Source organism: Panicum virgatum, chromosome 3N (assembly GCF_016808335.1).
Source record: "Panicum virgatum strain AP13 chromosome 3N, P.virgatum_v5, whole genome shotgun sequence".
NCBI lineage: Eukaryota > Viridiplantae > Streptophyta > Magnoliopsida > Poales > Poaceae > Panicum > Panicum virgatum.
This window is the reverse complement of record NC_053147.1, coordinates 56227262-56299350: the sequence shown is the minus strand read 5'-3', so window position 1 is coordinate 56299350 and position 72089 is coordinate 56227262. Positions and strand designations below refer to the sequence as shown.

The following is a 72089-nucleotide window of genomic DNA, read 5'->3' as shown; positions in this document are numbered from 1 at the left end:
TACTTATATAATATTTGTCCTAGATAGTTTTCATATATAAATTAATTCACTTATATATATATATGTATACACATATCTATACATGTGAATTCCTTTACATATGAAAATGTCTAGGACCAATATTATATAAATATATATATATATACACATATATATTATTGGAGTGCTTATATATATAATACATACATACTCCATCATATTTGCATAGGTATATTCGTTCTTAATTACATAGTAGAATTCGCCTTTTGGAAATTTAATACATACATACATACTCATAAATAGAAATTTAATACATAGACACACATATATATTTACATAGTTATATTCGTTCTTAATTACATATATACGCGTATATTGTCATATTTACTGTGATTGTCAATATTAGATATTCCATCATAGTAGAATTCGCCTTTTGGATCGAGGACTTGCTCAACAATAAATCCGGAGAATTGTTCTTGAATCGCCATAACTTTTTCCTCCGGTATGAGTTTATCGCGCATCTCCCCGACCTATGGAAAAAGGGGATAATTAATTTCGACTAATTAAAATACGAGTTCAAATATTAACAAGTTTTTTTACTTACTTCCTCCTCCCAATCTGTCCAGCCCTTTGGAGGACCTACCAGACCATGGATGTTCTCGCATACATAGTATGCGCACAATACAGTGCCTGGTTTCTGCCTCATACACTTTAAGAGAGAAGAAATTATCAGGTATTTACATGAATATATAATAAAACTAATGAATCGTGCAACGAATCATCCAAGCGCGTACCGGAAAATCTGTCTTGATCTTCAATTCCTTGTCAAATTTGCCTGGATGATTTTTAGCGAATTCTTTCCAAACCCTGTGCATGATTAGAACAATTATAGTCAAGTAACAAAGTGATTCAAATTATCGGTCATGGACGGAGTAGTGGTAGAATTACTTTTTCATCATGTTAAGAAGATTTTCGTATTGTTCTGGAGGTCTCCTCAATGAGTCCATAACCACGAGTAGGCTCTTCTCGGGAATTATGACAATTAGGACAAAGTGTTCACTGCAAGATTATACGGAGGCAGTTCTTGGTAGTTAAGGTTTAAACAATTCGATTATAGAATAGAAAGAGTTAGACGGAAGGAATCACTCACGCAAAGTTGTAAGGAAACAATATCATTTGCTTGTTGTGATGAACGCTTATGTACTTGAACAAGTTTTGGAATATGTCATCGGGATTGTCCCGTAGAAGCCTCCAATTACAAGTAATTGGGTCAATGAAGCCGAGGTGAGAGTATCCCTTTCTTCTGCAAGTATGTATCTCCATTCTACATGATACCGAATAAATCAAGAGATCAGTATGTTGAGATCATGCAAAACAATACGTAAGGAGAGTAAAATACTTACAGAACCCACAAGCCGACCATAGAGATGTCGAGGGCCTCCTGATGGAATAGTTGGTAAATTTCTTCCCAGTTTATCCATATAATGGCCTCCCCCCGTAAGAAATCGTCATCTTTAATCTTTGCGCCCTGCATGAAGATGCAATCGGCCATCGCACGCATGTAGTGCTGGTGCAGCTTATACATTTGCGTTGGAAGCACAGACACTACTTCAGGGGGTACAAGAGTTTTGCCGATCTCAAACGTCCATTTGACGACCACATCGGCCTTTGGAATATCTTCTCCCCCTGCAATCTGAGCGGCCGTCAGGTTTGATTCTTTCAGAAATGTAACAAAGTCTTGTTCTTGCGTCGTCTGTCCCACTACGAGAGGCTCTATTGATTGTTTCTTTTGGGCTCCGAGCTGTGGAACGTCGGATGACGACGACTTTGATTGTCTCTTCTTTTTCTCAGTAGTTTTGATAATTGTGCGTTCGTAGTCTGAAGGGGGGTCTCTCGGAATGAATTTTCTCTTATTTGCTTCGCACATTCCCTTAAAAAATTTCAAATCTATCGGATTTATCACTTTCTCGGGCTCCGGCTTCGGCTTCGGCTTGAAGTGCTCTTTAACTCTTTCTTGAGTTATCCGATCGCATTCTTCAAGGCTCATGTCCCAGGGTTTAATAGGAGCCTCCTTGGTTTTCTTCTTCTTTTCCTTCTTCTTTGGAGGCTCCCTAGCCGGTGCAGCTACCTTCTTTGCCGGCGGCCGTTTCTGCTTCTTTGCCGGCAGCGGAGGGGGTGACCATGGAGGCGACGGTGACGCTTGAGTGTTCATCGGCGCATGAGATGATGGTGATGGAGAATGTGCCGGTGAACCTTGCCGAGACAGTGCTGCCCTTGGGGAGTTTTGCGGAGATGCCGGTCTTGGAGAGGCATGCTGAGATGCCGGTCTTGGTGTTTGATCATCCGACTTTAGGACAATGTAGCGCTTATCCCATAGGATGTAGCCATGAATGGCTTCTGCTAGTGTCCTCTCCCCATCGCCTCCAGGAATATCAAGCTCGAGCGTCTCCCAACCCTGGCACACTTGCTCCACGCCAACTCTTGTGTATCTAGGCGGAATTTGCTGCCCGTGGTACACGTCGCCTGGTTCGGTTGGCATGGCGGTACCGTACGCAACAGTGAACATTAAGTTCTTAACGGCAGTCTGCAGGTCACAAGGTGTCCGGTGGGTGATCTCATCCACTGGAAATCGCTGCGGGGCCGACGCTTCAACTGCGGCCTGGATCCCCGTGGGCTCGGCAGCGGCGACGTCTGTGGAAGCGCAGCTGCTTTTCCGCTGAGACAGGTGATCGGCTGCGACACTAGGCTCTGGAGGCAACGTTTGCGCTTGCTGTTGCTGGCTCATTGCTACGGCCACTTGGCGTTGAACCTCTTCCTCCAGTCTTTGATCGTGTGACATGAGCCGTTCCTCTAGCCTTCGCAGGTGCTCCCGCTCATCATTCTTTCTTCTTTGCCGGCTTCTATATGAATCAATGTAATCCCTGAACCCATACTTCCACGGAACCACGCCTTTGCCTCTTGTGCGGCCCGGATGCTCTGGATTCCCAAGGGCGTAAGTCAGCTCGTCCCTCTCTCTATCCGGCTGGAATGTTCCCTCGGCCGCTGCTTGTATGGCCTCCTGTAGTCTCTGGGCTGCTCGCTGGATGTTTGGCCCATAGATGCAGTCACCAGTCAATGGGTCCAAGCTTCCCCCGTGACCATAAAACCAGGTCCTTGACCTTTCAGGCCAGTTCATGGTCGCAGGTCGGATGCCTCTGTCAAGCAGATCCTGCTCCATCTTCTCCCATTTGGGTACTGCAAGCTTGTAGCCTCCTTGGCCTAGAGTGTGATGGTACACTTTCTTTGAGGCGTTGTCTTTGGCCTTCTGCACCTTCTGAAGCCCAAGCTCTGAAGACTTGTATTCCACAAATGCATCCCAGTGACCCCTGAGCTTTTCGAGCTCGCCGGTAAATACGGGTGTGGTCCCGGTCTTGATATATTTCTTCGTCAAAATTTTCTTGAATGATCGCAGTTGTTCGGCCATCTTACTCAGGGTCCAGCGCTTGCATATCTCTTCGGATTCAACTGGAACCGTGAAGTTTTTCTTAAGCTCCCGCCAGCACCATTCTTTTTCTCTTTCGGGTACCGCATCCCGTTCCTCGCTTGGATTGGAAGCTTTCCAGAGCCTAAAACTGATCGGGATGTGGTCCCTGACAATACATCCAGATTGTCTTATGAATTTTTTGGCGGCAGCTTCTGGAGCGATCGGTTCGCCATCTGGACCAACTTCCGTTATAATGAACCGCCCTTCCAGTTTTTTTGTTGGGCCTCGCTTCGTCTTTTTCTGCTGCGACGATGATCCAGACAGCTATAAAAAAACATTCATAGTATTCATATAGATTCAGATGAAAATATGATTGTCACTACAAATAAGTATAGTTTTGATATGTACATTAGCACTTTGTTCAGCAGCAGCGTCATCCTGAATAGATGGTGCCTCAATTCCATCACCGGACATATTCAAATATATGTCGGTATTGCTGCCATCATCAGCTTGTTCAGCGACATCTCCTTGACCTTCGCCAATCATATTCAACAGGAACTGTTCGTCTTCCGCGTCTGTGTGTCGCGGGTCCATCGTAACTAAAATATGAATACAAATAAAACCCTTAAAAATTATCTAAATAATCCACTCCAGAAATTTGCGGCTAGGGATAGGCGGAGGGCCGAGGGCCGAAGGCGAAGGGCTCAAAGCCGAGGGCCGGAGGCGCACTGGGGCGAACGCGGAGCCGGGGGGACGTGGGCTCAGGGCGAGCTATGAGCAGAGACGGAGAGAATGATTCTTTTGCATTTGGGGCTTCCTTGCTAGGCTTTATTGAATTGGGTCCATATATGATACTCTCTCCATGTCAAAATAAGTATAGTTTTTTGCATCCAAATTTTGTCCCAAAAAGAATGTAGTTTTAGCTTGTAATGAGATTCATCTAATTAAAGCAATACTAATTATACTCTCTCCATGTCAAAATAAGTATAGTTTTTTTCCTATATGATTTTTTTGTTTGATTTTCTTTCTGGAAGATCACATCTAGATATAAGTGTCACTATCTAATGACTACTTGGCTGCAGGTAATTGTGATGGATGGGGTGCTTCCATCAAGTTTGGCCCTGTCCACATGATATTTTAGGTGGTCCATTTAGTTTGCCACAAAATTCTAAGATCTTTCAATCTACGTGCAGCGCAAGAGAGTCATCGGGGTCTTATGTTCTTATTGACATGTGGTTTTTTATCACTTTTTTGTTAAGTCTAAGCCAAAAGATTCTCAATTTTAATTTGAATCATTTGTTGAGTAGAAATTATAATATCTGTGGTCAAAAAGGAAATTATCATCAATTAAAGGTTAGGGCTCGGTTGTAAGACGTATTTCGATTTTAAAAAGCCAAACTTTACCAATTTTTTGACCAATAATTAGTCAAATTATATACATATATATTTAGTGCACAAAAGTTACATCACTATATTCATACTCAAATCAAAGGAATTTAATGATGAAGATTCTGTAACTAGCAACTAAGAATATATAATGATGAATTAAGGGTCAAAATCTACCGAGACTTTCTCCTATAACAAAATACAGCCGACATTGATAGAGCAGGTAACACTGTCAAGTGACACCATAAGAGTATGAGACAAATTCTAGATGAGGACATCACATAAAAAATAGTGCTTAATGACTCTTCTATCTTTGCAGAAACTATGTGCCACGAACTCCCGATCTGTAAAAGAACAAAAGAATACCCACACAACAGGGCGGCGGCGCGGCGGCGTGCAGTGGAGGCCGCCGACGAGGGCATGCGCGCGGAGTGGAGGCCGGGGGCGGCGCTCGCAGGGACGACGGCGCTCGGTGACGTGGGCTCGCGCTGCGGGGCTCTGGGCGGCGACGTCGACGGCGGCGGTGCTCGGGGAGCTCGAGCGGTGGGGGGAGCAGGGGAACGGACGGCGGGAGGGAGGAAGGGCGAAGGAGGGAGGAAGCTAGGAAATATATGGGGGGGCCTTTTGTCCCGGGTGAAGCCACCACCCGGGACAAAATGACCTTTTGTCCCGGGTGGTGGCTTCACCCGGGACAAAAGGCCCCCCCCCCTTTTGTCCCGGGTGAAACCACCACCCGGGACAAAAGGACCTTTTGTCCCGGGTGGTGGATTCACCCGGGACAAAAGGGGTTTTTGGGCGGGCCGGGAAAATTCCCAGCCCGCGGCCCACCTTTAGTCCCGGGTGGATCTACCACCCGGGACAAAAGGGGCCCGTTTTCCCTCGTTCCCGCCTAATGTTATGTTTGTTTTTGTTTCTTTTAACTTCTCTTTTAAAATTGGCTTTCATTTGTTAATTCAGTTAATAAAATTATGATTCCAAAAATTATGGAACAAAATTTCTTATCTCTATATAAACTTGATACACGCAACAAAAATAATTAATTTTCATTCAAGTGATTGGGTCAATGAAATATCTAACTTTTTTGAAATCATATTTGTTATTTTGACCATGCAAAAATATATTAGGTGAAATTTTTTTTCAAACTGTTGCTTTTCGATAGAAAGTGGATTCTATCACGATATTAACGTTTAAAAAGTGAATTTTAGATAAAATTAAGCAATTTCATGATATTAATGAGTAGTGTGTGAGTTTGAGAGATAGTGTGTGTTAGTGAGATTGTGTGTGTTAGTGAAAGAGTATAGTGTGTTAATGTGAATGTAATTTCATGAAATAAATAAAATTAGTTGAGTAATCCATTATTGAATGAAAATTATAATTGAGTCTAGTAATTAAGTGAAAAATATATAAAATAATATAAATAACACATAAAATATAATTGTACAGTACATATATAATAAAAGTATTCGAATTGTGATTATGTTTTTATACAATAATATAAAATGATTCAAGTACATGAAGGATTAGCGGTAACAGACTTTCTCTTCACAAATGTCCCTTGATTATGATCACGGAGCAAGTATGGAGCATCATCATTGGCTAGCAGGATGCATGGATCAGCATTTACTTCGAAAGGTGGAATGGCAACAAAATTATTATATTCTTCTGAAAAGTCTGTCTTGTCCTCCACTCCAACGATGTTTCTCTTTCCTGATAGAACTATGTGTCGCTTAGGCTCATCCTTTTGCTTGTTGATCCCCTTCTTTGGCTTGCTGGACATGTCCTTAATGTAGAAAACCTGAGCGACATCCTGGGCTAGGACAAATGGCTCGTCTCTATACCCAAGATTGTTGAGATCAACTATTGTCATCCCATACTCATCTTTTGTTACCCCTCCTCCAGATAGCTTAACCCATTGGCAACGAAATAGAGGCACCTTGAAATTGGGACCGTAATCCAGCTCCCATATCTCTTCAATGTAGCCGTAATATGTGTCTTTTTTTCCATTATTGTCCGTGGCATCCATACGAACACCGCTGTTTTGGTTGGTACTCTTTTTATCTTGGGCTATCGTATAAAATGTGTTTCCATTTATCTCGTACCCTTGGTATGTTAAGATATTCCAAGATGGTCCCCTAGCCAATAAGAACAGTTGTTCACTTATATCCATGTTATGCATTAGATGCTTCCGCAATCAGCTACAGAAAGTGTTCATGTGCTCACGTGTAATCCATGCCTCAGACTTTTCCGGGAAATTGGAGAGCAGAATTTTCTTGTGTTCCTCGATATATGGGTCAACCAAGGATGATTGTTGAAGAACCGTATAATGCGCTTTCTTGAATGAGAAATCATCTGTGCAGATATAAGATTTCTTTCCTAATGTACCCTTTCCAGTTAGTCTCCCCTCATATCGCGATTCAGGGACTCCAATCAGTTTAAGGTCATCAATAAAGTCAACACAAAAGTCAATGACCTCCTCAGTTCCGTAGGCACTGGCGATGCTTCCTTCTGGACGAGCTCTATTACGAACACATTTCTTGAGTACCCCCATGAACCTTTCGAATGGGAACATGTTGTGTAGAAATACTGGTCCGAGAATATCAATCTCTTTGACAAGGTGCACTAGAAGATGTGTCATGATGTTGAAGAAAGATGGTGGAAATATCAGCTCAAAGCCAACAAGACATTGCACCACATCGTTTTGCAGCTTTATCAAATTCTCCGGGTCAATTATCTTCTGAGAAACTGCGTTGAGGAAGGCACATATCTTCACGATGGTTAACCGGACGTTATCAGGCAGAATCCCCCGCAGCACAACCGGAAGAAGTTCGGTCATAAGCACATGGCAGTCATGGGACTTGAGATTTGTAAATTTCTTCTCTGCCAAATTTAAGATTCCTTTTATATTGGATGAGTATCCAGATGGAACCTTTATACTGCTCAAGCAGTCAAACATGGTTTCTTTCTCTTCCTTGCTAAGAGTATAGCTGGCAGGACTTAAGTATTGTCGTCCATTATCTCGCTGTTCTGGATGTAAGGCATCTCGTTCTTCCATACGTTGCAATTCTTGACGTGCTTCTACTGTATCTTTTGTCTTTCCGTACACTCCCAAGAATGCTATCAGGTTGACGCAAAAATTCTTCGTGAGGTGCATCACATCAATTGCATGACGAACATCTAAGACTTCCCAATATGGTAGCTCCCAAAATATAGATTTCTTCTTCCACATGGGCGCCATTCCATTTTCGTTCGGAACAGGTTGGCTACCAGATCCCTTTCCAAAAACAACTTCTAGATCTTTTACCATGTTGAAGACGTCTTTACCACTACGGTGCATCGGTTTTGTTCGGTGGTCCGCTTGGCCTTTGAAATGCTTGCCCTTCTTTCGTACCGCATGCCTGATGGGAAGAAACCGACGATGACCCATGTATACAACCTTCTTACAGTGAGTCAACCATATATTATCGGTATCATCTAAACAGTGTGTGCATGCTTTGTATCCCTTGTTCGAATGTCCTGACAAGTTACTAAGAGCAGGCCAGTATTTGATCGTTACGAACAGCAATGCTCGTAGGTTGAAGTTTTCCTGTTTGTATTCATCCCACATCCGTACACCTTCATCGCCCCAGAGCAATAAGAGTTCTTCGACCAATGGTCTTAGGTACACATCAATGTCATTTCCGGGCTGCTTTGGACCCGGGATAAGCACTGGCATCATGATGAACTTTCGTTTCATGCAGAGCCATGGTGGAAGATTGTACAGACAAAAAGTCACAGGCCAAGTGCTATGACCACTGCTCATCTCACCAAAAGGATTCATGCCATCCGTACTCAAACCGAACCTTATGTTTCTCGCATCCAAATCAAATTTAGGGTACGTTCTATTTATTTTTCTCCACTGCGACCCATCAGCGGGGTGTCTCAACATCGAGTCTTTCTTGCGTTCCTCTTTGTGCCATCGCATCAACTTAGCATTATCTTTATTTCTAAACAGACGCTTCAAACGTGGTATTATAGGCAAATACCACATGACCTTCGCAGGAACTCTCTTCCGGGGAGGCTCTCCCTCGACATCTCCAGGATCATCTTTTCTAATCTTGTAACGCAATGCACTGCATACGGGACATGCATCCAAATTCTCGTACTCGCCTCGGTAGAGGATGCAGTCGTTGGGGCATGCATGTATCTTTTGCACTTCCAGTCCCAAAGGGCAAACAAGTTGTTTGGCTTCATACGTTGTGGCAGGCAATTCATTGTCCTTAGGAAGCATTTTTTTAACAAGTTTGAGTAATTCACCAAATCCCTTGTCGGATACACCATTTGTCGCCTTCCATTGCAGCAACTCCAAGGTGGTGCCAAGTTTCTTAAATCCATTTTGACAATCTGGGTATAACAACTTATGGTGGTCCTCTAACAACTTCTGGAACTTCAACCTCTCCGTTTCACTCTCACAGTCTGCCTGCACATTGTGCAATGCTTGCCCCAGATCGTCGCTGGGATCATTTTCTGCTACATCTACTTCGGGCTCTTCCATGGGAATATCGTCATCGAATGCACCGATTCCAGCATTCCCGGGAAAGTGGTCGTCAAAATCTTCTTCTTCATTGTCTTCCATGGTAACCCCCTGTTCTCCGTGCTTCGTCCAACAAACATACTTTTTCATGAAACCATTTGCGAAAATGTGGCTGTGTAGGATTCTTGAAGATGAGTAATCCTTGTTATTGTTGCAATGAACACACGGGCAGCACATAAAACCATTCTGCTTGTTTGCCTCAGCCACAGACAAAAAATAATGCAGGCCATCAATGAATTCTTTCGAACGTCGGTCAGCATTGTACATCCATTGCCGGTCCATCTGCATTTTAAATAAATCGATTTGAATTCTTTACACGTATCGAATAAATAAAATATATCAAACCTAAATTAAACTAAATGTAACATAACATGAATAATTAAAAGATATGCAATATCTATCATACATCTTGATTAATTAAAAGGGGTACTTAATCCATTACAGAACTTAACAAAGGAGTACTATACATGAAATTTAAAAATTCGGTCAACAACACATAGGTTTTCAACCGTCCTTGCGTTGGAACGCAGAATGTTCTAACGGATTTCTTGCTGGCGCAGAATAAGATGGCGGAGCTGAAACCTCCGAGTTTGGTGGTGACGAACCGTAACGCCGCAATAAATCCTCAAGATCAAACGGAGGTTCCTCGCCCCTTGCCATGCATTCTCTATATTCTTTTTCCAAATAACGGAGCGCTGCCCTATGAAAAGCACTAGGTTTTTTGGACCGACGACCTACTCGAGTTGTGCCCTTCTCTCCAGAAGGACAACGATCACCCCCACCGGCGCCACTCCCTCGAGCTGTTGAAGCCATATTTTACTGAAAAATACCTTTATTTTCCACAAAATTATAAATTCTTACCATTACAAAGCAAAAATTATTTACTATTACAATTACAATGATCAGATTAATAACTCTTGCAAATAACAATGAAATTATATAAAAAAAGACGAAATGTATCATTAATCCTCAAGAAATCTCTAATTAATTGAAAGAAATCTCTATAACTTCTAATTACTTTGACACCCTTCAGTTCCAGGAGTACACTCTTTTCAATATCCAGAAACCCTCTAGAAGAAAAATAAACCTTTATTTATGAAAATGTATATGTCAGTAACCTCAACCCTGCGGTGATGACACTGCCTTTCGGGGGGACACGGTGCGGTACAAGGATGTCACCAATCGGCTAGTCGTAGCACCAACATTTACGATTAATAGGCACAGCACTTGGCACAGGCAGCATGCTCGTTCATATGCTCTCAGTACAACAACGGCATGCTGACTGCGTCAAATGTTGTCTTCTTATCAATCGGAAGTGCTGGTGATGCGACCAACCGATTTGCGACGTCCTTATAGCGCATCGTGTATCCCTGAAAGGTAGTGCCATCACCGTTGGATGGAGATTAACGACGTATACTTGTTTCGAAATAAAGATTTTTTTAGCTTCTAGATGGTTTCAATGTGAGCCTGATTAAATACATCACTAGAGTGTCAAAATAATCCATTCATAATACAAAAAATTCTATAATATACTCATTTCATTAATTCATTCACGAATAAAAAAATCAACTATCCACAATATGGTCATATATACAAGTACATCACATGAAGTATCTACACTCATTCTAAAAATTTCTACTATCCATATACTCATCTAAATCTAAAAGAAAATTACGCCTACATATGCAATCTAGCTAGCTAAATGTCCAAGAAATGAGCTAGCTACACATTTTCTCTATTTCTAAAGTATGAAATGAGCTATACAAGCCAAGGAAGAAGAGAAAAACAAGCCCCAAACCTTTAGAGCAGATGGATGGACAGGGAATCAAAGATCTTCACAAATGTGGTGAAGAAATGAGCAAGAACTCCTCTATCCCGAGCCAAGAACAGAGAAAACAAGTGAGCTGAATGGCTCGGGCGGGGGGAGAGGGAAGGGGATAAGGGGCGCAAGGCCTTTTGTCCCGTTTTGAGGCACGAACCGGGACAAAAGGGGGGACTTTTGTCCCGGTTGGTGGTTCCAACCGGGACAAAAGGCTGCGCGGGCCTTTTGTCCCGGTTGGAACCACCAACCGGGACAAAAGGCTCCCATTTTGTCCCGGTTGGTGTCTCCAACCGGGACAAAAGGCCCCCGTCCCCCCCCCCCCCCCCCCCCGCTGGCCCGGCTAGCCGTTGGACCCGGGACAAAAGCCACCTATTGTCCCGGGCCCAAAGGCTGCCGGGACAAATGGCCAGGAACAAAGGCCTGTTTTGTAGTAGTGCCAGGTGCCGGCCATCCTCATGAGACGCTCGCCCCGGGGGGTTATCAGCCAATGGGCAAGCGCCATCGCGCCACCAGCCAAGTGGTCGCCCATACCGAGACCCGTCGACGGTCGTCGTCGAACCCGCGACTGCCACGCGCTGGCCGTTCAGGGGCTGGCCTGCCCTCTTTCCCGGCCATCCTCGGCGTCCTGGACGTCCTCGTTCAAGCCCCCAAACCGGCGCCTGCTCTCTTCCTTGTCTCTCTCTCAGTTCTCTCTTTCTTCTACCTCCGAACGCAAGAAACAGAGGGCAGGCCACCTTCTTCTTCGATCCAAGGTCTGGCCATCAAACCTCCATGGATCCCAAATCCACTACGCCCGAAGCTCCTCCACCCCCCTAGCGACATCCCCAACCCCTCCAATCACAGCCCGACCCCCCACCTCGCCGGGAATCGGAGGTTCCCTGTCCGCCGGCGAGCAGGAACGCCCGAAATCCACCTCCACGTCGACGACCTACCCTCGGCCCCTCTCTGCTCAAACTAGGTATGGGAATCGGTCTTCCTCACACCCACGATGCTCATGCTCTCCTTATTCGCCCGTGTTCGCCGGTCAATCGACCGGAACGCCGCCGCGACGCCGCTCCAGGCCGCCTGGACCGCCGCGAGCTGCCCCTGTATAGTTTCTTGCCGCGCCGCCGGCCGTGTTGGCTCCGCCCAGCCCTGCTGGCCGCCGTGCTGCCCTACCCCACCGCTGCCTTGGCCCATCACCGGCGAGGCAGGCGCGCCACGCCGCCGGCCATGGCCCTGGTGGCCATGGGTGCTGCCGTACCACTATTCTTTTGTCAAATGATTTTAGTCTATTTAGTCTGAGACTTGTAAAGTGCCTAGTAAATTGAAGAAAAATTCTATAAATGTGAAACCAATTTTGATAGACCTGTTAGATCAAGATCTATGGAGGAAAAATATCCATGCTGGCAAAATAACCTTTTTACCCCTGCAAAAATTTAAATTGTGTTTAGTCTTGTTTAATTAGTTTCTATAAATCTATACATCCAGAAATTATGAAAAAATTTCGGTAGTTTACTTTAGACATGAGTGTTTCCCTGAAAAAATTTCATGTCATAATGCATAGATTAGTACATGATTATAAAGTGTACCTAGCTAGTATTTTTGCATAGGGATAAATAATATCTTTATATATAAGATTCTTTAGAAATCATGAGAAGTAATTTAATAAATGTCTTTGCAAGTCATGTTCTGTTGATAATAAATGGTGCTCTAATTTGATACTTAGGTAGATTAGTTGTTCTTAGCACTTAGGGTTTAAGTTAATTATCACCATACCTGCGTCATTTTATGTAAATTGTTAATTTGTTTAATGTTTATCTTCTAATTACAAAGTCAAGTTGGCATTTACTCATTGTCTCATATGCATACATATAGAATCCGCGACCGAGGAAGTCGTGTACGAGGTGATCGCGGAGCCGCAGGAGCAGACGGAGCAAGCCCCGCAGGAGTTCCGTGACGACCCGGCCCAAGGCCCAGAGGACACTAGCACTGAGCAGCAGCCCGAAGGCAAGCCCCGGTGCACATCCTATTATTTCAAATTTATGACACCTATATATGTTCTATTACTTGTGCATTAGGTTTAGGAATTGTTTGGAACTCTAGTTGCATGATCCCTAGGTTCCCTAGAGTTATACTAGTATATATAGTACGATTGGAATGCTATGCTTAATAAGATCTTGGTAGAAGTCGAGTGATTTCTAGTCACTCGTGAGATATAGGATATCTCGTTATTTTGAGTATATGGAATATTGGAATAGATTGGAGAAGGACCGTTCGTTGTCTGGCCCTGTGATCGAGTTTGAATTGTACTAGCCGCATACCGGGAGTAGGAGGTAGTTGAAACCGGTAAGCCGAGTACCGCCTCACCTCGAAAGTACAGGACTCCATCTCACCTCCTGGGGTAGTCGAGTAGTCGCGGAGAAATGGGGTTGCGTATGTTTACTTTTGGTGGTCTCACGTTTAGCTCGGCTGACCATATGATGGTGGGGCGGTCCTGTAGTTCGAGACGGGGAGGGGAATGGTTGGTCCGTATGGTCCGACGGGGCTAATACGTACCATGTTGGTTAGGTTCACCTTGCAAGGTTAAATCGGATCGATTCGCCGTCAGTCGCTCTCGGATATGAGCACCTTGATTGCAGCACCGCATCGTAGTAATGAGATGGAATATTAATGTATATGTTGAAGGAAATGTTGAGATTACTAATTGATCTTCTATTATGTTTGTTTTAGAAACAGGTTCTGCAAATGCCTAGATGATATTAATTTATATAGAATGTGAGCTAAAATATTGAAAGTAAGGACTCACTCTTAAAGGCTTTTCCGCAAAACAACCCACAGCCAAAAAGCTGTGCATGTCTAGATAGTGGGCTATGTATACCCATAGTCGGGTAAGTCTTGCGGAGTATTAGTATACTCAGGGTTGTGGCTCGAACTATTTCAGGTCAGAATAAGGTAGACTTCTGCTCTTGTTGTGCCAAGTTCATCCGGCTTGACGCGGATGGTTGGGAGGTGGCCGGACCAGATGTTTAGTCCCTGCTAGTTACCGAATCACACACCCGTGGGCTGAGTGTGTGATTCGACTCTGCGCTTCATGTGTTATAGATGTCAGGTTTCCTGTATCGAACTTTGTTTTAAACTGAAGTGTACTTGTATATTAGTTATGTAACTAAACCAGGTTTGTAAAAATTATTGCACTCTACACTGTATTGTAGTTGTATTGCATGTACTCGATATGTTTGTACTGCCTGCGCTCACCTTCGTGTGAGACTACTGGTGTTTGTTTCGATCGGAAGATCAATTCCGAAAGAGCTGTCAAATTAAACCGTTAAGCCAAATGTGTCTGATGTGTTCAAATGATAGCTATTTCGCTTAATTTTGAGTTTTAATTTGGCGGTTTTGTCACTCAATCTCCCTCAATCCTCTTGTGGAGGGGATTAACAGAACAAGGCCTTAAGAGTCGACCTCCAATCTGTATCATTTCTGGCGAAATGACCATTGAATCCACACACAAGGAAGGAAGGAAGGATCGGTCGCCTTCTTCTGAAGGTGAACAGGAAGAAGATGTGAATGTCATGATCAAGGAAGGGAAAGCAAAGTCATCTAAGTCTACCTTAATTACCTCTTTATAAAGTATATATATTCCTGAAGTGTACATATAGTTAGCAAAGAAGGGCAGAAGGGGAAGGGGAAGTCTACTCACCGCTCTATACCAACAACTAATTTGCATAACAGGATAAATTCAATACGTTTTTAAAACACGGCAGCTGGTGTCAAATCAAATCCACGCTACATGATTGAACAAACTAGAATTGAAACAACACCACCATGTCCGTTCCGGAACAAACAAAGAACGAAACTATTTCGTCGGATCATTGTCCGGCACGCACGGCACGTTTTCATCCGTGTCCGGCGTGGAGGCGTTGCCGATGGTGAGCGGCCAGCAGTAGTAAACCTTGGTACTGGTCTCGTTGCGCACCGAGTAGAGCCCCACGGTGAGTGTCCCGTTCAACTTCACCATCGCGTTGGAGAAGATGCTGTTGTTGTACAGCTCGTCGAAGTAGGGAGCGATCTGGGTAATGTTTGTGATACCCACATCCACACCCGTCAGCAGCATCGAGTCAGGGGCCACATCCATGCCCTTCAGACCCTTTTTAAAGTAGGCGATATTGTCCTTACTCGTGCTGTTGTTCACCAGGAACATGAGTCCGCTGATGCCGGTGTAGTAGAAGCGGGCGCGGCCGCCGGGGTTGTTGGCCTGGATGCTGAAGGTGAGTCTCATCGTCGCGTTCGTCGCCGGGGTCGCCGCCACCTTTTGCCCCACATTTATGATGCCGCCGGTGACTGAGAGAGAGAGTTCGTCGGACCGGAAGACCACGGTGATGGCGTAGGCGACGGTCACGACGATGAGCACCGTCACGGCGGTGGCCACGGCCAAGCGCGTCGCGTCAAGCCCCCGCCGGAAAGCCGATTTCCGCCCCACGGCGTCGGCTGCCGCCGCCATGGCCGGGTAAGCTAGCGCGAGCTTTCTTGCTTGATTTGCTTTGCTAGATGTGGCGCTTGTTCCGCGCTTCTATAGGCATCATACATATATAGCGAGCACAAATGAACACTGTCTAGCACAAGGCTGGGATAGAGCCTAGGGATCAAAAGTTTGGTGGGTGGAGGGAAAAGGAAGGTGAGCGAGAATATCAGCTTTAACTTTGAAGAAGGAAATAAATTAAATTACAAGGACTTGAGGAAGAAAAGATTCCAAAGGTTAAAGTGGTTATAATGCTCACCTAGTGGTTGTGCTAAAGTGATGTCTCCTAGGAATGTGGTTCCAAAACCCCATAAGCAGCAAGATGGATACCTTGTGTGCAATACTGCTGTTGAGAACAAAATTCTAACGAATGCAGCTGAGGTCACCTTTTGTCGTTAGTCGTTGGAGGAAGAGGCAGCTGATTTGTCTATATATATCAGTCTTTTTGTCGTGATCAGGATTACTATATTTTGCCAATAAAACAGAACTGCTAGCTCATCTAATGATGCACAATTTCGATCTATCCAAATTTATTTTGCCCAAATTTCAAGAAGTAACTGTTTGTATGCTTGTCATGTAGGGGTGAGTGTGCATGCAATTATATATATGACCGTCGTCGTTCCAGAAAAAGCTCGGCACCTCTACTAGTTGTAACACATGGCAAAGGCCTCATGATTTTCAAACATCTGCAAAAATAGTTTAATGAAATAAAATAATTAAATATAACAAACAGAGCAAAAAATATACTAAAACTTAACATGGAGTACAATGTAAAGTATGTTGATGTTACAAAAAGTTTGGAGGGCTGAATCAAATTTTTTTTAAGATCTTTGCCGTGTGCTACACAAGTGGCACTCGGCAAAATACATGTTTACAGGCGGCACACGGCAAAAGGGATGTTTGTCGAGTGCTCAGCCTCGACACACGGCAAAAGTGATGACTGGACCAGTGCCATCACTGGTTCATCTGATTTGCCGTGTGCCTGGCTCGAGGCACTCGGCAAAAAATTAGATTTTGCCGTGTGTCTTTGTTTACCGTGTGTTCCTCACGGCATAAAGTAACTTTTGCCGTGTGTTTCATTTTTACCGTGTGTCCTATTGCCTGGCACATGGCAAACATGATCTTTGCTGTGTGTTTAATTTTTACCGTGCGCCCTGTGGCCCAGCACACGGCAAACATTATCTTTGCCGTGTGCCCGATTTTATGCACATGGCAAAACATCTGGCACACGGCAAACGTGTTGTTCCCGTAGTGTTATATGCTTCACACTATCAGCCATTGAGAGAACGATGAATTTCATTTTGCTGCTGTCAGGTAACACAAACCACCATCTATCAGGCTTCGACGGCTCCTTGTTGGCTCCTCTCGCCACCTACGCTCACCGACATGGCGACATCTCTCCCGTCCTAACCAGACGGCGAGCCGCCACCCGGAGCTCCTCTAGGCTTGTCCAATTGGGCGGGCATCATAATTTGTTCTTTAGCACGAAAGTAACTTGTCAAGAAAGAAGAACCCGAGTCACATGTTCTTCACTTTCGAGCTGCATGGTCACATCTTCACTTTCAAGATGGTCACATCGATCGCATCTACACATCACTCTACTGCGTGCCTTGATCCTGCTTTAAATCACTCTTATCTTTGTCGCATTTGATGAACAAAAAAAAAGGAAACCTACGCATACACGCGATGCTCTTCTCGTCTTGTGTTGTTTTTGCTGGAAGAATTGATTTCTGCTCTTCCTCTTCCATCTCCTTTGGATTGAGACATATAAATACGAGGCATGTGTCGCTACGCTAGCTATTACAGTAGCTATCGATCGATATCGAAGCCAAGAGGTAGCCAGCCATGGTGCTGTTCGAGAATATCAATGTCGACTGCGACCCATCCACTCGGCTGTTCGTCTCCAACCTCACATCCTCGTACGTGGACCAGAGCAATGAGGCGTCCATGGTGGCGGCCTCCGTCATCATGTTCGTCCTGGCCGGGGTCTTCTTCAACCTCAACCTCTTCAGCGGCATCTCCGACGTGAGCGCCATCCTGGACCCCAAGGTCCGCATCGTCCTCTCCTCGGCGCTCTCCCTGCTGCTCCCCGTCATGTCGTACCTCTTCTCCGAGGCCAAGAACGCCGGCCGCTCCACCACCAAGCCCGCCGGCGCCGGCACCGGCGCCGCCAAGGACCTCCCGCTGCAGGCCCTGGTCATCCTCGTGTGGATGCTGCTGGTGGAGCTCCTCCGCAAGAAGGTGGACGAGATCCGCATGAAGGGCATCTCCAGCAGCCTCCAGCGCGCCGGCCGCGTCGTCTGGCTGGGCAGCCTCGTCTTCTTCAACGTCCGCAGCGCCGGCCGGAAGATCATCTTCGGCGTCCTCTGGATCCTCTGCGCCACCACGGTGCTCCAGCGGATCGCCTTCACCGAGTTCGGCAAGCGCTCCTACGCCCACGGCAAGAACGCCAGGCTCGTCGCCTCCTACATGGCCTGGATCCTTGGCCACGTCGGCGGCGTCAAGAACGAGACATCACAAGCCGGCGCGGCGCAGGCGGAGCACGCTGTTCCTGTCGTGCACCATGGCGCCGGCCACGACGTGGAGCATGCTGCCCAGCGACGGACGCCTGATGATGGGCAACAGCTGCTCAAGACGTGCCGGTACATCGTGGTCGGAGAAGATCAGCTGGTGAAGGAGGCGACGGCGGACGGCTACGATCTCAACGTCGACAAGAACGGCGTCGTGGTCGCCCCCGGCTTTGTCACCGTCGGCGATGTCTGGAGCCTCCCCGGGACTGACTCGACCTTCGCTGAATGGGATGGAGATCAACGCCTCAGGAGACTCTGCCTCTCCTTCGCCCTCTTCAAGCTGCTCCGCGGCCGGTTCGAGCAGCACGAGCCGCTGACCGAGGAGGAAGCCAACAACGGCCGGGAGCTCATCCTCAGGGGCCTCTACTACAACAAGGTCAAGGTGGACGGCGGACATGGAGGCACGACGACGACGACGGACTCGGAGGCGGTGTTCCAGGTGATCACCGACGACGTCAACTTCCTCTCCGAGTACTACCACTCCGTCGTCCCCGTCATCTTCGCGAGCCCCTTCTTCCTGCTCGCTAACTACGTCCTCCTCCCCGTGGTCGTGCTCGGCCTCTGCCTCATGACCGTCTTCCTCTGCGGCAATGGCGACTTCCGCTACGCGATGACCAGCATCCTCAAGGACAACTACACCCTCAACACCGGCATCCGCAACCTGACCCTGTGCCTCCTCAAGGAGGTCGCCAAGAAGCCCCCCAATTACTTCTTCTCCCTGCTCGACCTCTCCATCACCTTGCTCCTCTTCGTCATCTTCGTCTACGAGTCCGTGTGGGAGCTCGCCGTCTTCCTCCTCTCCAACTGGTTCATGGTCGCGCTCGTCTGCGACTACACGGGCAGGCCGGCGTGGCGAGGCAAGCCCAGCTTCCGGTGGGCCTTCCGCCGGATCCGGTGGCTGCGGAGCAAGATGAGCCACGGCGACCTCACCATCAAGCAGTTCTCCGTGCTCAACCTGCGCTGGCCGCCGGCCTTGCCGCTGCCGTCCGCGCTCTCCCTGCTGGTGCGGGCCAGGACTGTCCCGACCTGCGTCAAGGACTCCATCATGGAGTACCTCGTGGAACATGGCCGCGCTGCTCCCATCTCCATCGGCAACCCCGTGCTGCTCGACAAGGTCGAAGAAGCAGGCAGCAACCCGTTCTCTGATCTTGGATGGGCGTTCAAGAGCAGGAGCATCGCCGAGGTCATCCTCACCTGGCACATCGCCACCACCATCTTCGAGCACAAATTCCTGTCGGCGTCTCAGAGTCAGACCTCGAGCAGCATCGTCATGGTGGCGACGAGGCTGTCCAAGTACTGCGCGTACCTGGTGATGTTCCACCCGGAGCTGCTGCCGGACAACCCGGACAAGACGGAGGACGTCGTCCAGCTCATGAAGGAGGAGCTCAAAGAGGGCCTTGGCTGCCTGGAGTTCTTCTTCTTCCGGCACGCCGCCCGGGTCGAGCGGATCATGAAGCTCAAGGGAGAAGGGAGCTGGAATGACAAGAAGGTGGTGAAAAATGGCGTGACACTAGGTGCTTCGTTGCAGGAGAAAGCGGCGTCGGATCATCCGGAAAGGGTGTGGAGGATGCTAGCCGACGTGTGGACGGAGCTCATCGTCTCCCTGGCGCCGTCGACCGACGAGGAGCACATGAAGGGGCATGAGGATGCTCTGTTGCAGGGAGGCGAGTTCATCACCGCGCTCTGGGCACTGACCACGCACACCGGCATAACCCGGCAGCCCATGCCGGGCGGTCGTCAGGGCGAAGATGGCGGTCGTGCTGGGTGGGCTACAGGTTCACCTGGATCCGGCCGTTAAGTCGCTTGCGTATTACTACTGCTTGCTCGCTCTTTGAGTTTTTATTGCGTGTTCTGTGTATTTCGTCAGCGAAGTTCTTTCTGCATCCAAAGACCAGGAATTTTATGCGTGTTCATTCTTTTATGAGTGCCAGAGTGTACGTGTCTGGGTACGCTATGATGTATTAATTACGTAACAGATCGATGTATATGGATTTGTAATTCAGCAGAAACTCTCTGTTTGAGTTTTATACTACATGCATGTATGTCCTTTGCTTTAACAATATAGTATATATAATGTAACCACCTACTGGAAATAACGGCCTCAATAAGCAGTGATTAACCGATCAAATTGTGCGATGACGAGCACTACTACACAAACAGTTTGTAGGAGCGAATAAAAAAACATTTTTAGGTGCGGGTGTTTCACCCGACACCCTTTTCACATCTAAAAATACCTATTTACAAGAGCGGGTACATTATCCGCCCCTAAAAATACATCTGTAGGGCAGTTCGCCCCTTACCCGTCTCCTAGAAATGAATTTGTAGGGGTGAAATCGCCCGCCCTTAGAAATCAATTAAAATAACAAAATAAAAGTTTTTTTTGCCCCCACACGCCCCGGCCGCGGGCGCTTGGCCGCTGCCGCACGCCCAGGCCGCAGGCGCGCCGCCGCGGGCTCCTGGCCGCCGCCTAGGCCGCAGGCGTGCCGTCGCGACCTGCTTCTTCTTCTGCAGCCGCTACGCCAGCATCCCGTCCTGGGGATTCGTCACCGCCGACGGACACAGTGGCCTGCCTCAGGTCGACTCGGCGCTCTCCTTCTTGCCGGCCTCGAGCTGCTTGACTCCTGCAACGGGCTTCTCCTCCTGCGCTGCTCACCCCCACCAGTGGCGCTGGCGCCGCCGTACAACCGCCACCCCGGCCACGCGCTGCCTCATGCCGCCGCCCCGGCCAAGCGCCGCCACGGGCCGCCGTACATCCGGCATCGCGCCGCCGAGGCCGGGCACTGCCGAGGCCCGCGCTGAGATCCTACCCTCGCGCCGCCGAGGCCCCGCGCGCCGTAGATCCGGCCACACGATGCCTCGCGCCGCCGTAGCTGTGGCCTCGCGCCGCCGGAGCTGTGGCCCCGCTGCATCCCCTTGCGTGCTCTTCCGGTGGCTAAGTGGAGAGATGAGACAGAGGAAAGAGATGTGGGAGGAAAAGTGGAGAGACACTGGAGAGACACAAGGAGACAGGCATACTGTGCCTAGGGGTGGTAAAGGGCCCAACATTTTGAACTAGAAAATCTAAGGATCGGGCCCTAAAAGGGCCGGGCTCTAAACATATGTATTTTTGAACTAAAAATTTTAAGGGCCTTATTGGGCTGTGAAGAGGCCATTAGGGTCATGGCCCATTACCACCCCTAACTGTGCCTCGATACTAATAGGTGCCCGTGACCCGTGCTGCCACTCACATGGATTTTTCAATCACTACCCGCTGACTGAGTTCAAACTTTGTAGGGGCGGGTGAAGGGGAGACCCGCCCCTGAAAATGCTATGGTTAGGGGCGGGTCTTTCCATCATCCGCTCTACAAATAACTCATTTTTAGGGGCAGATGAGGGGGTGATCTGCCCCTAAAAATATATTTTTAGGGACGGATCGGCTGCTACAGTAACTTCATGTCATTTGTAGTAACGGGTCAAATTTTGATCCGCTCCTAAAAAAATTTGGGACGTTCCTACAAATCGTTTTTTAGTAGTGGAGAGGTACGGTTCAGTGGATATTATTTTTAAGACAAAGGAAAAAAGGGCGACTCAATCATTATTTCAAAGTAAGATTGCCGTATCTCATATAGTGGGAGACGAAACTTTGTGCGAACTTAATTTAATTTCCTGTAAATAGTTACCTAATTTACTATGCGTTGGAAGCACTCTATTGTGTAGCACGTGGGCATTATTTTTCAAGCACATTGTTATATTACATAGCTATGTGATTGATATGAGTCATCATATTGTCTAGAGCCTTTTACCACTCTTTTCCAAACATGCATTCATTGACATAATGGTGTGATAATTAATAGTAGCCGAATGAAGTCAGTACTACATAAAAGATTTGTAGGGATGGTCAAAATACCATTTTTAGAGGCGGACTGACCTGTTGCTAGTTTTCGCAGCTAAAAATAATATACCCGCCCCTGAAAATTCAATTCTAGGGGTGGGTCACTCCTAGGAATGGATTTTCAGGAGCGGGTCACATCACGACCGGCCCTTACTGTTCAAATAAAAGAATGAAAAGAATTCGTTAGTATGGGAGCCAGAAGCTAAGGTCGGTTGGCGAATGGGCCTCGTCAACCGACCAGGCCAGTCGGCCGACCGCCACCGCCTCAAGCTTTGACGTGTCGCTTTCTGATCGGCTCACAATGGCGGTTCCAAGAGCCAGAGCTGCTGCTCTCGCCTGTGCATCCTCTGGTTCCCTTCTATAAATATGAGAGGGGGTAAGAAATGAAACACACGTCAAGTTGCAAGTTCAACCTTCCTCTCTTGTTTAGCTCTTATGCTAGTGGAGTTTAGGCTGCAATTAGTAGTCTTCGGGTCCCCGAGGTTGCTCAGGAGTTTCGGTATGAATTCATCTCTAGTTCTCTTTGTAATTCTCGGTCGTTTGTAGTAGACTTATCTTATAGTTATTTATATCCGCATGACTTATATCCCGTGGTGTCAGACATATACTTCATGATAGTTTACAATGCTATTATATGCTTTGCATGATTAGACAATTAGCTTTAGTACACTGGTACTTGTTCCCGTATTCAAAAATTTGCTCTAGTATGATGTCTGTCCATCTGAAGGGTGGGGGCTCCGCACGGGATACTAGAATATTGCTTAAAAATGTAGACATAATTAGGCCTGGGCGTTTGGGCTACCCGAAAATTTCGGATGGGGTTTTTCTAAATTTCGGGTTTTAAAAACTCCAACCCGATTTTTGCTCAAAATAAACAAAACCCGACATTTCGGGTTCGGGTTTGGATTTACCCGAACAACCCGAACTGCCGCTGCTCGAGCTCGATGGTCGATGTCGTCCCTTCCTGGATGCGATGCGGCTTGGTGTTCGCGATCGCCCCTCCTGCTCTCCTAGCGTGTGGCGCTCTCGGACTCGGCCGCCGCCGCCGCCACAGAAGCTTGAAGCCCCACCCGCCAGCGGGACTACGGGAGCTGGGAGCAGAAGCTGAGGTCGTGGAGGGCGGATTTGGCGGCGCATACTCGAGCTCCTGGCCTCCGAAGCTGCGGGAGCCAGCCGAAGCGGAAGCTGGGGCCGTGGAGGAGATGGATCCGGCGCGCAGACTCGAGCTCCTGCCTCCTGCTCCGGCGGAGAGATGGCGAGGATTGGAGAGAGGGAGACAGAGAGATGGTGGTGGGCTGGCGGCGATTGGGAGACGCGGTGGCTAGTGGAGTCGCGCGCTGTAGGGGGCGGTGTGCGGTGGCTAGCCGATGGTGGCGTCCGTGAGCGCTGAGCGAGCACCGAGCGGCGTGATGCGATGAGCATCATGGGGCGGGGGGTTTGGCTCCTGGCGGCTGAGGGCTGGGGGTGCGGGGCAGTGTGGGGGCTGGGACTGGAAGGTGGGCAGCTAGGGTTAGGAAACTGGAACAGCTTGGTGGGCTGGGCTGGGCTGAGTAAAATTGTTTGGGTTGGGCTGCTATTCAGGTTGTTCGGGTACAGTGGGTTGAAATCCGAATTACCCATAATAATTTTGGGTACCGTGGGTTGAAACCCGAATTAGTGATCGGATTTTTCAGGCTCGGGTTTTTCGGGTTCGGGTTCGGGTTCGGGTTTCGGGTATTCTGCCTAGCCATAGACATAATGTCTGGTTCAGTTAAGTGTTGCTGGATGTCATTCTTTCTCACGGTTTGTAGAGATAGTCTGCTTATGGTGATAATCCTATTTTGTACCATCGTAATCCTTCACGTTCAATTAGGGGGTAAGAGGTTCATAAAATACCATGATGTCGCACACCAAGTTCTGTTCCGGAGACCTTGAGCCACAGTTCGATGCTGCTGTACTCTCGGACGGATTGCTGCGAGAAGAGCCGGCGCGACCTCTCGAATGACCCTGCCTTGAATCCAACTGTCGGTCCAGAAATAAGAGCGCTGACCATTGCCAATGTCAATTGAAATGGAGGAGCCGAACATTTAAGATCTATGCTTTCAGTGCGGCTAGGTAAGGTGGACCAAGGTCTATTTGGATCAGTGCGTTTGGCCGTTTGTCCCAGAGCCAATGCATGCGCAATGCAAAGCCTTGTATCTGTAGATCAGGTATACCAAGTCCTCCCAAATCTGGACGACGACAAACTTTGGGCCAAGTGAGGGCACAGTATCCTCTTGACACTGATTCAGTCCCCTTCCAGAGGAAGGGACGGCGCCGCTTATCAATGCATTTTAACACCCATGGTGAGATTGAAATTGCAATGGCAGCGTACACTAGGACTGCCGACATCTTGATCTTTACTAGAACTGTTCGCCCTGCCTTGCTGAGGAGCCCCGCACGCTTTCCAAGTCGGCAAACTAGCCACAACCTTGTCAACCAAGTGTTGACACTTCCTTGGTTTGTGAATGGACAGATGTATACCCAAGTAATGGATTGCAAACAGCTTCAGGAGACCAGGTAGGAAACACATTAGTGAAGCTGTCACATTGAGATTAAACTGAATGAGAGTTATTCAAAGACCGAACAGGCGATCAGAGAGGGATGAATGAGAGCTTTTAAAAATTCATCAAGAGAACAAGACCTATGTCCCGAATGCAAACCCGACCCACCACTCTTCTAACTGCCAAGGCGACACAAACCAACAAGTGACGAGTTCACCCTAGGAACAATTAGGAAAAGCTCGACGCAAAACGGAAACAACTGAAAGTCAATTTACTCGAGCAAGGTAAAGTACAACGGAAGAAATGATTAGTCAAAACTCCAAAAGCTTGACACAAAGTAGATGGAAATCCAAAGCTATTAACTTGAGCAAAGCTACCAACAAAAAGCATCACTTAACTAAGCAGGCAGTGATTCAATAAAGATTAGCACATCTTAAAACAAGAGGAATCAAGCTTAACAAAAATCCAATCAGAAATCTCACTAATCAATCTCAAACAAATAAGCAAGCTAAAGATCTAGCAAAGATTAGCGAGAACAAAAGCTAACTAAGCAGGCAAGGAACTAATCATTAGAGCTAAATAACACAACCTAAAAGGTCACGCTAAAAAGCTCAAAGCACTGAATAGCACGTGAATGATCAAGTACAAGAATGGATTAAGTATGAGTCAATTCAAATACTTAATTAAATAAGTAACATAATTAAGCATGCATAGAAGAATAACAGACAAGTCAAAAAGCTCACCGGGCCTTCTCTTTCCAAACGTGCTGGGCTGACCACGTGATGCCCGTAGGCTTCTGGCCACCTGCCGGCCTGGCTAATGGCCAAGAGCCTGTCAACGTGGGCTGCTTGGCCTGGCGCCTGAGCGTTGGCTCCTGGGCCGCCTGCCCAGCTGTGCTCCCTTGCGCACAAGAGCAAGGCACCTGGGCCGCCGCTGTGGGCTGCGAGCCGTTGCTGGGCCGCTGGATCCCACCTGGCCCGTGAGCGAGCGCTCGCCCCTCGACTCCTGCCCATATGCTCTGCAGCTGCAGAGGAGGCGCTTCCGCGGCGCCGCCGCCGCCGGCTTGCTCCGCTTGCCGCTGCCACGCACGCACGCCTCTCTCTCTACGCCACGCCAGTGGCGGATTGAAACTAGGGTAGTCCTAGCGAAAAAATTTCAAAATACAATCCGGTATGATAGTATAGCAGTTTGGCAACAATAAGATATATAACGATCAAACTTACAATAACATAAGTAAAAAGATCCCTTAATACATTCAATTCAACAAATCAATGGGGAAGGAGAAGCAATCTTCTTTGCTTTCGCTTCATGTTTCTGAAAAAGAAGAGCAATGCTTCCATTCTTCATGGTTCAAGTGCAATGTTTATGAAAAAAGAGAGCAATGTTTCCATTAAGTGAGATTGAGATGAAATGATGAATTGATGAAATCAAATCGCTTCATGTTTTTGAAAAAATAAACTTACCAGTGAGTGAGTTTAGGGGAGGATCGGAGGAAGCCGCGCGGGACGAGCCGCCGGACCCGGACAACGGGAGGCGACGTTGCGCCGGCCATGCCTTGCGCGGTTGCGCCCTTGCAGCGGCGCGAGGCGCACGGCCGTGTGCCCAGGCACGATGCCCGCAGGATGCGGGACGAGAGAGGCGTCGAGCGCATGCTCGCCGGGTGCAGTGCCAGGCGGCCGGCGGCGGGAGGCCTAGCGCCGCCGCACCGGGTGGTGTACGTCACCGGGATGCGGGACCGAGCGGACGGCGGGCGGCGACGGGAGGCGTCAGGCGCAGGTGGCGGCGGCGCTCTGCGCGGGGTCGCGGGGAGGGGAACGGGAGTGTGGGAGCCAAGGATTTGGGCTGAGGGAAATGGACTGATGGAGAGGTGATGAGTTAATGGGCTGAGTGAGCTATTGGGCCAAATTTGGACTCTGTTTTGAAGATCTAAAAAGTTTTTGGGCCAAAATTTTGGGTAGTTCTGGGCCTACCCGGACTACCCATTGGGTCCGCCACTGCGCCGCGCGCTGCCTCGCGTTGCACGCGCCTGAGCTGCGACTCCGCTCGTTCCTTCCTGCGCAAGAACAGAGAGAAACGCCTAGGGAAATCCAAGAACGGGAACCAAAATCCATCACAAGGAATATGAATTCGAAGCAAAATCAAAAGCCTAGAGAGTACTAAGAGGGAAGGGTTTCCTTTCTCATCAAACTCATAGCTCTAATCTCTCAAAAATCCATCTCAGATCCCTAACTCTAGGTGGAGATATGGAGAGGAGAAAAGATAGAACAAGAGAGAGGGGGGAGGGGGAGGGAGCCATGGGAAGTGGTTAATCACCTCAGATGGCTGCCCATCATGTTCTTCTTATCCTCCTATTTCCCTACTAGAAAGACTAAAATACACTTAAATTATTAATTACAATACATGTCCACACATGGGTAAATTTGTCCATCTTTTCGTAGAAGCAATGGACAGACACACTACCTTCACGACTCCATTTCACATCGACGCAAGATTCACGATGGTACCACGTGCTCTTAGTTCGGATCTTGTCCGCGCCATGTCCGCATCCGATTTTGAGGCCCAAAGCGGTCAAATCTGTCTCTCCCGATTTTGAGGCCAAACTGGTCAAATCCTCTCGCACGCCGCCGCACGACGTGACTGACTCTCGGATTTTGAGGCCAAACTGGTCAAACCGCCGATATCGACGCGTGTCCGACCTCCCGTCGAGTCTTGACGCCTTCGAGTCGTTCGCGCGCGCCTGCTGCACGGACCGTCTATTTGACTTGCCATCGTCCTTGCCAACTTGTCCGACATTGTCTTTATCACCATGAACTCTTGCTCTTCTGTGCACCGTATGGACCGCCTATCACTCTGCCCGGCCTCCTCAGGTCCCTCGGTTCAGGTCTACTCGCATTCACCCTTCACCGTCTTGGTTCCTCGACATGAACCTTTCGCTTCACCGAGCCTACTCGCGTTTATCTTTCACAACGGTCGTTCGGCATGAATTTTTTGCCTAACTTTCTCCTCGCACCATCAACCGCCATGCCGCATCCTACGTCTGCACATCACGGGCCAAGAGATACATCAAATCCACACGATATTGTCAATCACTCATCACCCAAGGGTGACCACCATTGGTCCTCAATCTCCCATTTGATGAGTGCATTGACAACACCCAGCTCAAATTCATTGTACGAAAAAAGGATTAAAACAAGAAGTAACAGAAGCTCATCAAAATGATACAAAAGCCAAGTGAAAAAACAAACACAAGATATCTCGAAGTGAAAAATATCAGTTTCCAAAGACAAGGGTAAAAGCTCGACACAACCGAGACAAAACACAAAATCCCTTAAGAAAAGGCAGAAAGGGCTTAACATCGATGCAAATTGAAAACTCAAACCAAAAGCTAGTTTCTCAAGAAGAGGAAAAAGCTCAACATAACCGGCACAAGAGCAAAAGAGACATACAAAATCTCACAAACGTCATCAACTCACACAGAGCAAATGTGACACACAAAGCACCATAAAGCTCTTAAATGCGCAAAGCAAAAGAGACATACAAAACTCTCAAAGCTCATGAACTCCCAAAATACCATCAAAGTCATTTCAACAATTTGTCAAACACTCATCACTATCAAATCAAGACTCATATCAACTTGATTTCTAAATCTCCCCCTTGATGAGTGTTGACAACATTAAATCACAAGAAATGGCTTGAGAGGTAAAAGCTGAAAATCTCATCCAAATGATTGAAAGGCAAGTAAACTCATATCCAAGTGAACAAAGGCCATATAAAATTAAAAATCAAAGTCACTTGCACGAGAAGTATCACAAAGGCCAAATCAATTTGGAAAAGTCTCGGTCTCCAAAGATATGGGCAACAACTCAACACAAACGAGACGAGAACAAAAAGAGCGCCACGAGAAACAAGAACAGAGAGCACCAAGGGAAATCCAAGAACGGGAACCAAATTCCATCACAAGAAACAAGAATTCTAAGCAAAATCAAAAGCTTAGAGGGCACTAGGAGAGAAGTGTCTCATTTACCATCAAATCCATAGCTCCAATCGCTCAAAAATCCATCTCAAATCCCTAACCTAAGGTGGAGAAGGGAAAGAGAGAAAGGAGAGGAATGAGAGAGATGGGTAGGGGGCGACCGGAATTGGTCGTTCACCTTGGATGGCAGCCCATCCCCTTCTTCTTATCCTCCAATTTCCACACTAGAAAGAATAAAATACTCATACGCTATTAATTACAATACATACCCACGTAGGGGCAAATTTTTCCATCTTTTCGTAGGAGAAACAGACGGACACGCCATCTTCACGACTTTGCTTCGCCTTGACACAAACTTCGCGATGCCGCCATGTGCCCTCCACCCGGACCTTGACCACGCCAAGTCCACCCCTCGGTTTTGAGGCCCAAACCGATCAAACCTGTCTCCCACGGTTTTAAGGTCGAATCAATCAAACCCTCTCGCACGCCGCCGCACGACGTGACTGACTCCCCAGTTTTGACGCCAAACTGGTCAAATCGCCGATGTCGACGCGTGTCTAACCTCTTGCCGAGCCTTGACGCCTTTGAGTTGTTCGCACGTGCCCGCCGCACGAACCGCCTACTTGACTTGCCATCGTCCTCACCGACTTGGCTGATGCCATTTTCATCACCATGTACTCTTGCTCTTCCATGCATCATGTGGACTGCTCATGACTCCGCCCGGCCTCTTCGGGTCCCTCGAGCCAGGCCTACTTGCATTCACCCTTCACCGTCTTGGTCCCTTGGCATGGACCTTTCACTTCACCGAGTCTACTCGTGTTCATCCTTCATCACGTTCCTTCGGCATGAATATTTTTCCACACCTTCACCTCGCGCCGTCGATCGCCATGCCGCATTTTACACCTGCACATCACGAGCCAAGAGATGTATCAAATCCACATGATGTTGTCAATTATTAATCACCCAAGGGTGACCACCGTTGGCCCTCAATCTCCCCCTTGATGAGTGCATTGACAACACCCAGAACAAATTCATCGTATGAAAAGGATTAAAACAAGAAGAAATAACAGAACCTCATCCAAGAGATACAAAAGCCAAGTGAAGAGGCAAACACAAGATCTCTTGAAATGAAAAATCTTAGTTCCCAAAGACAAGGGTAAAAGCTCCAGACAACTGAGACAAAACACATAATCTCTCAAGAAAAGGCAGAAAGGGCTTAACACCGATCATGTGCAAATTGAAAACCCGAACCAAAAGCTGGTTATTCAAGAAGAGGTAAAAGCTCAACATAACTGGCACAAGAGCAAAAGAGACATACAAAATCTCACAAAGCTCATCAACTTGCACAGAGCAAATGTGACACACAAAGCACCATAAAGCTCATAAATGCGCAAAGCAAGAGAGACATACAAAACTCTCAAAGCTCATGAACTCCCAAAATATCATCAAAGTCATTTCAATAATTTGTCAAACACTCATCACTATCAAATCAAGGCTCATATCAACTTGATTTCCTAAATCTCCCCATTGCTGAGTGTGTTGACAACATTAAATCACAAGAAATGGTTTGAGAGGTAAAAGCTGAAAATCCCATCCAAGTGATTGAAAGACAAGTAAAACTCATATCCAAGTGAACAAAGGCCATATAAAAGCAAATATCAAATTCACTTGCATGAGAAGCATCAAAGGCCAAATCAATTTGGAAAAGTCTCAGTCCCCAAAGATATGGGCAACGACTCAACATATCTGAGACGAGAACAAATGATCTCAAAAGAGAAAAGCACAAAACACACAAGCTCCCCCCTAAGTATATGTAGCAGAGCAAAAGAGCACAGAAAGCTCACACGCCCCCCCTAAACACATGAACTCCCCTTGAAAGCATGCTAGAAAGAAATGCATGCACAAGAGCAAAAAAATGAATGCTCCCCCTCAAATGCAAAACTCTCCCAATGAAACATGTTATGAAAAACTCATCTTTAATGACAATGCAACTATTTAGAATGACATGAGAGCATGAATGAAAGGGCGCAACCTACAAAGCTTTTCAAATAGACCAAAAGCATTGAAGCATGCTACAAGTAAACAAAAACATGTGAATCGGGTCAAAAGCAAGGATTCAGAGCCATCATGAAGAAATTATGATATAATCAGGAGGCAAAATCATGCTTATGAGTATTAAGCATGTTTAAGAAATATAGCACCACATGAGCAAGCAACCAGCTAAAAGATCACTCTGGCAAAGATCAACTAGTTCATAACAGCTCACACAAGGATGGCAAGTTCTTAGCATAAGATCATTGCTAACACATGCAAGGCATTTCTACTCATTTCAAACTCACTGAAACCATGGGCCTACTTCTATGGAAAGCACATGAAATATCAGAGCAACCTGGTGACGGTTTTCAAAAAGTAAATGAAATAACAAGTAAACAAGCTTTTCTTTTGCATGATCATACGTGCATATAAAGCATGTAAGCAACCAAGGTTTATGAGGTGCCCCTTGGCACAAGTGTAGCTCAACATCAAAACTACCTCTTGAAAAGCAAAGCATTCACAATGGTAAGCCATGTGTAAAGAAAATGGCATTCAAACATAAGCTATCACAAGACTAGCAACCTAAGCAAGAGCGAAACTTAGCAAGAAACTACTCATGGGTGATGGGCAATTATGATTCAGATTCAATTTAAAAGCTCAGCTCACAAGATTTCTATCTCATACCTGTTGGTGTAGGATACTCTTCGGGGCGAAGAGATCACAACAGCTCGATTGGTGGGAGGCGAAGCCTCGAGAAGGGAAAACTGACACAATAGCAACACAAAAATCAAAGCAGCAGAATAATCGCATTGTATTCCATTCATCTTTACACAGTTACAGGGGGTATTTATAGCCCAAAATCTCAACTGCTCCCTGGCCATAATCCCCTAACTACCCCTTAACTGCCAGCATCTGGGAATATTCCCTGGGCAAATTCGTAATGTTACAACATTCGAGACAATTTAGTGGAATTACAGCTTGATACTCCATACAGATTTCTGACAGTGGGGCTGCCTCGCTTTGAGTCCCTTCGCTATCGAGGGTCTTCGCTGCGCCGGCGAAGGGGCTCTCGGAATCGCTTCGCTGTACGTCCCTTCGCATCGCGCGCAACCTCTTTTCTGTTGACGCCGCCTCTTCGCTTCTCTTCGGGTAGGATCGGCCTTCGCTTGGTACCCTTCGCTCCAAGGCCTTCGGGCGTGTCCTCTTCGCCTTAGCAGCTTGCTTCGCCATTTCTTCCACTTCCTTGCTCGCAGCCGACTGCCTTCAGCGACGGGCGAAGGTGGCGTCCCCAACAGTAGCCCCTCGAGGCCACTGCTATTCCTCGGAGCGGCTGAGGCCTCGACCAGTGCACGTGCGAAGCTGCGCCTCTTAAGCACCACCCCTCGGATGTTCGCCTGTGAGCGTTTGAGGTTTCTGCAGTGTGAAAATGACAACAAGGTTTTTTTTTGAAGTCGAGGCGTCACCGCTTTGTGCGAAGGCGAGAATGCCCCTTAATTTGTCCATTGAATGGTTGCCTTTCGCTGATAGTTGATGGTTGGGGGCAAGGGCAATCTTGTAACCTCGCGTGACCTTGCACATTTCCCGGGGTGAGCCCCCGGCTATAAAAGGACCGGTGGTGGGGGGAGGGGGTTTCCGCGAGCCCTGACTCAACGCACGAGCTTCCCTTGCATTCGCCCTTCGCTTTTAGATCTCTCTGCTTTCCACTGCCCTTCGCCTTCCGTCATTTGCTTTGTCTTCACCACGGCTTCGCACGAGGAGATGGCGCCTCGATCGTCCGAGAAGCCACCTCCCACTCGAGCCTTGGGTTACAACCACGTGACCCCAGAAGTCCTCGAGTGGATGATCCTCAATGGCTTGGTCGACCGCGGCCAGGTGCGGGCTCCGCCAACCGATCAGGGGTGCCTTCGTTCAAGGCAACTGATGGGAACCATCATTTGTTGCAGGGCCAAGATTCGAAGCATATCTCCAGAGTCTGGCCAAAGAAATAATAGACGTCGCGGTCCACAATGTCATTGATGAATTGGACCGCATTATATTCGAAGAGGAAGAAACTGTTGTAATTTTAGAGTGAAGGGGCGATGGCTTTGTGTTATATTAGCTGAAGCCCCTGTATGTAACTCATGTTTTCGATGTGCCACCCTTATTGATGTAATATTTTGTACCTCCGAGGATGCATTGTATTTTAACTGCGAAGTGCCACCCCCCCCCCTTTTGCATTCTTGGAGGGAGGATTTTGTTATATGGAAAATTTAGGTCTTCGAATTTTGCGAAGCCATGTTTGTGTCCCTTCGAGGGCGCACTTTATTTTACTTGCGAAGCGCTACCCCCCCCTTTTGTGCTCTTGGAGGGGCATTTTATTGGCGAAGCCTTAAATTAATTTGCGAAGCGGCACCATTATTTGTTTTGGGCGACTGACGACTGCAAGGACACAACAATGTTTGTTCGCGAAGCGCCACCCCCCCTTTTGTGTTCTTGGAGGAGTGAGGCGCACTATATTTGTTGATTGAATTGCATGTGCCTTGGGAACTATGTTCCGAAGGGCTTTCGATAGGGGGACTGTTGACGCTCCTTAGAGCGCCAATTTACGTACCGCAAGCGCACGGATCGTGTAGCTTTTCCCTTAGAGTATTCCCCCAAGGTTTATCAATCCATAGAACAAGTGTATTACTATGCTTAACTAAGCACTAATGATGTTGATAAAAGATCTATATTGAGTGATTGAGTGTGAAATAGATCTAATCTAACCAATCTAATATAATCTAGACTAGTGAGCAATGATAGGTGTTTGCACAAGATATGAAGAGCATTTGTCCATAGGGTCTAGGATCACTAGAGATGTAATCGTCAAGCAACGAAGAACGGATCTAATCTACCAAAGGTGTATTCCAAGATCAAAACATTTCCCTCCCGCATACTGTCACTACACGAGGATAATCGGTAACGAATCAACAAGAACACGATAGTTGATGTAATCTAAGTAAACCATGCAAGAGCAAAGCAAACCCAAAGCCAAGTCGCGAACTGCATCAAAGCATCATCAACAAGAATCGTGATAGATCAATCTCATAAAGGATTCGGCAATTACAACTCAAGATCTCCTTACAACCCCATGAACAAACGAGGACTTTACCCCATGAAGCTAGGCGAAGCGTAGTCGATCATGGTGACGAAATCTCCGGTAAGGGATGGATCCCTTGCTGTCCTCCAACTTGCAGCGGCGCCGAGGGACGATGAGGACTCCGATGTCGCCTTTCTCTTGTGTCTAACTCGATTCTGCTCCTTGACGTTGTCTCCCCGAATGATCTCTGCATGAGCCTGGGGGAGGGGTCTTTAAATAGCCTCAGGAAACCCTAGGTCGAAGGGGAGGCCGAGACTCCCTGGAAAGGGCCTGGGCCGGCCGGCTTAATGGGCTCAGGCCGGCCGGCCTGGCCCATTTTCTCGCCACCTCGCGTCCTCCTTTCTCCCCAAGTCTTCTGGAGTCTTCTGGAGTTTATACCTTTCACGATTGCACCCCGTTGGACGTCTTTATCTTCGAGATTTCTTCGAGGGAAAGGATAGGACGGAGAATCCTTCCTTAAATCTCTATTTGCTTTGCTTAGCCCCGAAGTATCTCGATCTCATCTTGTGGGCTTTGTCCTTTGGGCTTTATTGGAGGGTGGATGTGCATGAACGAGCTTCTAGTCGTCATGGCCATTGGTCCTTTGCTTGGGCTTTGGCCTTCGTCTTTCTTCGTGTTATTGCTTGATCATGGGTCTCGTCGAAATGTCTCCGAAAATGTCCAATTTCCTGCCAAAATACAACATGCTCCAAAATTCAGGACAAAATCGAAAACGGTCAAGTTCGGGTGCCAAATGGTGGGTTAGTACATGAATCATCCCGAAGAATTTACCAAAACCTCTCCTAATTGTATAACAAAATGGGTACTTAAGGAGCGCCAACAGGGACCTTCGGCATTTTTGCTCGTTTAGGTGGCCCTAGCCTTCGGCTCCTGCACGATAATCAAAGTCCTTCCGTGGGTTACTTGAAAGTTCTCAAACTGCAAAATTTACTTATGCAAACAAGTCTAACAATATCTCTTCAAACAAAGGTCAGAGGAGCAGCGAGGATAATCATAGCATGGGCGTTTAAAAACTCATCCAATATTACTCCACGACTTTTACCTCTAACCGGCAACTTGAATATCGACAACACTTGCTTTTCTTGCCATCCTTGGAGGTTTTTTTCTTTCCCCCCTTTTTTTAGTTTTTAGAAGCAAAATACCCTGCAACAAAGGTTAGACCAAAAATTCTTGCACAAGTCCTTTCATGTCTCTCGATATAAGTGGCTATCCTATTATTATTTGCAAACTCACATCTCCCAAAAGTCTCTCAAGTATAAAGTGGGGCTATAGGTGAGGCTAGCAAAGTATATACATATATTGTCAAGTTAAGAAAACCTTCTAATGATTGCTTACCTTCCGAGCCAATGATCATGAGAGTTTCTCCATAATGTAAGGGGTTCAAGGGTAAGAAGATTTAGAATGGTGGACATGTGCAAAGGCATACAAAAAGATTGACTTCAAGGCACAAGCGTCGTCCTCGTTGTCGGATTGCACATGGTTGGAATTGAGGATATTGTTCAAACAACAAGGTGATATCTCTTTGCACTTTTCTAACCATAGAATCCCTTGATTTATTTTTTTCTTTTCTTCTCTTCTTATTATTTATTTTTTCTTTTCTTTCTTTCTCCAGAATTTTCCTTCTCTTTTCCGAACCTTTTCATAGGACACTTTCTATAAAACATAGATACGCAATTCTCCAAAGTGTCTCCCTGAATTTTTTGGAGCCCGAGCCGAGGCCAGAGGGGCCTAGGCCGGCCGGCCCAAGAGGTGTAGGCCGGCCGGCCTGGGGCTTTCCCAGGTCGGATTCGGTCCGTCTTTCCAGTACTCCTTGCTTTCTTCATCCCAAAATTATGTTTTATACAACTCATGCGCAGGAACAGAACGTATCCTCATAATTGGGTTGTGGTCAAGGAAGAGGATAATAAACAAGATAATCTCATGTTCGGGTTTTGGAATCTGGTAGATTTCATGAATTGTTCCAATGAGGAATTCTCATTACCGAATATTGACGGGGCTAGCAATTCAGAGATGAAAAATATGGACATGATCATTGCTCGAAATTAAAACTCCCAAGAGAAAGAAATCCTAACTCGACTCAATATACATCTAATACTTATGGTGGAACGAATATAGCTTGTGGATGATAGGATTTTTACTATCAACTTGCCAAGAACTTGATCAACCTTATGTTTGTAGGGGTTTTATTATTTTTATGAAATTAAAGTCCTCCAAATCATGCCTTACTCGCAAGCGTAATCAAAACCAAGAGCTAGATCAAAGCTCAAGTGTGGGTATTAACATGGACGAATAATTTACTAAGCTCCACAAATAAGAATTAATTTTCATGACAACGCTCGTGAACAATTGCTTTAAAGAAAATAAAGTAAAATTGAATACATAAATAAAATTGCACGATCCAACAAAAAACAAAGACTCTTTTTATTTTGTTTTCATGACTCAACACTAATTTAAGACTCACTCTCACTTATGCGAAAAAAAATAAAGCACACAACGCTAGACTATGACTCTCACACAAACGAAATTAAAGACATGCACACGACAAACTTTCAACTAAACAAAGACTAACAAAATTCAATCTATGAGCCATCACACCTTACCCCCCATGCTTAGATTATGCGGCGTCCTCGTCGCAATGATATAAAAGACGGGTGTGACGCTCGTCAGTGTTCTCAATGGCACCTAGGTCAATTGCATCTAGGGCGCCCTCCTCCTCCTTGCTTTTGTAGATCTCCAACCATCCCGAATAACTTCCTTATGTTGCGGAGAAGGAAGTTGTAATCTCCTTCGACCAAGCGCTCGATGTCGTCCATCCTTCGATCCATTGCCACGATTCGATCGTGACACCTATTGATGGTGGCGTGGAGATCCGCGATTCCATTGCGGCACTTGAAACAACACCCGAAATGATGGCCGCCACGATTGGGGTCGTCGTCCTCGGGCTCGTCGTCGTCCTTCTTCTTCTCTTTGCCACTGTCACCTCCGGAGGGGTCGTCTTCCTCCCTTCTCCCCTCTTCGGCCCACCCCGGCCAATCATCATCGTAGTCACGGCCGGTGGCGCCCTATGAACCAGGGCTCTTATAGCTCTCCCAATCGCTGTCCCCCGCATAGTCCTTCGGCTCCGGGGTGTGCTCGATGTAGTTTTTCCATTTAACTCCGAGAAGGCTCAAGGAACGCCTAGGTACGGGTGGCTCTTTGTCTTGTCGCTTCTCGCCCTCGTCTTCGTCGCTGATGACGACGATCACCCTTTGGGCTTGAGCTAGCTTCTCCTTGCACCACAGAGGGCCCTTCCCTCTGACGCTCATCCGTGCTTGGTTATTAAATTTCTTCGGAGGGGCCTTCGCTTCACATCACTTTGCGTCGACAAGGAGGGGCGGCGCACCGGTTGCCGAGATAGGGCTAGGCATCCGCTGGTTTGGCGTGGGGGTGTCGGGTGCTATGCCCCTCTCCTTGATCTCCATTGCTGCAATCATGGCTCCTGCGCTCGCTGGAACGGCCATTGTTGATGTCTCTCACGAGGTGGTGGTGTAGATTGAAAAGTATGAGAGAATAGATCTAAACCGCGCCTTTATTTAAGTCCTGAAAAGACTTGGACGAGAAGTCCAATATCTCTGCGTCTTTGGCATGCGAAATCTATAAGACACGGGTTTAAAATTTCCTTATCTCGTACCTACCAAAAATCGAGACCGAGACGCGCACAAGGAGGCTCAGGCCGGCCGGCCTAGGGGTGTTGGGCCGGCCGGCCATGGGGTTTTTCGGCCCCCTGGACTCCAACTTTTTCCGAGGTGCCCACCAACAAATTATGAGCCTATGTTTTACTCAAAGTTCGTCCAGAATAAAAATAAAACTACGAAAATAAAATCTAAAAGAGAATATTTACAAACTTACCTTGCTTAACGTCATTAGGCTTGACGTTCCGGTTCCTCATCCATGGTATATATGTTGATGTAATGAAGGGGCACGATGTCGGGCTCCAAGAATACCTTTAGTTGCTGTCCGTTCACCACATATTGGTCGCCTTTCACATCCATGATTGTCACCGCTCCTGTGGGTGAAACCTAGTGTACGACGTATGGTCCATCTCATTTGCTTTGCAATTTTCCTTTGCCAAAGAGTTTGAATCTTGAATTGTAGAGTAGGACCTTGTCTCCTACTTTGAATTCCTTGTTTTGTAATCGCTTGTTGTACCATCTCTTCATCCTTTCTTTGTAAATTGCTGCACTATTGTACGCTTTCAATCTTAACTCCTCCAATTCGCTTATTTGGATTCTCCTTTTAATTCCAGCGGCTTCTGCATCAAAGTTCATTTCCTTCATCGCCTAATACGCCTTATGTTCTAGCTCAACCGGCAAGTGGCATGTTTTTCCATAAACAAATTGATAAGGAGTCATACCAATCGGGGTTTTGTGTGCCGTACAATATGCCCATAGTGCATCATCTAGTCTCTTCGACCAATCTTTTCCTCCTTTTATCACGGTCTTTTTTAAAATATCCTTCCATTGCTTGTTCGAAGTTTCCGTTTGTCTGTTTTTTTGGGGGTGATAAGCCGTGGACACTCTATGTTCAATTCCCAATTTCTTCAAGCATTTACCAAAGTCTTTGCCCGTGAAGTGTGTTCCTCCATTGCTTATCAAGATTCTCGGGACGCCATATTGAGGGAAGATAACCGATTTAATCATGTGTATGGACTCCTCCGTTGATGCCTTCCGACATGGCCTAGCTTCAACCCACTTTGAAACATAGTGCACCATCACCAATATATGCTCAAACCCATGTGAGTTCACGAATGGTCCCATGAAATCGATTCCCCAGACATCAAATAGATCTATTTGTAAGTTGTAGTTCAACGGCATGGCATTCCTTTGCGAGATATTCCCCGTCCTTTGGCATTCCGAACAAGTCGAAACAAATCTTTTCGCGTCTTCATGCATCTAGGGCCAATAGAATCCACTAGCCCATACCTTAGCTTGAGTTCTAAAGTGCCTATAATGTCTTCCATATCCCGACGAGTGACACTTTCTTAGAACTTCTTCACGTTCCTCCCTCGGTATGCATCTTCTTAGGACTCCATCTTCTCCATATCTATATAAGTATGGTGGATCCCAATAGTATTTTCTTCTTTCCGCGATCACTCTTTTCCTTGCATTCTTGTCCAAGTGATCCAAGGGCATCCCTTTTATTGCCCTTATTATATCATTCATCCAACTATCTTGGTCGAGAATTCTATATAGGTGATCATCTCTCATTTGATCCTCGATAGGTTCTTTTCCATCATCTCCATGGTTCATCCTTGATAGGTGGTCGGCCACAACGTTTTCTGCCCCTTTCTTGTCCCTTATCTCCACATCGAATTCTTGTAGCAATAGGATCCATCGAATCAAGCGTGGCTTAGCATCTTTCTTGGACAAGAGATACTTGATTGCCGCATGGTCGGTATAAACTATCACCTTAGAGTTTACTATGTATGATCTGAATTTTTCGAAGGCGAATACCACGGCAAGCAATTCTTTCTCCGTTGTTGCATAATTAACTTGGGCTTCATTGAGAGTCTTGCTTGCGTAGTAGATAGCATTTACCTTCCCCTCTTTCCTTTGTCCAAGAACGGCTCCTACGGCGTAGTCGCTTGCATCACACATGATTTCGAAAGGTAGATTCCAATTCGGAGGTTGCATGATAGAAGCACTTATGAGAGATTGCTTGAGTGTTCGAAATGCGTGAAGACAATCACTATCGAAGGTGTATGCCACATCTTTTTGGAGAAGTTGTGTCAATGGCTTGGTGATTTTTGAAAAATCCTTTATGAACCTTCTATAGAATCCGGCATGACCGAGGAAGCTCCTCAAAGATTTGATGTCCGTGGGTGGTGGCAATTTCTCCACGGTTTCTATCTTTGTTTTGTCCACCTCTATCCCTCTCTCGGAGATAACATGACTGAGAACAATTCCTTCTTTCACCATGAAATGACACTTCTCTCAATTGAGCACAAGATCAACCTCTCCACATCTTTTAAGAACTTTCTCCAAATTTGCCAAGCAATTTTCAAAGCTAGTACCATGCACCGAGAAATCATCCATGAATACCTCCATAATCTCTTCTATGAAATATGAAAATATAGCCTTCATGCACCTTTGAAAAGAAGTGGGCACATTGCACAATCCAAAAGGCATCCTCCGATATGCAAAAGTTCCATACGGGCAAGTAAATGTGGTCTTATGTTGATCATCCGGATGAATAGGTATTTGGAAGAATCCCGAGTATCCATCAAGGTAACAAAAAGTGTGAATGCTTTGCCAACCTTTCTAGCATCTCGTCAATGAATGGTAGTGGAAAATGATCCTTCCACGTTGCCTTATTCAATTTTCTATAATCGATGCACATCCTCCATCCCGTGATGGTTCTTTGCGGTATCAATTGGTCCTTCTCATTTTTCACAACCGTGAGTCCTCCTTTCTTCGGAACGCAATGCACGGGGCTTACCCATTGACTATGTGGCACGGGGTATATTATTCTGGCATTCAACAATTTGATAACCTCCTTCTTCACCACATCATGCATAGCATGGCTCAACCTTCTTTGATGCTCTATGACCAGCTTGTATTGCTCCTCAAGTTGTATACGATGTGTGCAAAAAGCGGGGCTAATACCTTTCAAGTCATTAATCGAGTAGCCAATCACCTTTTTGTGCTTCTTTAATAAATTCAACAACTTCTCCGTCTCTTCCGGGCTCAATTCATCGCTAACAATCACCGGAAAAGTCTTGCCGTCTCCCAAAAATTCATATTTCAATCCCTTGGGGAGCAGCTTCATCTCAACATCGGGCGCACCATCCTCTTTTTGATCTAATTCTCCAATGTCTTCAAATTTTTCTTCCTCCAAATTCCTGTGTTGCGGCTTCAACTCTTCCATTATTTCCACTAGTTCTCCATCTTGATTATCTTGAGCGTCCCCATTCTCCAAAGCGTGTTGGAGAGGATCCCTGAAAGAATCAATGAAACGAATGCTCTCTACCCCTTCGTTATCAAGAAGTAGAGGTAAAGCACGAGACGATTTTGAATGAAATTTGAAAGTGTGCTTCTCTCCATCTAGATCAAAAGTGACAATCCCTTTCCCAACATCTAGAATAGCATTTACTAATTTGAGAAAGGGTTTTCCAAGAATTATGCTTTCATGTTCATCATCACTAGCATTAATCACAAAAAAGTCGGTAGGAATTTCTTTACCCGCTATGGCAACATTTAGATTTCTAAGCACTCCTAGCGGTTTGATTAATCTACCATCTCCCATGATCAATTTAATGATTGTGGCATCTAGGTTCGGTGTTTCGTTAAAAAGTATAGCATAAACCTTGGAACTCATCACACTAACATGGGCGCCAACGTCACATAAGACATTGCAGCATTTTATTCCGTCTATCATGCAATCAACACGAGGTGTGGGTGATGGATTACCTTCGCCTTGATCGCTTCCAATCACATATACTTGGGCTATGTGCGCGTAGGGTGATGATTCCGATTTTACTCCCATGATCCTTTTGACCTCTAGCACTTCGTCCAAGTCAATCTCTTCCTCTTTTTCTTCAAAAAGTTTCCGAATAATATCACCGGCCGATTCCTTGCCAAATGTATATCCTGTGTGATTATCCGGCAGAAAGTCTTCTATTATCACCTTTGCCATTCCTCGCTGATTTGGATGCGGTCTTGCTTTGTCGAACAATCTTCCGAAGTCAATTGGTATCCAATCCATTTGCTTGAATTCCCTTAGTGATTTGGCGGTGCCCAAGGTTCTTCCTTTCTTTTTCGGGTTGTCTTTCGTTGCACTCCGGATCGATGCTTCTTCATCGTGGTTTGTCTCTATGACTTTCCCATGCTTCGGTTGTTCTTCCCTCACTTCTAATGTCTCTTTTCTGAAAATTCCAGCAAGCACCCGCACTTGAGATTCTTCCTCGGAGCTTGCCGAACATCAGTTTTTCCCAATCTCTTCGCATGGCCGCATCCTTGCTGATTTTTTGTAGGAGTTGGGCGGCATCCGTGAGTGTTTTCTCCATGAGATCTCCTCCTGCACACATTTGAACAAATTGCATGCACTCGGTGGTTAGGGAAAAATAAAAGGTATGCAAGAGTACATCACCAGAAAATCCGAGCTTCGGTCCTTGTTCAATCAATCCATTGAATCTATCCCATGCTTGATCTATCCCTTCTTCTTCTCCTTGCGCGAAGTTGGTCACTTGCTTCCGAATATGTTGAACCTTGCTTAATGGAAAGAACCGCTCACAAATTTCTTCATCAAGTCATCCCAATTTCCTTTTACCTCGAAGGATGCAAGTGCAAACCATCTTCTCGCTTCTTCCGCAAGTGAGTATGGAACAAAATTCCATCTAAACCAAGCTAGCGGAACTCCGTCTTGTTGTACCGTGTTGCATAGCATTGTGAACCACTTGATATGTCTATATGGGTTGTCCGTCTCATCTCCTCTAAAAGGGTTTGCTGCCGCCATCTTGATGATTTGAGGCTTGATCTCGTACTCGGTGGCTCGCAACACCGAATCTAATTTTTGCATGTCGAAGTCCTCCGATCGCGGGCTTGCATAATCCCTTAGTGATTTTTCTCCTTCCCCCACGTGTTGAATGAGATGGGCCATCTAGTCAATCAAAACAAAAACAAAAAAAAAACAAAAATTTTCTAGGGAAAAGGTTAGGTGTTAGTAACCAACAAAATTAATACAAAGTTAAACGTAGCAAAATCACTTGTTCCCCGGCAACGGCGCCAGAAAAGCTTGTTGACGCTCCTTAGAGCACCAATTTACGTACCGCAAGCGCACGGATCGTGTAGCTTTTCCCTTAGAGTATTCCCCCATGGTTTATCAATTCACAGAACAAGTGTATTACTATGCTTAACTAAGCACTAATGATGTTGGTAAAAGATCTATATTGAGTGATTGAGTGTGAAGTAGATCTAATCTAACCAATCTAATCTAATCTAGACTAGTGAGCAATGATAGGTGTGTGCACAAGATATGAAGAGCATTTGTCCATAGGGTCTAGGATCACTAGAGATGTAATCGCTAAGCAACGAAGAACAGATCTAATCTACCAAAGGTGTGTTCCAAGATCAAAACCTTTCCCTCCCGCATACTGTCACTACACGAGGATAATCGGTAACGAATCAACAAGAACACGATAGTTGATGTAATCTAAGTAAACCATGCAAGAACAAAGCAAACCCAAAGCCAAGTCGCGAACTATTAAGCATCAAAGCATCATCAACAAGAATCGTGATAGATCAATCTCATAAAGGATTCGGCAATTACAACTCAAGATCTCCTTACAACCCCATGAACAAACGAGGACTTTACCCCATGAAGCTAGGCGAAGCGTAGTCGATCATGGTGACGAAATCTCCGGCAAGGGATGGATCCCTTGCTGTCCTCCAACTTGCAGCGGCGCCGAGGGACGATGAGGCCTCCGATGTCGCCTTTCTCTTGTGTCTAACTCGATTATGCTCCTTGACGTCGTCTCTCCGAATGATCTCTGCGTGAGCCTGGGGGAGGGGTCTTTAAATGGCCTCAGGAAACTCTAGGTCGAAGGGGAGGCCGAGACTCCCTGGAAAGGGCCTGGGCCGGCCGGCTCAATGGGCCCAGGCCGGCCGGCCTGGCCCATTTTCTCGCCGCCTCGCGTCCTCCTTTCTCCCCAAGTCTTCTGGAGTTTATACCTTTCATGATTGCACCCCGTTGGATGTCATTATCTTCGAGATTTCTTCGAGGGAAAGGATAGGACGGAGAATCCTTCCTTAAATCTCTATTTGCTTTGCTTAGCCCCGAAGTATCTCGATCTCATCTTGTGGGCTTTGTCCTTTGGGCTTTATTGGAGGGTGGATGTGCATGAACGGGCTTCAAGTCGTCATGGCCTTTGGTCCTTTTCTTGGGCTTTGGCCTTCGTCTTTTTCGTGTTATTGCGAGATCATGGGTCTCGTCGAAACATCTCTGAAAATGTCCAATTTCCTGCCAAAATACAACATGCTCCAAAATCCAGGACAAAATTGAAAACAGTCAAGTTAGGGTGCCAAGTGGCGGGTTAGTACATGAATCATCCCGAAGAATTTACCAAAAGCTCTCCTAATTGTATAACAAAATGGGTACTTAAGGAGCGCCAACAGGGACCTTCGGCATTTTTGCTCACTTAGGTGGCCCTAGCCTTCGGCTTCTGCACGATAGGACTTTCCGTGCCCTAGGCACTTTGGCGTGGAGGGACTTTTATTTTTAGGGGGCCTTCAGCTCTTTAGCACACTTAGGAAAGCCCTGGGCCGTCGGCTTCCGCACGATAGGACTTTCCGTGCCCTCGGCGACTTGGCGCGGAGGGACTTTCAATGCCTTCGGTGCTTTGCGCAGAAGGTATTTTCCAACTGGGAAAAAGTAAGAACTGAGGCCCAAGGGTGCTGCGGGACGTTGAGCTCCGCGAGCCCTAGGCTCATTTCTAGAAGTGTCAATCACGCACAACGCATCGATGACTCCCCCTTCACTTTGACGAAGGGGGGTAGATGACACGGGGTTGCCGCCTCGTTAAAAACCTCACACCTTCGGCAATCACAGCAATTGCGCGAAGGCTTCCCCTGTGAGGAAAAGAGTACGGGCCCTTGAGTACATTGTTCAAACCAACTGAATGTTATTACAATTTCTTACAAAAAATAAAACTACGGGAGACTAGACATAGTAGCGCTGGAGCATGTCTTTGTTCCAGGAGTATGGCTCTTCGATTCCTTGAAGCGTACGAAGCCTGCAGGCTTCAGGTCTTGCCATCGAAGAAACCAGAAATGGTCCTTCCCATTTACTGTGCATTTTTCCTTGTTTCTTGCTCTTCGGGATACGTCGAAGGACGAGATCGCCCTCCTTTATTTCCCGAGGTCTCACCTTCTTGTTGCGCCACCTTCGGGTTTCCTCCTAGTACTTGACAAGGTTGATTGCCGCTTGGGTTTTGATGGCTTCGATCGTATCGATTGTTGGCTTGATGTCTTCGTCAGGTGATTCGGTCCTGTAAGACAAGTGGCGAAGTTCTTCTGGTGTCATGGCCTCTTCGCCATAGAGGAGCTTGAAAGGAGTGAACTTTGTGGCCTTTGACTCTGTTGTATTATGAGACCAGATTACTTTCGGCAGCTCATTGACCCACTTACCCTTCGGCTGCTCTGTGATGTTCTTTTTTATTCCGGAGAAGATGATTCCATTTGCCCGTTCTACCACCCCATTCGACTGTGGATGGTACACTGAGGCGAAGCACAGTTTGGTGCCCAATTGTTGACAGAACTCTCTGAATGTTGTGCAATCAAACTATTTGCCATTGTCTACTGTGACTTCTTTGGGTATGCCGAAGCGGCATACAATATTCTACCAGAAGAATTTCTGTAGGGTGGCGGCCGTGATGTCACGAAGGGCTTTAGCTTCGATCTATTTTGAGAAACACTCTACAATAACTGCTGCGTACTTGAAGTTTCCTGGCGCTGTTGGTAGGGGCCCCACAATATCGATGCCCCATCGCGCGAGGGGCCAGACTGGGGGTATGAGGTGGACTTTTTCGGGTGGAAATTTGCTATAATGGGCATACTTCTGACAATTTGGGCAAGTGCGCACGATTTCATGGGCGTCCGCCATGGCCGAAGGCCAATAAAACACTTCGCGGAAGCTTTTCCCACCAGAGCCCTCGTCCCGATGTGCGAAAAGCACATTCCTGCGTGAATTTCTTGTAGCAACTGCCTGCCTTCGACTTGTGAGATGCATTTCAACAACGGTGCATAGACATCCCCTCGATACAGCGTGTCATTGATTATTGAATAGCTCCGCGCCCGAAGGACAAGTTGTTTTTCCTCTTTCTCGTCCTCCGGTACAAAATGTCCCAGAAGGTAAGCTATAATTTTGGACCTCTAGTCTTTGCTTGAAATAGAATTGAACTATTCGATGTCTGGGGTATTGACTTCATGGGACCATTCCTAAAGTCCCATGATTGTGAGTACATCCTGGTTGCTGTGGACTACGTCTCCAAATGGGTAGAAGCGTTACCCTGCCGAGCTGGAGACGCCAAGCATGCGAGGAAGATGTTTCATGAAATCATCTTCCCTCGTTTTGGAACACCAAGGATGGTTATAAGTGATGGGGGGGTCCTATTTCATCGACAAGACCTTCCGTCGCTTCCTAAAAGAACTTGGCGCAAGACACAACATTGCTACACCCTACCACCCTCAGACCAGTGGACAGGCAGAAACTTGTAACAAGCAAATCAAAAGTATTCTGCAGAAAACGGTGAACGAAATGGGTAAAACATGGAAGAATATGCTACCTGATGCAATTTGGGCATACAGAACAGCATATAAGACCCCCATTGGCATGTCACCCTATCAACTGGTCTACGGGAAGACGTGTCATTTCCCAGTTGAGCTTGAGCACAGAGCCCACTGGGCCATTAAGAAATGGAACATGGGCTACAAGCTCGCTGGGAGGAATAGACAAATACAGCTGGCAGAGTTAGAGGAATGGAGAGAAAAGGCATACCATAGTGCCAAGATATACAATGATCGTACCAAAAGATGGCACGACAAGAGGATCAAGCCCAAGGAGTTCAAGCCAGGTGACAAGGTATTAATGTTCAATTCCAAGGTAAAACTCTTCGGAGAAGGAAAACTTCGCAGTAAATGGAAGGGCCCCTACACCGTCGTCAACACATCTTCTCACAGGGCAATTACACTCCAGGATGATGATGGTGAGTACTTCAAGGTAAATGGCCATCGGCTTAAACTTTTTCATGAACCTTTCCGACCCGATGAAGTTTTCGATGAAATTAAGTTAGTAGATTTCGATTCTACACATCTTCTCAATAGAAATGAAGCCCATGCACTACCTGATCACCTAGCCCACGACCTTAGAAGCCCACATGAAGAATCTGGGGCCTAGTAGAGCCCAGAGGGGGGGGGGGCGGCCGAACCTAGGGGTCGGCCGGCCCCACCTCGTGGCCGTTGGTGCTGAACCTTTGAAATTTAAACCCTCCAACGTCCCTTTTCATGTTTCCTTGTGTGGAGACGCTGAACTTCGGAAGGTTTGGCACCATTTTGATCCTCTCTTCCCTTTAAATTCATCTCCTCTCCTCTCCTTCTTCTCATTCATCCAAAGTCCAAGCACTCCACTCTTCCTCAGCCTCTTCTCACCTGCAAAGCACCATTACCATGGCCGGAAAGTCCATCATCCCGTTCGTTGGGTCCGAGTCCACGTACGTACTCAACGGCGAGCCGTCTGCCGCCAACCAAGCTTTAGCGAGCCCTGCAGTGGAAGAAGAGGCAATGCACATTGCCACGACACCACTGGCGATCATGCTAGTATCGAGGAGGAAGATGATGCCGAGGGGCGCCGAGGAGGGGGCGGCCGACCCCCTGGTTCGGCCGAACCAGGGAGGAGGCCCCTCAAGCTCCCCTTCGGCACGGCGCATCGTCAAGAAGGCCTCTGCCCAGAGGGGCAGGGGAGGGCGCCCAGGCACTACGCCGAGGCCAACAATGGGCGAACTTCGCCCAAAGGATGTCGTTGTTTGCCTCTTCGCCGATCCGATGCCTCCGATGCCCATGGAAGAGGGAATGCAGCATGCTTACACCATGAGGAACAAAAGCGGCGATGTAGTTAGCCACCATTACACCACCTCTTTCACCCCCGTTAGTGACAATTCTCCAAAGCGCTTTAGGGTCGTAGGAGTCCGGACTCCCAGAGGGGGGTACGGTAAGGGTCTCTTTCCCGCGCTCTCCCCCAAGGAAAAGGGAGAGGCCAAATCTGTTGCGTCCACCCTTAAAAGGGTGAAGAGGCACCTAACCTCCCATTACACATCCTGGGGGCAGTATGTGAGTGAGGATGAGAAGGTCCTAAAGGGGCCCAAGGTCGTCTATCTTCTAAGGACTATAGTTGCGTTAAAGAAGGAGAATCAAAAGCAGGGCGACCAACTGGCGGAGTTGTCCTTAGAGCTGAAATCGGTCAAAGAGGATCTCGATACCCTCCGTCGTGGCCTCAGCTCCAGGATCTCATGCCTGGAGAAGGGTAAGGACATCGCTTAGGTGTACGCCTCCACCAAGCAATAGGGCGCATTTACTTTTCATGGTTAGTTCTTGAGTTTAACTTTGCATCATGTAATAAGTGCCCTTTTCATTTCAATATAATAAAGTTTGAGCTCCCCGGATTCCAATCCGGTAGAGTTCCCTTTTTATTTGTGCCATATTTTGTCTTGAGATTTTGTACAGGCACAGAAACAAGTGTGGGGGGGATGCACCTCGCAAAAATGCGACACAAAACTGACACGACCAGCACGCAAAAGAGGAGGGCGAGAGGGCCCACCTCAGGGGTGGCCGAACCAATGGTTCGGCCAGCCCCTGGTGAAGCCCACTCGACTCCCCCCAGCTCCAGATCGTTGGTTTGCGTCTCCAAATCCTTAAACCTCCCTACATTCATTTAAATTCAATGAATTTCTTCGCAGAAAAATCACAAACTCCTTATGCTTCCAAAAAAATATATAAAACCTTGCATGCATTTTATTCTTAGCTTTCGTTTGAACCTTGTGAATAAACTCCTATAGTGACCCCATGCTTTCTAAGTAATTTCTCAATGAGATATGACTTGGTTTGACGGCATCATGCTCTTCCTTGCAAAAGCACTTGTTTTCTTTTTCAAAAGTTAAAATAAATATAGCTTGACTCCTCAAATTATCATGAATTCCTACCAAAGCCAAAGACAAGTTTTCATGCTCAACATTCAAATGTTGTTTACCTTTGCCTTGAGCTTTGTCAAATTCTTCGACCCCTGTTAGAGATTTGTCATGCTCTCTTGATCAAGTTCACGTACACATGCTATACTTCCCCACTGGGAGATAGTCGCCACATTCATCACTCCAAAAAAATAAGAACTCGATGACCCTGCTCTCCAAAGCAACCTGGGCTATGTAAAAACAAAAATAAAAGATGTCTACCCAAAGAAGGTAGACCACATGCTCATGGAGTATGTCAAAAAAAAAAGAAAAAAAAAGAAAAGAGAAAGAGAAAAGAGAAAAGATGCATACCCAAAGAAGGTATGACACATGCTTGCAAAGGCATGTCAAAAAAAATGTTGATAGCTCACGGTTGAAAATAACAAAGGGAGAAAGAGTCAGGCAAAAGGAGTTCACCCATGAATCACCAAAAATAGTCCACACACTTGCACATCTTGATCAGGTTGTATGACTCATTTCTGCTCGGATCTTGTTTTTGACTCAGCAATACAAGCAAGGCAAACATGCCTCTCCACTCCTACCCTGAGCCCCACATAATCCTGAGTAGATGGTAGGAAAAGGACGGTAGCATCTTTGCCTTGGTGAGGATATAAAATAAAAAGAGTGATTCAGAGAGTAATTTGAGGAGCAAGGCTATCTTTCTGTTTTCAAAATAAAAATCTCCAAGTGCTAAGCAGGAAGAGCTAAGAGCCTGAATTCTGAATCGTTCCATTGCTCAATTACCCAAGACTGCATGGTAGCCAGACAAAAATTCACAAGGGAGAGAAGAAGCTTGGAATAACTTGTATGCAGGTTGAATTAAAGGAGTAGCATCCACTATGGTCCTTCAAACTTTACTCGAGGACGAGCAATGGACTAAGTGTGGGGGTGTTGTTGACGGTCCTTAAGTGTCGTTTTCGACCGTCAACTCTTGCAGCTTTTTACCAGAAATAATCACCAAACGTAGGTATAGGGCTTACAACTAACCATTTCCATGAGTTTTGGTGAATTGTCATCTGCAGGCACCCACATCTGTAAAAGAAGGAAAACACAAGTGAACACGAGGAAAAATGCACAAAAGATCCACACTGAAATGTGTCACTTACAAGGAGGGCCACATGTCAGAGCAAACTTAGGAACCAAGGCAAATGCACCACGGGATTTTGTCATGGGCCCACAGATCAAACTCCCCGAGGAAGATAAGGACGAGGCGACCAGGTGGGGCCGGCCGACCCCCTGTGTCGGCCGAACCTGGCCGGCCTCCCGTTCAGGTGCACTTCGACGTGGCGTGCCCCCTACTCCTCCTGATCACCTTCCATATATATTCTTGGCGGGAACCGACCCTGAAGACTATAAAAGGGGGCTCCCTCCACCTCTCTCACACACACACACACCATTTCATATGTGAAGGAGAAGAGTAGAGAGGCTCCACCTCTTTGTATCATTAGCCTAGGGAGTGTGTGAGGAAGGAGTGTGGAGAAGAGCCGTACTTGTCGGTATCTCTTCGGCTTTGTACCACTACGGATACGGTACATTTGGAGTACATATCTTGGTTTTTCTAATTTGTAAGTTCTAGTTAAGTTATTCTTTTGTTCTCATTCTTTCACGGGTTCATCGTCCGTTCTCGTAGCGGATACTCTAGAAGAGGGCCCCTGATTAAGACGGGATAACCCTGCGCAACTCTAGAGTAGTAGTCAAAGGCATAGGCGTGGTGTCTGGACCTTAGATTACCTTTGTTTGTCTTGTGCTCAGCTGGTATTGTAGGGTAGACGGCAGGTGGTGACAGCCCTGTCCGTCCACTACAGAGATAGTCTGCATGGTTAGTGCACTCCCCCCCCCCCGCCTGGGTACGATACAGAGCGATACCGGATATTCCTTGGCAGACCAGGGTCAAACCGGTGCTTGAAGTGAGCGAGTGGAAACATTAGTGTATCTTCGCTTGAACCTATCCATAGATCATAATCACACTACCCTAAGATCTCTTTATTCCTTATCTTCTTCGGGGTAATCTAGATAGAAGACAGTTACACACCCATTCCTCATGGAAAATACGATACCCTGAATACTCCCGGGTGAAGTGCTGCAACAATATTTCCGTGCGCTTGCGAACTTCTCTATAAGAGTTAAGAAATACCAACAGCGTCTTCGAGTACTTCAAGTAGACAGAACATCCACTTGGTTGCTTCTGGTTCTTCCTTTAGATACGTCAAGTAGTCCTTCAAGTACTTCCGTTTGCTTCGAAGCTGTGAGGTGCTCAAACCCCGAAATCTTGATCATATATGGTGCGCGAAGTACTCGCGCTCCATATGGAGTAGCCCCCGAGCCTTAGGTTGAATCGTAGAATCAGGCTGAGGGTCACTTCAGTCTTTTTCTTCTTCTTTATTTTTCAAAAAAATTAAAAAATAAATCTCTGATACATATATTCCATAGCCCCCGAGTCTTGAATTTAAATCCATCCATTTAATTTAAGAATCAATGTAAACTCGTGGCAAAAACTGAAAACTTTCCTGAGAAGGAAAGAATTCTTTGGCATTCCAAATATTCACAAAATTGCCCCTGAAGACCGTATAAAGCCAGTTGAAAACTTCCAAGGGTTTTACCCCTTCAACTCCTGGCCGTCGTCAAACTCAGATTCACATTTGCCTCTTCTCAGTCAATATCCAAAAGCCCCTCTCGTAGCCCCCGAGCTAAAACTGGTGACTGTGAGATGGCTCCCAAGAAGAACAAGTCCAACATTGAAGACGAAATGATCGCCAATATGTCCACAGGTTGGCGTAAAAGCAAGATGTCTGAATCACTGGTCCGGGAGTTGGAGAGTATGTGTCTCCTCCAAGAGCAGGGCGTAAGCCAGTGGTGCGCTGGTGAAGGAGAAGATTACCCCATGGAAGGTACCCTTGAGACCATTATGTTTTGCGATTTTGTAGAACGTGGTCTCACTCTTCCCGTGTCAGAATTTTTCTATAGACTTCTTCAGTTTTGAAGAATTCAATTACACCATCTCACTCCCCAATCCATCTTGCATCTTTCAATTTTCACTCATTTCTGTGAGGCATTCCTTGGAATTCTCCCCCATTTCCACCTTTTCCAACATTTCTTCTTCCTTGTTCCAATCCCTAATGCCACCAATCCCGCCGTCGTCGGGGGATGTGAATTGGTACTCCACCCTAAGAACCGAGGCGAGTACTTGGCTTATGATCCGGCGGGTAAAGGAGCCGAATGGAAGAAATTCTGGTTCCATGTTGGGAACTTTGAATCCCCACTTCCAGAAAAGACTGTTGTGCCCCCCAAGTCCAGGAGAACTGGTCGAGTAGAGGACCTGGTGGCAAGCAAGTTGAAGCCATTCTTCGTGCAATAGCCATTGTTAAAAAGAAGGGAGTCACTGGAGATCATGTGGTCTTCTCATTTATCAGTTGCCGGACGCAGCCTCTCCAGCTGCGAAAGCATCCTGCCTTTAGATATGAAGGTACACAGGATCCCACTAGGATGTCCTCAGAACCAATGGCTCAGTCTGAAGTAATAAAGAGATGCTGCAAAGTACTCGATAACTTCGACAAGTCTTTGACGCTTCCAACACTCTTCTTGACACAAAATCCTCCAGAGAATGCCTGGGTACATGCTTTGGATACCATGTCGAGTACTTGTAGTTAACCATTTTTGACCTTCTGACTAAGCATTGGCTTTTTTTTCTGCAGAAAAATTATAAATCCTGGTATTGTATGCCTCCGACTTCTGTAAATGTTGATTCTGATGACATCAAGAAACGGAAGGTGGCTCCCGGATCAATGTTGCAGAGGAAAGTTCCTTGTCTCGATGCTGGCCAGTAAGTATATAAAATTTTGTTGATTGTATCCCGTTTGCCTCAGCTCTCTTATTCAGAATCTTGCTTGGCTAGGATCCAACATCTTTCGGCACATGAGAAAGACTTCCGCAACTGGGTGTCGAGTGGTTCGGAAGGAACTAGTCGATCAGCCTCCGATTCTCCTGTAATTGGGCTGATCGAGACCCCGGCTGCCAGTTTGCCGAGTGCAGACACAACTGAGAAACCAAGTGAACCAAGCCCTGAAACATCTGATACTCATGCGGCTGCTGAAGGAACCTCCAAAGCTGGTGGATCTGGGAGTAGTGGAGTGGAAGGGTCAAAAGGTCCTTCCGTTCAACTAGTACCATTCCAGTCTATGCCTCAGTCAGCCCAGGAAGAGTTAGGAAAGGAACTATTTGATGATCCACTGTTGTCTCTAGACAACATGAAGAAACTTGCAGATTATATGCAGTGGAGCTTTAAATTTACCAAGGTGAGTCTTCTGCCGTGACTTGTCTTCGTCGAGTAGTTGATGATGTCTAACCAGATTCACCTTGTATGTCTCAGGATGTAGCCAATCGATCTTTCTTGAAGTCTCATGCTTTATATAAGACTGTAGACAATCAGAAGATCTTAGAGGAGCAAAAGGCCATGATTGCCAAACGATTGGATGAAGCCCTTGCTACTCGAAACAAACTTTATGAAGCAAGTCAGCAGCATCATCTGGAGGTTTGTGACATGAAGCTCCAGATTAAGAACCTTGAAGAAGAAAGATCAAAGCTTCAAGAGGAAATTTCCAGGCTTTAGAAGCAATTGCAGACTGCCCAAGCCTGTAAGCACTCGATCTTTTGTCTTGATTTTGCTTTGTCATATCAATTTCTGAGATATCTTCCCATCAGGTTCTTCGGAAGACCAGACTCGACTAATAGCAGTAGCTCAAGCTCTTGTGGATGTGGTTGATACTGAAGAAGAGTCGTCAAGTAGCAAGTCCTTGGTGGAGCGTTTGGAAGAAGCTCCCCAGAAAATTTTTGATGTTATGATGGTGTAACACCCGGTTTATAAAGGGACATAAACCGAGCAATCATATACGTGCTAGGATCAAGTCACACGTATATACAATAGAATGAACAATATATCACAGCACATATCACGTAAAAAGATATAATAAAGCGAGTACGAATGTTATTTATTACATTAATGACAAAATGTCTGATACAGAGTATGCGGAAAGCGTAAAACATATACGAAGCCTCTCGGAAGCTGGGCACCACAGGAACATCGACTGGGAGACGAACGCCTAGAAGTCCTCGTACTCCTGGTAGCTCCGGGTGAACTCTCTCGCGTCGGCAGGAACTGAGCAGCAGTAGAGTATCCCCAAAAGAACAAGAGGAAAAAGAGTAGAGTAGGCAAGAGTGAGTACACAACTTGTACTCAACAAGTATAACACAAACTATGAGGCTCTAAGGTTGGCTGACTCAACTACATTAGCTTTTAATCTTGGCAAAATTTTATTAAATCTATTTACTACAAGTTAATGAATTACCATAACCCAGTTACATAGTAATTAATCAGAATTAATTATGATACTACTGAGAACTAAACCAAACCAAGCCACCCGGGGAAACCCTCCTAACCAAAGGAAGATAACCCCACTAATCAAAAGGAGGATCGGGGCCGCTTATGACCGTGAGCACGGCTAGTATACCAGTTTTACACTCTGCATAGGTTGCACATCTTTACCCACAAGTCGTGAGCTATGCTAGTTGTTCATCACACTTCCTTGGGTGAGATGGCTAGCAAACTCACTACGAGGCCTTTACAAAGAATCTCGTTGGTAAGGAGCAACCGCGAGGGTGGATCGGCGACTATGGAGCAGGTCTAGTGGGCGTCAAGACACAGGTACGCAGACCAAGCACAAACGAGGCCACTCAGTACGAGGGCCATAGAAGCTTACCTCCCCTGCCCCATAGGTAAGTTACTCCAAACCAAAAAGACCTAATTATTACGCCAAGACCGTCCCATTCCAGTCTTGTGGTTGCGCGGTTGTCCCAGGTTGTCGCTCTAATAACATACGGTCCTTATAGAGAGGCTAGCTCAAAACACAGTGCGAGCCCCCTAAACCAAGTTTCTAGAAAAACCAAATTTTAACGAGACGTGAGCCCCTCAAACGGGCCACTCCCAGAATTAAGTTGCATAAACCATTAATCAAATTAATTAAAAAGGACCAAGTGTGTTATAGCGCAGCAACCTAGCACAACTAACCAAAATGCAACCCAAGGGATATATATAAGATAATAAAGTGGCTAGGAAAATCCTTATAGGTATACAATATTAAAATGCAGTATGAAATTGTATTTAAAGGTGATAGGTGTTGTTCATGTTATACTTGCCTTCCTCAAACTGCTCCTGGTGCTCAAACTGATCTGTAGATGGCTGCTCCGGGTACTGGTACTGGGGCTCCTCCGATGGATCAACGTCTACTCACAAACACATGGCCAAAAACAATACACCACATAAACATACAAGCAAACAAGTGCAAACACTAAGAAACAGTACAACAATACATAAAAACAGCAAACAAAACTAGGCTAGAACTATTCTATGTGTTACAACGATCGCGTGGACATAAAGAACGCCTAAAACAGAGCTAGAACGTGAAAACTAGAGCTAAAACAAGGTCCAGGGGCTTAACTGTAAGAAAAACAGAGTTTCTGGGGGTTTCCTGCAAAAACTAGGGACTAAAACATAATTGAAGCTTAGTTCTAGGGTCTAACATGCAAAAACTATAGGTCTGGATCGCGGGTTCAAAAAGGGAAAAGCGCAGGGGCCTAAGTGCTAAAAACTGGGCCTCATTGTAAAAACTTTTACACTATATCGGAGTGCGGGTTTATTCTAGTGAAACGCAGGGGGTTTACTGCAAACAGCCGGTGCTGACCGGTATCTGCTTTGTTTGACTTCGGGCGGGTTTGACTCGGGCCGTTGGATCTTGATCCTGTGGCCAGGGACAAAAGGGCACGCGGGCGGCGGCGGGCTCACCGGAGAAGGCCAATCCGGCATTCCCAGGCTCGGTTTGAGTTGTGGTTTGGCCGTGGAGCATGTGCACGACATGGGTAATGCACTGGCGGCCTTGGTGGGGCTTAAGGGGGTCCGGGGCGGCGCTGGGTTCCACGGCGGTGGGTCGGCGCGGCGAAACGCGCCGGCGAGCGGGTGCTCTGTGGATTCCAGGGGCTACGGCCTACCTATTCAAGCGCAAAAGGATTGGGATGGCCTGAGGGTGCTTACCGAGGGTCGGAACGGGCGAAAGCGGCGTGCAGGGTCAGCGGCGACGTTGATCGGCGGTGTGGTCAGGGAGGAGGTCGCGGACAGGGCGGTGCGGTGGTCCTCCGGGCTTCTGAATCCCACGGTTCGATGCGTGGAGTTGCTGCGGAGGAGCTACGGAGGGTCAGGATGGTCCGGCGATCACCGGAGGCGAGGATTTGTAGGGGCGGAGGTTCTCACCGGCGGTGGGCTCGGTCCGAAATTACGGCGCTGCACCGGTCGAGGTCGAGCAAGGAGGCTCCGGGGAGCTTCACGGCGTTGAGGCAAAGCCTATGCGGGGGCCTATGGGGGGGAGGGAGGTGCGGTGTAGCAGCGTGGCTGCGGCGGCGCAGGGGTCTCTTCGCGGCGGAGCAGAGCAGCGGGGTGGATCTCGGCTCGGGGCGGCGCTGGGGAGGAAAGTTCGGCGCACTGGGGTCGCAGGGGAGGTTTAAAGAAGGTGGGACGGTGATTGCGGTGTGTGTGCCCGGCAGGAGATCGCGAGGATCACGGTCGGGATCGGTGCCGCTCGGGGAAAGCGGATCGAGCACCGGTCTCCGCGGAATCCGGCTTGAGCGCAGCTTCTGGAAGGTCTAGGCGTGCGCGTTGCGGGCTGGTCGGTGGGCTTGCAGGGCAGGGGTGGTCCACGGGGCAGTGGGTCGCGGAGAGGGCAACGCGGAGCAGCGTAGAGGAGTCCAGGCGCGAGGAGGAAGAAAGGAAGGGGAAGAGATGGCGCTGACGCGTGGGTCCGGGCTAGCAGCGGCTGAGGCGAGCGCGCAGGCGAGCGGTGGGCAGCTGACGCGTCGAGCCCGCCTGTCAGCCAGAGGGTGCGCGTGTGTGGGCGAGTGGGAGCGTGGGACTGGAGATGATGCTTAAGATTCTCGAGTGCTTCCGCGGCTTCTGTAGTCCACTCAAATTTATCTTGTTGCTTTAGGAGTTTTAAGAAGGGTAATCCCCATTTGCCAAGCCTGGACAAGAATCGATTCAAGGCTGCCATGTAGCCTGTAAGCTTCTGGACGTCCTTGATGGTAGCTAGAGCGTCTATGGCTATGATGGCATTGATCTTCTCTGGATTAGCCTCAATTCCTCGGTTACTGACGATGAATCTGAGTAGTTTTCCAGAGGGTACACCAAAGACGCACTTGGTTGGGTTGAGCTTCCAGCGGAATTTTCGAAGGCTGTTGAAGGTCTCTTCCAGATCAGTAATGAATTGATCCTGGGTCTTCGTTTTGACAACGATGTTGTCAACATAGGCTTCAACATTGCGATGTAGCTGATCGGAGAAGCACAGCTGTATCGCACGCTGGTAGGTAGCACCAGCATTCTTCAACCCGAAGGACATGGTCTTGTAGGCATATGCCCCGTAAGGGGTGATGAAGGCCGTCTTAATTTGGTCTTCTTCTTTCAGGGCGATTTGATGATACCCTGAGTAGCAGTCGAGGAAGGATAACAGGACACATCCTGCTGTTGAGTCGATTACTTGATCAATGCGTGGTAGCCCGAAAGGATCCTTTGGGCAATGCTTGTTTAGATCGGTGTAGTCGACGCACATCCTCCATTCGTTGTTATTCTTCTTCTGGAAGAGCACAGGGTTAGCCAACCATTCGGGATGGTAGATTTCCTTGATTAACCCTGCTGCGAGTAGTTTTGCCAACTCTTTATTGATGGCCTCTCGCTTGTCCGTGAGAAACGCCGTAGCCATTGCTTCTTTGGTGTGGCGTTAGGGTCGACCTTCAAGGCATGCTCGATCAACTCCTTGGGCACCCCTGGCATATCCGCTGGTTTCCACGCGAATACGTCTCGGTTGGCCTTCAGGAAGTTGACGAGCTCGAGTTCCTATTTGTCACCCTGTCCTGCTCCGATGATGGCTGTCTTGGAGTCCTCTCCCTCCTGTAACTGGATAGTCTTGGTGCCCACATCACCAGTTGGTTTAACCGATGATTGGCTTTGCTTTTTGGAAGGCATCGACTCCTTGAGAGAGAGAGAGTTCCTTAGCAGCAGCAAGTATTTCGCTGACAGAGCAAGGGACCCGGATTGTGGCCGCATGATCTATTGCTTCCTTATCACATTCGAAAGACTTGAGGAGGTCTCCGTGTAGTGAAAGGACTCCTATGTTGCCTGGCATCTTGAGGAGCAGGTAGACATAGTGTGGTACTGCCACGAACTTGGCTAGTGCCAGTCTTCCCAAGATAGCATGGTAAGAGGACTCGAAGTCGGCTACTTCGAATTTGATGTACTCTGTCCAGAAGTTCTGTTCTGTACCAAATGTGATTGGGAGGGTGACCGAGCCAATTGGTGTAGAAGAGTTTCCAGGAACGATGCCGTAGAGTGGAGCCTTGCTTGGAGTAAGCAGACTCATATAGTTGAGGCCCAACTTTACCAATGTGCTTGCAAAGATCAGGTTGAGCCCACTTCCACCGTCGATGAGTACTCGAGTAAGCTTGGAGCCCTGAACGACTGGATCGAGTACTAGCGGGAAATTTCCAGTTTCAGAGAAGCTGGTCCACTGATCCTCCGTGGAGAAGGTAATGGGGACCTCGCTATATTTGAGTGGCCTCTGAATTGCTGGTTCGACTGTGAGGATCTGTCTGAGTAGGAGCTTCTGAGCTCGCTTGGAGAAGCTAGGATGTCCTCCAAATATGACGTTGACGACATTTTGGTGCTGTTGGAAACCATCAGGGTCTTTCTTGTCGTCTTCATCATCTTTGTCTTGTTCTTTCTTTGGAGCAGTAGCAGGTGCCGACTGGAAGGATTTGCGCAGGATCGTGCACTCCCACATCGAGTGGTTACTCTTGGGGTGGATTGGACATCTTTTGTTGTGAAGGATCTTGTCGAACTGGTCCTGCTGCTTGTCGCCCTTCTTACCACGCGGTGTGCGATCTATAGTACCGATAGTGTTGTCAGGCTTACGCTTACGCGTAGGATCTCGCTGGTTGCTGGGCCCTCCAGGGTCGTTGTGGTGCTTCCCGTTATTGTCATTGATGTGGCGGGGAAAGCGACTGCGTTCTTTCTCCTCTTCATCTGCCCAGCGCTGCATCATGTCACGTAGATCTACCACCGTTTTGGGCCGATTACGCCCAAAGTCGCGGTATAGTGACTGGACGGTTATACCGCTCTGGAAGTAGTCGATGACGTCGTCGTCGGCGATGTTGGGGATGGTAGCTCTTGTGTCGAAGAAGCGCTTGACGTAGGATCTGATCTACTCGCCTTGCTCCTGCTTGATCATGGATAGGGCGTGGCGAGTAGCTACTTGGTGTAGCGACCCTTGGAAGTTGTCGACTAACGCCTTCTTGAGGTCCTCCCACGAGTGGATTGACTCGCGCGCTAGGCTTTCGAGCCATGTGAGGGGTGCGGGCTCCAGGGCCATCGGGAGGTAGAGGACCTTGGTGTTGGTATCTCCCCCTGCAACACTAATAGCGGTCGAGTATAAACGTAACCATTGAGCAGGGTCTTGCTTACTGTCGTACTTTTGGATGTTCGTAGGCTTGAAATCCTTCGGGTACTCGATGTTGTCGAAAGCTTTGCTCAGGGCTTGGAAGCGGTCGGAGTTGTCCGCAAGTTGTGGTCTGCGTCTTGCGTTGATGATGTCCTGTGCGTCCACAATGGAATCGGCTACCTCTTCCCTGTTGTTCCCACGGTTGTTGTTGTTGCGGTTTGGCTGAGGGCCAAGAGCTTTATTTGCTTGTGGTTGGCCACCTCTGGGGCGATGACTACTCGCAGCTTCCTGATCCTCTTGGTTTCTTCAGTTCTGTTGTTCCTACTGCTGTTGACGCTGGTGGCCTCCGGGGGTACGGCTTACTTGAGGTATTGCTGTTGCAGTGGCCCTTGATCGCGTACCGTGAAGCAAGGACAGGGGGTTCTGTCTCTCGAGTTGTTCAACAGCATTTTTGGTGAGATTTATGACTCGTTCCAACTCGGGATTCTGGGGCATCGTCATGAGTCGCAGGGTTGTTTCTGTCATTGCGGCGATTGGTGTTCTAAAGATAGGATCCTGCTAACTTCTTTGCGTTGATTCCTTTCTCTGGGGGCTGTATGAGTGACTTTGTCTTCATCAGCTGGAGCGTCTTGGGTCAGGTTGTCTGCTGAGATCTGATCCAAGGCTTCATTTGGATCATGGTGGCTTGGAGAACCACCGGGCTGGATGATTACCAAAACCAAACGCTTGTGAGAGAAGCTTTCCAGGTCTGATTCGTAATCAGCTAGGACAGTTCCACCGGAGCCAGTTTCCCTCTCAGTTTCGAGGGGAATGCCGTGTTGAAACGGGAGATCATCAATGCTGGCGACTTCTCGCAGGTTGTCGAGTAGTTCTGCGAGGGTATGACCTCGGCAAGATTTGAGTTGCATCTTAACCAGCGCATTGGTGATGAAATCCAGGCTGTCTTGAGGTGACTCGACTGGATCTGGGTTAACGTCAAAAACGGGTGCCTCCCGGCTAGCGGTGGCCGATTGGTTTTCGACGTGAAGTAGGCAATCCAAGCTATTTTCATAGGAGGATCTAATCATCTATTTGTAAACAGACGATGAATTGCGCAAACCAAAGACATGTTGCACGATAAGAGTCCCAATCCGAGTGGATTTCGGTTTGAGATCAATCTGAGTTCGAATAGAACTCGAGTTACTTTCGAGTTTCGGCTCGATCTCCTTGGTGAGGTCGGGAAGCAACATAATGCCACGATCATGAGATCTGGCGAGCTTGTTAGAGTCTTCCGATGTAGAGCTCTTCAGCGTGGGAAAGTTGGTTAAGTGGCTATCGAAGCCGCCTGAACCATTGGCGACGCAGACCCACGAACCGAAGATGAAGGTGGCGCCTCTGGGAGGCATCATGGTGCTAAAAGCGAAAGAGGCCATCGAACTCGCCGAGTCCCCTACCTGGTGTGCCAGCTATTGGTGTTTACCGCCAAGCCTGCTTAGGTATACCCTTAGCAGTAGGGTTTGTAGGTAAGGATCGACGGCTCTGGAACTCGATGGTACAAGGAACACAAAGATTTAGACAGGTTCGGGCCGCGAGTTGCATAATACCCTACGTCCTGTGTGGTGGTCTGTATTGCCTTAGATGTAGATGTCTTTGGAGGGGGTCCCTGTCCGCCCTTATATATCCGGGGGGACAGGGTTACATGGAAAGTCCTAGCCGAGTACAGTTGGAGTCCTACTACAACACAATCGGGTAGCTTCTTTTGTACTGCAGCTAGTCCTATGCCTATTCGGGTAGTTACAAGGGAGGTAAGGTATATCCATGAGCTATCCCTTACTCTAGAACATTCTATGTCTGTAAGCAGTCCCGTTGCCCCGGGTCTGACAGAAGGATCCCGCATACCCGGGCACCATGCCCGCATATGAGGTCACTACCCTAGCACCCCTGGGTCCCCCACCCTTCGGATGGACAGGTAATATGATAAGGGAAGCCCGAAAGCACAATGAACCGATATCCTTACCCAGATCATCTGGTCTTAGCATGCAACTAGTATAACTTGGATAAACACTGATCAAGGCTAAGCAAGCTACGAACATAGCAAGATAACCAAGAACGAACTCTGAATGAATAGCATAAAGAAAGTCGGAATACAAAGCCATACCAGAGGCCGAGGATTGCTCGCCGACCTCGAGGATGACTGGATTCACTACAGAGATGAAGTATTAGCCTAGCTCCACTACCCTAAGGAGTACAAGTCACAAGAGAGTGTAGAGAGAGAGGCTTCCAAGTGGTGTGTGTTGTGAGTGGTCGGAGGCCCCTTTTATAGTGCTTGAGGTCGGTTCCCACCATCTCCTTGTATGGAAACATGGTCAACCGCCTTCAGGAGGATAAGATCAAGCTTCCCGCCAAAAATCAGCATGATAGCCTTCCATGTGGGGTCGGCCGACCCCCTCTTCCCGCCTCTGGCCACCGTCCTTCTCTGGTACGCTGCCTGGTGGGTCCTGATGTCAGATGGTCGGTGCCGGGGCTTGGTTGGTCGGTTTGGTCTGGTTTGTGGGCCTTCTTTGCTCATGGTATGTAGGACACGATCGTCTGTGACTTCTGTCTGCGTATTCGTCATGTTTTCATCTTATTCCGGACTTGTGCTCCTGAAAACATAAATTCTCGAAAACAACTGTGGGCCTTCTTTAATGAGTATAGTTGACGGTCATATTTCGCACTTAACGACCGTCAACAACACCCCAAGCTAGCCTTTTGCTCATCCCTGAGCAAAACAAGGCGCTCGTTGTTGATCAGGAGTTGCTACAATGTTAAATTTCCAAATTCCAACTCATACTTAGGCACAGCCAAATGCTTCTTACCTTGATTTTGAATAGGTTTGCCTTTTGTTCTTACCTCTTACCTTACTCCTGTGGAGCTTATAGCTTCACCTCATCTTTGGCGGTTGAGAGTCAGAACGGTATCATAGAGTGCTCATATTTCTTTCTCTTTAGCTGAACCGTCAATCCGGAGGTTTTGTAAAGTTTTTCAAAAGAAATTTATAAAGTTCCTCGGATGATCTCTCGGGTCGCTCAATGTGTATAATTCCTTACCAAGGTTTTTTATTGTGCCTTTTTTCCTCAACCTATCTCTAATGGCTATTTTTGTGGAGCTGTAGGTATGGAGGATTTGAAGGCATACCTGCTTCTCATATTTTTGCTAAGTCAAAGACTGGATCCAAAGGAGAAACAAGTCATAAACCTTGATCAAGATGTGCAAGTGTGTGGATATTTTTGGTGGATGGTGTATGAACTCCTTTGCATGCACCATCTCTCTCTTTTTTTTTCTTTCTTTTTGGATAAGGGGCTATCTTTCTCTTCTTCTTCTTTTTGACATGCCGAAGCATGTGGCATACCTTCTTTGGGTATGCATCTTTTATTCTCTCTCTTTTTTTTGACATGCCGAAGCATGTGGCATACCTTCTTTGGGTATGCATCTTTTATTTTTCTTTTTTCATAGCCCCATATCCTTGACATATTTTTGAGAGAGTGGTGTCATGCATGAACTTGGAGTTTTACTTTTGTGGATGGATGAAATTTCCCTTACTTCTAGTGTAGAAGTATAGCATATGGTGGAAACGTGTACGTGATCTTGATCATGGGAGTATGAAATGAATCTCACTAAGGGTCACAATAATTTGACAAAACTCAATGAGATAGCAAGTTGCATATGTGGATGGTTTTGCAATGAAAATCAACATATGGCTTTGGATAGGAATTTCATATCATCGAGGAACTTTATTATATTTTTGTGTTTTCAAAATTAAATACTGCGGATGTCAAGTATCACAAAGGAGAAGATCATAGCAACTCTACTTAACCATATCATAGCTCACAGCAACTTAGATTTGGATCATGCTTTCTGCTACCCACAAATTTCAAGTTCAAGGTTTGAACATTTTTAGCCACCAAACTCAATACTAGGTAGAGCATAAAGTTGTAACTAAGCATATGAAGGAAATTAACAGAGCAACTATTCATCATCTCAACAAGGAAAACTTACACCATGCTTACTACACATATTAAAAGAAAATATTTTTGGTGTTTTCTAGGTTTTGCAAATTTTTATTTTGTTTTTAGTTATGCAAATTTTTATGAATTTTCAGATTTTGCAAATTTTTATGAGTTTCATGCAAGGTTATGAAAGCGGTAAAGATAAATGATACAAGTTACCTCTCGTGGGGGTCCTCCCCCAAGCTAGCTTCAGGCTCACTACGGCTGATCGGGGTTGAAACCCGTCCAGCGGCAGTATGCCCTCCACTGCTCTTGGCGCTCCAACTGCAACTTCTCCATATCGTGGATTCTTTCGCCAGTCTGACGCTGCCATGCTTGGGTATTATCGACGTGTTGGTTCAGCGCCTCTTGTATGTTGTCGCCCTGCACCCGCAGTTCACCTAGCTGCTGGGTGATGGCACCGAAACCTCGGGACGAAGACGTCCGTCTGATGAGGTTCGAGGCTCCACCGAAGCTGGAACTGGTGGACCGGCGGCCTGGTGCCTGCCGTGTCCACTCCTCAGTGCTGGCACTATGCCATGACGAACCACCGGCCTCATGCTGATGTGAGTGGTGTGGCTGTTGAGGCGGTGGTGTCGGTTCTGCATCCCTTCTGGTCCTGCTTTTTGTTATCCTGTCAGGCAAACCAGAAGATCTATGCCTACGACCCCCTCCTTGTGGAACGAGAGGGGTGGTTAGCGAATGGCAATTGTACAAATGGAATTCTGCATTGGGCAGCGGAATCTCATTTGTATAGCCCAAGTAAAAGAAAATCAAAGAGTCATTCGGGCCTTTCTTGAGTGTGTGACCTTGGATCAAATAAGACTCGTCGATATACGCACGGTCGCCCTCAATGAAGGGAATAAAATTCCCCTCTAAGGCACCAACACGTGTAGCGATACGAGTAATCAAAGAAGTGCACTCAATAGGACCCGTCATCTTTAAATTCAAAAGTCATTGCCTAACCAAAGCTTGCGTGGGGGAGATTTTGATCTTGTTGACCATGGCATAAAGAATGAGCAACTCATCGTTGCGCACGGGTCGGACATCATCTCTTGGAAAGAGAGTGATGGTCAACCACTTGTGCATCAACTAAAGAGTTGGATTATGAATATCGCTGCACCGAGGTACGAACTTGCCATGGCCAACTTGACTCGAAATCCGGCCCCAAAACTCATGACGATAAAAACCTCGGCAAGCTTGGTCCAGAGAAATAGGCCAGCATTTGTTGAAATCAAGGTGGCCGGCAAAAGTTTTCCAAGAAAGCAAATATTCTTTCCCGAAGAGTCAAAAATAAACCTCGTTTACCACCTCCCGAAGAGTGCAAAGAAATTGGATGGTGAGGAGTCGAGAACCATACTCCTCAACGGGAACGATGTTATCCCGTCCAATTTCATGCCAAACGTTAGAGAAGTTTTCGTACATACCTGTTTTGATGAGGAGGTCCGGATCGAATGCTCGGGTGTGGACGAAGCTTCTGTTCTTGAGGATGGCGTAGCCTTGTCGTTCACGATCATCTCGCAAGTCGTGGTACGGTGAATCTTCCGCATCAATCTCTATGACCCCAGCTTGCGGTTCGGCTTGCATCTCTTCATATTGTTCGTCTTCCTCATAGTTCATCGTGCTTGGTGTAGCCGTAGGTTTGGGTGTGTACGAGCTTGAGCCACCCCGAGAACGGGATGAACTTCCACCCGTCATCTTCTTGAATGCGATGGAGACCTTCCGCCCTATGCCTTTCATGATGGAACAAAAACGAATGCAACTCAAAACAGGTTACGTTAGTAAAACTGAATTGAATATTCTTACCCGCGAGTTGCTTCTCCTTTCTTGCAGCAAAGAAATGAGAGAGAGAGGTCTCTTCAAATTTTGAGCAAAAATCCAATGAAAACCCGAGAGCAAAGTTTGAGAGAGTTTGAGCGGGAGTGAGTGAATGAGAGTTGAGTGTGAGAGCCCAAAACTCACTCCTCGGCCTCTATTTAAAGGGAGAATGGCCGGGCACCGTTGGGAGAGGCCAAGCTCAATGGCTAGTGACCGTTGGAAAAAGCTGGGCCCACTAGCCGTTGGCAGGGGACTGGCCGACCCTAGGGTTTGGCCGAACCCTAGGTGGGCCACCCTACTGACAGCTAGGGCCCACTGCCCTTCTAACGGTCAAAAACTTTTAAAACCTTGGTGCCAGCCAAACTTTGCTTAGGAAAGATGTTCAAATTTATTTTTTAAAGGATTTTCATGCTCGGAAATATTTTTGGATTTTTGTGAAAGAAAGAAAAAGTGCTAGAAAGGTTTCTAGCATGCAAGGGTGCTTTGAAAATTTAAATATGCAGTGGAAAAATCGAAAAGTCGAGAAAAGTAAAATGATGGAGGGTGAATATGAGATACGTACCGATTTACCTTCGGCAAGGGCTCGTTGTTTTGATTCTGATGAGCGGGACCTTTCTCCTACTGTGTTTTACCACTGCTCAGCTCGTCCTGGAGAATTGGACGAGGACGAGCTTGTGACCTTACGCCACACCTTCTTTGATCGTCTTCTTTTTGATCTTGTGGTCGTAGGTTTTTGGTTGGAAGATGTTACTTCGGCTTTTTCTTGTGTGCTTGGCCCGGATTTGATGTTGACCATTGAGCATTGTTCCTTCTTGGGCCAAAAAGGGAATTTTTCTTCTCTCCCATTGATGTTGAAGCGGATTTCTCCAGCTCCCATATCAATGTGTGCTCCGGCAGTGCTCAAGAATGGCCACCCAAGGATGAGCGGTGTCTCTTTTGCTATTTCCATGTCGAGCACTACGAAGTCAACTGGGATGAAGTAGTCTCGGACTCTGACTGGAACGTCTTCAGTGATTCCCTCTGGATAGCGGACCGAAGAGTCTGCTAGCTGGAGGTGCATCGGTGTCGGCGTCAAATGCGTGAAGTTGAGTTTGTCGAAGATGACCTTGGGCATTACGCTGACGCTAGCCCCAAGGTCACACAAGGCTTTGCCGAAGTGTTGAGTGCCAATCGAGCAATTGATCGTTGGGCATCCCGGGTCTTCTTTCTTCTTTGGAGGTTGGTTAAGTATAGCAGCGCTACATTCTTCTGTGAGCTTAACAACCTCCATTGTGGGCAGCGGTCGCTTGTTGTTGATGATGTCCTTGATGTAGCAGGCGTAAGTTGGTACATGCATCACATCCAGTAATGGGACATTGATATGTATCTTCTGGATCATCTCAACAAAACGAGCGAACTGCTCGTCCACGGTGATCTTTTGTTTCCGGGAAGCAAACGGGAGAAAGCTTGTGTCGAAAGTTTTTCGTGGATTTTCTTCCTTGGGTTCTTCAGGGTCGTCTTGTTCTGTGGCTTCGTCTTCTACTTGTGGCCGTGCTGCTTTTTCTGCATGGTTAGGATGCGGTGGATCACGAGTGGACTTACCACCTCTCGTGGTCACCGCATTTATCTTTTCTAAAAATGGGACAGCAGCAACTATTTGTACAAGTTGACTTTCTATCTTTTTGTTGAAACTTAGTTGATTTTTATGTGCAGAAGAAAGAGTTTCAACTTTAGCATGTATGCTTTCCAAAATTTTATCATTGGCAACAAGCTTTTTGTTTAAAGATTCATTGATTTTAGCTTGGCCAAAGACTAAGTCTCTCAAGGAGGGTTGGTTCGAATTGAAATTCGAATTGAAATTTGAGTTGAAATTTGTCGGGGACCATAATTAGGGGCACCCTAACCAGGGGACTAAATCACCCTCAAAATGCAAAGCACATGTCAGGCAATCGGGCCCATGAAGGCCCACAGACTCCCTTCGATCCAAAGGAAAGGAAAGGACTCAAAGAAGTCCAGTCCACAGCCCATGTACACAGTGCGGCCCATCCGAAAACCCTCGAACCCACGGGGCAATCTCCGCCTCGCTCGAGCGCTCCCCGCCAAGACCATCCGTTCATCGGCCCACCGTACGGAGGCATTAAATGCTAACCACTCCGCCGCAACGCCTGGGTCAGACGGTGTCAGGCCGCCACTCCGCACAGTGGCTGTGACCAGGGTCTTATCCACCAACTTCGGTCACTACTCCGCCATCCCCGGTGCTGTGGCACCACTGTGGCAACCTGCGACATTGTGTGAGACGTGCTCGGCGCTGCACCAGCCACTGTACTGCCAACTTCCTGTACTTTCTTAGTACTTTCCCCTCCACGGAACCCTTGAACGGCATGGGCACGACCCTCGGGCGCGGCCCGAACCTTGACCCGATCAAGACCCCCGCATGCAGGACCCTCGGGGCGCTACTACGTCTAGCGTAGGGGACGTTACCCTCTACAGGAGCCACCACACCACCCACTGGAGCTGCCAAGACACCAGCGTGATCTCCGCAAGACCGAGGACGACACCCAGGATGACCGTCATGCCCGGCGCCTCACTCCCCAGTACGGCGCAGTGCACTTTCTACAGTAGTCGGTCACTGCACACCCATGATTCAGGGAAGAACGACGACTTCTCCCCCCACTCGTACATGTACACCGCCCCTCCTTGTGTCTATAAAAGGGGGAGGTGGTCTCTGTCTTCTCCATCTGACCTCATCTCATCTCCAACACTCACATGACTCACAGAGCACACACGCTCTCCTAAGCCCCGATATTGCCACTTGCCTCAATCAACCCCACCTCTAGCAGAGACTTGGGAGCTTCCCTCCCTCTCTCGCCTCGCTTGTACCCCTACTACAGGTACCCCCGGTGCAAGATAGTACAGTGCACTTGCACACCCTTTGCTGGACGTACGGCCCCTCGGCCGAAACCAGGATAAACCCATGTGTTCCTGTGTTACCTCTTGCATCAACCATCTAGGAAGAGAGATCACGCAACACTTTACTAGTTGGTGCCGGACCGCTGGGTCAGGACACCGACAAAATTGTTACCTCCTCCTTGGAATGGTGGGCGTGATTGACCCCACCCCTGGCCTCCTTGTGGACGGAACCCGGTGTTGTTGTTGTTGATGTAGGCTGCATCTTCACGGGTCTCGGGGCAGTCATTCCCCGAGTGTCCACCTTCACCACAAACCTCGCACGTATAGTACGAGTTCATGCCATGAATGGGAACCGGCATCTGTTGCCGATTCCCTTCATCAAGCTTCTTCATTAGGAGGTCCAGCTTAGCGGCGAGCATGTCCGTCTCCTTGATGGTATGCATTTCGCCCTTGGTTTTGGGCTGGGAACGCTCCTCGTTCTAGCCCTGATTGGAGACCATCTTCTCGATTAAGGCCGTAGCCTTGGCAATGGTGAGATCGAGATAGGCCCCTCCAGCAGCAGCATCATGGTGGGCTCTGCATGTTGTTGTTAGCCCGTTGTAGAAGCTTTGAAGCACGAGCCACTCGTCCATCCCATGATGAGGACAGGCGAGTATGTATTCTTGCAGTCTCTCCCAAGCTTCTGGGATGGATTCCAGCCCTGTCTGCTGGAAACTCGAAATTCTTCCACGCAGGGCATTAGTTTTGCCCAACGGAAAGAATTTAGCGAGGAACGCCGTGGAACACTTGTCCCACGTGCTGACGGCTTCCTTGTTCGGATAAAACCACTGTTTCGCTTTCCCCAAGAAGGAGAAAGGAAATAGGCGGAGCCTGATGGCGTCAGCCGTAACGCCCCGTATGGTTACAATCTTGCATAACTCCAGAAAGTTCTAGAGATGGGCATTAGCGTCCTCGTACGGCTTGCCACAGAATGGGCTAGCCTACACCATGTTAATGAGACTAGACTTCAGCTCAAAGTTCACGTCCCCAACATCAATGTTGGGTTTAGTTGCCACATTGGCAGCTGAGGGGATGGAGAAGTCGTGGAGAGTCTTCTCAGCCATGGGTTTAGTGATTGATTATGCTTGGGAAGCTGGTTCGCTTGTCGACTGCGAGATCGGAGGAGGAACGACGCGAGGTCGGACCCTTCTCACGAGCTTCTCGGGATTTTCAACAAAATTTGTCGGCAAGGAGAAACTAGACATACACTACCCTGTTCTCATCCAATTAGGAGAAAACAAAAAGATAAACACATTAGCATGTATAAGCAGTAGCTACCTCTTACTTATATTACCATGTTTATGTACTTTAGTAAATATACTTTACACCTAGTGCCATTCCCCAGAGCAAATGTAGAAAATCACCATCCACAGAACCAATTGAGTAACATGACAAAGATACCAATTGAAGGACGAAAATGGACACCAATTATGTGATTGGAAATCCAACACAAGTCCTTAGCCCAAACTCCCCCTCAAATGAAGCTGAGCTCCCCCTCAACCAAAAACATCTAGTCTAGCAAAAACAAAGCTAGTAAAAGGAGTTACACAAAAACCAAATGAAATACTCCAAAACCAATTACAATGAATTGAGAAAAACACAAGGAAGGAGAAAAATGCAACTTGAAGACATGACAAGCCCAAAAGCAAATTAATACTCAATTCATGGTAAACAATGTCATGAAAATATCAAATGTGAGGGATTAAAGCACTGCAACATGATACCACTTAAATGAATAAAAGCATGGGCTTGCAAACATGTCAACTAGCTACAAAGGAGTCCACGCAAAAAAATAGACAAAAAGATACCAAATGAATCATATGCCACAAGCACAATTTGAAGCAGATAGGAGATCAAACATATAAAAAGATCATGGCACAAAGATCATGTGGATCACACACTATCATCTAAAGGTGACTAATCCACCAACATATATTACAAAGCTAGCAAGACAAGATATATGAGAGAATTACACATGCTAACAAGAAAAGGTGGCTGGCCTACCATGGTATACAAAACTAGCATGATACAAGATAAGCAAAGTTGCCATATGCTAGACAAGCTAGAAAAGGATGATACAAGAAAAACAAGAAAATAGTATACAAGTGAGCATAAGAGTGTACAGGGGTAAAACTCACAAAGCATAGTATACAAAGACCTCTCAAGGGTCAGCCAAAAAGGTTTGGAGAACCATCAAGTCTTGATCACGCGAAGCAAAAGATCAAGTTCCATCGAACCTCATGTTCTCCACCCTGCGTCCTCGTACCTCACATCATAGAACAAACAAGCCAGTCTTGGATCCTGAAGGATTAGCAAGCATGGACTTTGTTTTTAAGGGAAAGCAAGCATAAACTTAGGAACCCAAGACTTGGCAACAGGGGTAAAAGATGCACTCAAGTTATCACGTGGGTTAGCATGAGGCAAATATCGGTTAAAATGAGAAGAACTTGAAACACCCTTGGAAGAACGCCTCAAAAGAGAAACTCGAGAAGAAGAACAAGTGCTACCACTAGCAAAAAGGCAATGGTCTACAAGGAGGTCTAAGTGAATAACCAACACAAGCATCACGTGAAGCATGTCGTGGACTGATACAAGAAGCACTAGAAGTATGTCCACGATCACGACAAAACCCACTCGAAAAGGAGTCATAAAATCCATCAATGAAATTCGGCTTCTTAGGCTCAGAAGTATTCATGCCATGAGATGGGCTATGAACAACCAAAGGCCTAGAGCCACAAGCTCACCGCATGCGTCTTGCATGGTGATAGCAAAAGCTCTATAGATGCCCATCTTTCCCAAAAAATGAGAAATGGTACAAAGGTTTACTAGGAGGCTGTCTTTGAAGACGAATCACCATTCTTGCTCATGTGGGGAGTCCCTTGGGTCTTGGAAGAACTCTACCAGCTTTACTCAAATTAGAGTTAACACTAGGTACACACATGTTAGGGAAGGAACAATGTGTGTTCCTAAAAGCCTTAGCATGAACACGTCGCTTGTGTTTGACACGGCGAGAGGAAACTCAACGGTATGCCCATCTTTCTTGCAAAAGGTGCAATGGAACTTTGGTTTAGAAATATGAGCTCCAAAGAAGTGAGAAGCGCCCTTGCCATATGAATCACTTTGGGCAACACCAGAAGAGAAGCAAGCTTAGAAATAGCTATAGAAGAGCTATTCGAAGCACAAGCACAAGTTCTAATATCCAAAGACTCACGCTCAACTGAAGAAGCCAACTCCGGTTGGGAAGAAGCAATTTTGGAAAAACCAACATCAGAGTGACAAGAATCGCGAGAATAAAAAAACTTAGCACAAAGAATCTTGCATGTCTTGCTCAAAAACTCATTCTCAAACTTGAGGCGATCACAAGTACCACACGGAGCATTTCTCAAGCTTTCCACCACTTGCTCCTCAATGCACTTAGCATGTGTGGTACGCAAGAGATCAACTTCTATCTCAAGGCGAGCACTCATATCATTGTGCTCAACCAACTTAGCATTGTATTTCAACAAGTAATTTTCAGACTTCAAAGCATCATAATCAATATGGAGCTCATCAAGTAATCGTCTATGAATCTCAAGTTACTTGTCACCAAGATAGACATCTCTTTTCATTTTCTCATTTTCAACAAGCAAACCATCACAATAATTTTCAAGTTTGGCAATTTTCTTATCACAAGCACAAACTCGAGACACAGGATGCAATATGTCATTAATGAGTTTATCTTTGCTCACCTTCTTAAGCTCAGGTACGAGATCACCTATCGGGTTTGGCTGAAGTCAATGGTTCCCATCGGTTCTTTTAACCTAGGGATTTTGGATCGAGCTAGCCCATTGAGCTCCTATCGATCCACATTTACCATCAGGAGTCTTTCGATTTCTGATAGTGCATGAAGAAGAATCATCGCCTCCATCTCCACACCTTCCTCCAGTTGAGGTTGAGATGGAGGCTATGACGGAGCTGAACCATCACAATACTATCAGATACAGTACTACTACTAGACAACCTAGTTAGATTTTATCCGGCTATTTTAACTACCTAAGACTAAGACGTGAGCCATCAACCTAGATAAATGAGAGACTTTAAGTGATGGGTGGTGGCTTCAACTGGGACTACATGTCCCTGCCACCGGACACCTGGCTAGCTATTTAGTGGTCCCGGGCCCAACGGCGCCGGAGACAAACTTAGCTATTTTTTATTGCTCTTTGTACTACTACTAGACAACCTAGTTTTTTTGCATGCCAACTATCTA

General features: G+C 47.0%; 3 protein-coding genes and 1 non-coding gene across 4 annotated transcripts; 3 read left to right on the top strand and 1 right to left on the bottom strand.

Annotated features, from left to right (window-relative positions):
- Positions 1 to 7853: 7853 nt before the first annotated feature.
- Positions 7854 to 9680, bottom strand: LOC120663399 (the record flags this gene model as incomplete). The annotated part of the gene is made up of 2 exons (XM_039942205.1): positions 8673 to 9680; positions 7854 to 8270 (listed from the first exon to the last, which is right to left on the bottom strand). Coding segments are annotated over exons 1-2 (1425 nt in total), but the record flags the coding sequence as incomplete, so codon positions are not given.
- Positions 9681 to 17370: 7690 nt separating this feature from the next.
- Positions 17371 to 20323, top strand: LOC120666254. The gene has a single exon (XM_039946056.1). The coding sequence runs from the start codon at positions 17567 to 17569 to the stop codon at positions 20087 to 20089; it is 2523 nt and encodes an 840-aa protein (XP_039801990.1). The 5' UTR covers positions 17371 to 17566; the 3' UTR covers positions 20090 to 20323.
- A 25777-nt stretch (positions 20324 to 46100) lies between these two features.
- On the top strand, positions 46101 to 46672 carry LOC120667918. The gene is made up of 2 exons (XM_039947902.1): positions 46101 to 46562; positions 46667 to 46672. The coding sequence occupies exons 1-2, from the start codon at positions 46101 to 46103 to the stop codon at positions 46670 to 46672; spliced, it is 468 nt and encodes a 155-aa protein (XP_039803836.1).
- Positions 46673 to 68434: 21762 nt separating this feature from the next.
- On the top strand, positions 68435 to 68541 carry LOC120668321. Its single transcript, XR_005672413.1, has one exon. It is a non-coding gene; the product is annotated as a small nucleolar RNA R71 (small nucleolar RNA).
- The last annotated feature ends 3548 nt before the right edge of the window (positions 68542 to 72089 follow it).

Bases quoted from the DNA above. Each gene is read 5' to 3' on its own strand.
- LOC120666254 (XM_039946056.1), top strand. From the start codon at position 17,567: ATGGTGCTGTTCGAGAATATCAATGTCGACTGCGACCCATCCACTCGG.
- LOC120667918 (XM_039947902.1), top strand. From the start codon at position 46,101: ATGGGTAAAACATGGAAGAATATGCTACCTGATGCAATTTGGGCATAC.